This window comes from Scyliorhinus canicula, chromosome 9 (assembly GCF_902713615.1).
Source record: "Scyliorhinus canicula chromosome 9, sScyCan1.1, whole genome shotgun sequence".
NCBI lineage: Eukaryota > Metazoa > Chordata > Chondrichthyes > Carcharhiniformes > Scyliorhinidae > Scyliorhinus > Scyliorhinus canicula.
In genome coordinates, this window is record NC_052154.1 from 88,576,392 (window position 1) to 88,640,109 (window position 63,718).

Here is a 63,718-nt window from a genome sequence, read left to right on the forward strand (position 1 = left end):
TCCAATCCAGGCAGCATCCTGGTAATTCTCCTTTGCACCCTTTCCAATGCTTCCACATCCTTCCTGTAGTGAGGTGACCAGAACTGCACACAATACTCCAAATGTGGTCTCACCAGGGTCATGTACAGTTGCAGCATAACCCCACGGCTCTTAAACCCAAGCCCCCTGTTAATAAACGCTAACACGCTATAGGGCTTCTTCACGGCTCTATCCACCTGAGTGGCAACCTGAGATCTGTGGACATGAACCACAAGATCTCTCTGTTCCTCCACGTTCCTCAGAACCCTGCCATTGACCCTGTAATCCGCATTCAAATTTTTTCTACCAAAATGAATCACCTCGCACTTATCAGGGTTTAACTCCATCTGCCATTTTTCGGCCCAGCTCTGCATCCTATCAATGTCTCTTTGTAGCCGACAACAGCCCTCCACCTCACCAACTACTCCATCAATCTTGGTGTCATCAGCAAATTTACTGACCCACCCTTCAGCCCCCTCCTCCAAGTCATTGATAAAAATCACAAAGAGCAGTGGACCCAGCACTAATCCCTGTGGTACACCATTAGTAACTGGTCTCCAGTCTGAAAATTTTCCATCCACCACCACCCTCTGTCTTCTATGTGATAGCCAGTTACTTATCCAATTGACCAAATTTCCCTCTGTCCCACACCTCCTTACTTTCTTCATGAGCCGGCCATGGGGAACCTTATCAAACGCCTTACTGAAATCCATGTATACAACATCAACTGCTCTACCTTCATCTACACACTTAGTTACCTCCTCAAAGAATTCAATCAAATTTGTGAGGCAAGACTTACCCTTCACGAATCTGTGTTGACTATCCCGGATTCAGCTGCATCTTTCCAAATGGTCATAAATCCTATCCTTCAGGACCTTTTCCATTAACTTAGCAACCACCGAAGTAAGACTAACTGGCCTATAATTACCAGGTGTGCCAGGCGCAGCCTGATACAATTTAAGGTGGTCCACCGGGCACACATTAAGGTGGCCCGGATGAGCAGGTTTTTTTAAGGGGTGGGGGACAGGTGTGGGCGGTGTGCGGGAGGGCTCGCAAACCATGTCCACATGTTTTGGGCATGTCCGAAGCTTAGGGGATTCTGGGAGGGATTTGCCGATGTCATATCCACGGTATTAAACACAAGAGTGGCACCAAGTCCTGAGGTGGTGATTTTTGGAATATCGGAGGTCCCAGGGTCCAGGGGCAAGACAGGCTGACGCTTCGGTTGTTGCCTCCTTTGTAGGCCGGAGACGGATCTTATTAGTATGGAGGGACTCGGAGCTCCCAAAATCGGGGGTATGGGTTAGCGACATGGCTGGGTTTCTCAGGCTTGAGAAAATCAAGTTCGTCCTAAGAGGATCAACGTTATGGTTCACCTGGAGGTGGAAGCCGTTTATCGACTTCTTCGGGAAAATTAAACAGTTAGCAGATACAATGGGGGGGTTAGGAAATGAGGGGGGTAGGGGGAGATAGTTTAGTTTAGGCGGGATCGGCGAGAGGCGGAGGAGGAACTGGGGAATTGTGCGTAAAAGCCATGTTGGCTGGGTGTGGTTGTTGGTTGGGGGGGGCGTTATTTACTGAGTTATGTTTATATTTGCATTTGTTGTTATACAATCATAAATGTCTTAATAAAATATTAAAATAAATAAAGTGGTGCATAGGGTCCACATGGCGGTGGCGAGGATGAGCAGGTTCTTTGCGGCATGGAAGAAAGGTGTCGGCGGTGCATGGGAGGGCCTGCGAATCATGTCGACATGTTCTGGGTTTGTCCATGACCAAGGGGGCTCTGGCAGGGATTCTCAGATGTTATGTCCGTGGTGTATGGATGGCTCTGAGTCTGAAGGTGGCGATAGGTGGTGTTTTGGAAGATCTGGGAAAATCAAGTAGGGGAGAAAGGCCGATATATTGGCCTTTGCCTCCCTGATAGCCCGGTGACGGATTTTATGTTGGAGGGACTCGGAACTAATGAAGCAGGTGGTATGGGGAACGACCTGGCCGAATTACTGCGATTGGAAAAAGTCAAATTTGTGATGTTCTCTTGGTCAGGATGGCTTGGATGTGTGGCGGCACAGTGATTAGCACTGCTGCCTCATGGCGCTGAGCTCCCAGGTTCGATCCCGGCTCTGGGTCACTGTCCGTGTGAAGTTTGCACATTCTCACCATGTTTGCATGGGTTTCACCCCCACAACCCAAAGATGTGCAATGTAGGTGGATTGGCCACGCTAAATTGCCCCTTAATTGGAAAAAATGAATTGGGCACTCTAAATTTATTTTTTAAAAAAGAAGAAAAAAGGATGGCTTGAATGTGTAGTGTTCCAACAAAGAACATCAGGCTTTGTTAATTAACAAAACTAATTTATTAATACTACTTAGAATTGGATTCAAATTTCTTACTAGGTACAAAGATTAATAGATAAACTATGCTATAACTTAATAATTACAGGATCTCCAGAACACACGGCTACTCTCTCTCACCTGAGCACCTTCTTCCAGATTCAACGGTATCACGTGATTCATTCATTCTGTAGATTGTTTAGAAGTTGTCTTGAGTAGCTCTGTGTCAAACTCTACGTGTGGAAATACAGGTTGAGCTGTCTTCACTTTGAGAAGCACTCAGTGATTCCTTCTTAGGATTGAACCTTTTTATACGATTTATCGTATATCATCACGATTTATAGTAAGAAGTCTTACAACACCAGATTAAAGTCCAACAGGTTTGTTTCAAACACAAGCTTTCGGAGCACTGCTCCTTCCTCAGGTGAATGGAGAGGTATGACCCCAGTCCAACGCCGGCATCTCCACATCATCACGATTTATGAGTGTGGAGCTGCTTGGGTGATCACACATGCCATGCTAGACCATCCTCCGCGCATTATCTCCTGGCTCTAGCTAGCGTTGCTAGATCCTTTGCTGTCCTATCGTAATAACGCTGCTGAGTTAGCTTGCTTTGCTTTAATTTCCAGTTGTTAATGGTGTCGCTCTATAATTGAGTAAAGCTAGGAATGGATTGCTTCTTGAATCTAAAGCTTTTTGTAACAATTGCTTTGCTATGTACACACCTTTTTCAACTTTGCCACTAGATTGCGGATGTAATGGACTGGAAGTGATATACTGAAAATCATATTGTGATATAAATTCTGTCCACTCACAACCGTCGAAACATGGACTGTTGTCGGTCATTGTCATGATATGCAAACATGGAACCAGTGAACACTCAGAATAGGACACAACCATTGGGCAGTCAGGACACTCAGAGGTGGCATCACCACAAGGGGGCATGACATAAACACTATAAAAGGGATGAGGCACTCACACCCTGCCTCTTTCCACAGACAGACATCTAGAGAGTTAGACAGGGTTGATCAGCAGCATCACACCCCAGCACGTGGCTTAGAGCAAGCTGGTACAGTTAGACTGAGTTACTACAGTTAGATTAGCAGAGAGTCGAACTCATTTGAGAACTGTGTTAATAGTTCAATAAACACTTTGGCACCGTTAAGAGGGAACCATAGATTCATCCCGGGGAACATGGACGGGGGATTTCAGAGCTGGCACAGGGTGGGCATCAGGCAGCTGAAGGATCTGTTTGTAGATGGGAGGTTTGCGAGCCTGAGAGAGCTGGAGGAGAAATTCGGGCTCCCCCCGGGAAACATGTTTAGACATTTGCAGGTGAAGACATTTGCTAGACGCCAGGTGGAAGGGTTTCCCTTGCTCCCCAGTAGGGGGGCGAGTGATAGGGTGCTCTCGGGGGTCTGGGTCGGAGGGGGGAGGATATTGGACATCTACAAAGTAATGCAGGAGGCGGAGGAGGCATCAGTAGAGGAGCTGAAAGCCAAGTGGGAGGGGGAGCTGGGAGAACAGATAGAGGATGGGACATGGGCTGATGCCCTGGAGAGGGTTAATTCTTCCTCCTCGTGTGCGAGGCTTAGCCTCATTCAATTTAAGGTGCTACATAGAGCCCATATGACGGGGACAAGGATGAGTCGGTTCTTTGGGGGTGAGGACAGATGTGTTAGGTGTTCGGGAAGTCCAGCGAACCATGTCCATATGTTTTGGGCATGTCCGGCACTGGAGGAGTTCTGGAAGGGGGTGGCAAGGACGGTGTCGAGGGTGGTGGGATCCAGGGTCAAACCAGGATGGGGACTTGCGATCTTTGGGGTCGGGGTGGAGCCAGGGGTACAGGAGGCGAGAGAGGCCGGAGTACTGGCCTTTGCGTCCCTAGTTGCTCGAAGAAGGATACTAATACAGTGGAAGGACGCGAGGCCTCCAAGCGTGGAAACTTGGATTAATGACATGGCAAGCTTTATTCAGTTGGAAAGGGTCAAATTCGCCCTGAGAGGGTCGGTACAAGGGTTCTTCAGGCGGTGGCAGCCTTTCCTCGACTTTTTGGCTCAGAGATAGGGTACAGAGGTCGCAGCAGCAGCAACCCGGGGGGGGGGGGGGGGGGGGGGGGGGGTGGCAACAACGGTTGTGGTGGGTTATTTACGGTTGAAATGCGGGCAAATTTGCTCGCTGTTCATGTTTGATGATGATTGTTGCTTTGTTTGTTTTTGGGGGGGGGGGGAGGGGGGAGGGACAACGCGCGCGCGAGTTCGGGCGGGGGGGGGATATTTGTTAAGAGGGAATATTTTGTAATATTTTATAGTTAGTTGGGGTAAATATCTTCATGTAAAAATTCTTTCAATAAAAATTATGTTTAAAAAAAAAAAATAAACACTTTGAACTCATTTCAGAGTCTGGAGCATCCTTTAGTTAAGACTGCATCAAGTAGCAGCCTGTGTTATCCGAAGCAGCATAACACAAGTCATGACATGCAAAAACTTCTTTGGTAGCTTTTATGAACGCTTTTGAACTGGAATTGGGCAATTTAATCACCTCAGGGTAGTTTGATAAGTAATCTATGATTAGGAAATAATCTTTTCCTTGGAAGTAGAACAGATCGATGCTGACCATTGACCATAGAGTCTTGACTCGTTCATGTATTATCAATGTTTCTTTTTGTGATATGATTGGTTCCTTTCACAATTTTCACATGCTGCAACAAGTTTATTGATATCTTCATTGATACCTGGCCAATATACTGATTGATGAGCTCGTCGTTTGCATTTTTCCATCCCCAGATGGCCTTCATGCACCTTACTGAGGATCATGTTCCTTAACAAAATCGGAATTACTATCCGGTCTTGCCTAAGCAGGAATCCATTAATGCTGCTCAGATCCGCTCGACTGTTCCTGTATGCGGAACAAGTTCCTTTCGGCCAATCTTCTTGCATATAAGAACATAAGAACTAGGAGCAGGAGTAGGCCATCTGGCCCTTCGAGCCTGCTCCATGATTCAATGAAATCATGGCAGATCATGTGGATTCAGCTCCACTTTCCCGCCCGAACACCAGCCCCTTTATTTCTTTATTCTTCAAAAAACTATCTATCTTTATCTTGAAAACATTTAATGAAAGATCCTCAACTGTTTCACTGGGCAAGGAATTCCATAGATTCACAACCCTTTGGATGAAGAAGTTCCTCCTAAACTCAGTCCGAAATCTACTTCCCCTTATTTTGAGGCTATGCCCCCTAGTTCTGCTTTCACCTGACAGTGGAAACAACCTCCCTGCATCTACGCTATCTATTCCCTTCATTACTTTGTATGTTTCTATAAGATCATTCGTTCTAAATTCCAACGAGTACAGTCCCAGTCTACTCAACCTCGCCTCGTAATCCAACCCTCTCAATCTGGGATTAACCCAATGAATCTCCTTCGCATACCCTCCAGCGCCAGTCCTTTCTCAGGTAACGAGACCAAAACTGAACACAATACTCCAGGTGTGGCTTCACTAACACCGTATACAGGTGCAGCATAACCTCCCTATTTTTAAACTCTATCCCTCAAGCAATGAAGGGCAAAACTCCATTCACCTTCTTAATCACCTGTAAACCAACATTTTGCGACTCATGCACTACGACACCCAGGTCTCTCTGCACAGCAGCATGTTTTAATATTTTATAATTTAAATAATAATCCCTTTTGCTGTTATTCCTACCAAAATGGATAACCTCACATTTGTCAACATTGTATTCCATCTGCCAGACCATAGCCCATTCACTTAACCTATCCAAATCCCCTTCAGACTTCCAGTAGCCTCTGCACTTTTTGCTTTACCACTCATCTTAGTGTCGTCTGCAAACTTGGACACATTGCACTTGATCCCCAACTCCAAATCATCTATGTAAATTGTGAACAATTGTGGGTCCAACACTGATCCCTGAGGGACACCACTAGCTATTGATTGCCAACCAGAGAAACACCCATTAATCCCCACTCTTTGCTTTCTATTAATTAACCAATCCTCTGTCCATGCTACTGCTTAATGCCATGCATCATTATCTTATGCAGCAACCTTTTGTGTGGCACCTTGTCAAAAGCTTTCTAGAAATCCAGATATACCACATCCATTGGCTCCCCGTTGTCTACTGCACTGGTTGGTGAATTATCACGAGTGCATTTGCAATTTCCCTAGCCATCTCTTTTAGTACCCTGGGATGCATTCCATCAGGGCCAGGAGACTTGTCTACCTTTAGCCCCATTAGCTTGCCCATCACTACCTCTTTAGTGATAACAATCATCTCAAGGTCCTCACCTGTCATAGCCTCATTTCCATCAGTCACTAGCATGTTATTTGTGACTTCCACTGTGAAGACCGACCCAAAAAATCTGTTCAGTTCCTCAGCCATTTACTCATCTCCCATTATTAAAACTCCCTTCTCATCCTCTAAAGGACCAATATTTATCCTAGCCATTCTTTTTCATTTTATATATTTGTAGAAACTTTTACTGTCTGTTTTTATATTCTGAGCAAGTTTACTCTCATAATCTATCTTACTCTTTATAGCTTTTTTAGTAGCTTTCTGTTGCCTCCGCAAGATTTTCCAATCCTCTAGTCTCCCACTAATCTTTGCCACTTTGTATGCTTTTTCCTTCAATTTGATACACTTCCCTATTTCCTTAGATATCCATGGTCGATTTTCCCTCTTTCTATCGTCCTTCCTTTTTGTTGGTATAAACCTTTGCTGAGCACTGTGAAAAATCGCTTGGAAGGTTCTCCACTGTTCCTCAACTGTTTCACCATAAAGTCTTTGCTCCCAGTCTACCTGAGCTGCTCTTCTCTCATCCCATTGTAACCTCCTTTGTTTAAGCACAAAACACTCGTGTTTGATTTTACCTTCTTACCCTCCATCTGTATTTTAAATTCCATCATATTGTGATCGCTCCTTCCGAGAGGATCCCTAACCATGAGATCATTAATCAATCCTGTCTCATTACACAGGACCAGATCTAGGATTGGTTGTTCGCTCATAGGTTCCATTACATACTGTTCTCGGAAACTATCACGGTTACATTCTATAAACTCCTCCTCAAGACTGCCTTGACTGACCTGGTTAAACCAATCGACGTAGATTAAAATCCCTCCATGATAACTGCTGTATCATTCCTACATGCATCAGTTATTTCTTTGTTTATTGCCTGCTCCACCATAATGTTACTGTTTGGTAGCCAATAGACTACTATGAGTGACTTTTTCGCTTTACTCGTCCTGATTTCCACCCAAATGGATTCAACCTTATCCTCCATAGCAACTATGTCATCCGTCACTACTGCCTGTATGCCATCCTTAAATAACAGCTACATCACCTTCCTCACCATCCACTCAGTCCTTCCGAATAGTTTGATACCCGTGGGTATTTAACTCCCATTCGTGATCATCCTTTGACCCCGTTCAGTAATGGCCACTAAATCATAGTCATTCACGATGATTTGCGCCATCAACTCATTTACCTTATTCCGAATACTACGAGCATTCAGGTAAAGTACCCTTATGTTGGCTTTTATACCTCCGTTTTGAATCTTAACATCTCTATCAGTAACCTCTCCTAAGTTATTTTTCCTTTTAACCTTTTTCCTAATTTTCCTTATCGTTGAATCCGTATCTTCATGTAATAACCTGTTGCTTCGCTTTCCATTTATGTTTTTACTTCCCTTTTTATTCCTTTTAGTATTCCTGGGCCTATTATCTGAGCTCTCCTCAGTCACTGTACCCTGTATTGTGGCCCTTTTTGATTTTTGACTATGACTTCTCTGCCTTACACTTTTCCCCCTTACTGCCTTTTGTTTCTGTCCCCGTTTTACTTCCCTCCGACTTCCTGCATCAGATCCCATCCCCCTGCCACATTAGTTTAAATATAAATGTAACACAGTATGCGCTGAATTGTGTCATCCTTGGCTAGTTCGTCCTTGATTAACTTCATTTTCTCATCAGAAACAAGAAGATTTTCTGCAATCATGGTTTCATGAGCTTCGATTACCTGGACAATATCAGGGGCAGGATTCTGCGCAAATCGTCGGGGCAGGAAAAAACAGCGCAAACTCTGGCGGGAACCACTCTGGCATCGTGCCGCCCCAAAGGTGCGGAATCCTCCGCACCTTCGGGGGCTAGGATGGCGTTGCACTGGTTTGCGCCGCGCCGGCTGGCGGGAAGGGACTTGGCGCCATGCCAACCGGCGCCGAAGGGCCTCCGCTGGCGCCATCCCTGTGCATGCTCAGGGGGGGTTCACCTCCGCGTCAGCCATCGCGGATCGGTACAAGGCTGACGAGGAGGAATAGAGTGCCCCGATCGCGGGCCAGGCCACCGTGGGGGAACCACCCAGGGCCAGATCGCCCTGCCCCCCCCCCCCCCCCCCCTGCGAGGACCCCTGAGGCCGCCGACAGAGCTGGGTCCCGCCGGTAGGGATGAACCTTGATTTACGCCGGCGGGACCCTCATTAAACGGACGGGACTTCAGCCCATCGCCTCCCGGAGAATTCTGGTGCCCCGGGGCTATTCTCCGAGGCGGGCGGCGCAATTCACGCTCGGGCGTTTTTTGGGGGGCCGGAGAATTCAGAGGACGGCGGGGGCAGGATTCACGCCGACCCCCGGCGATTCTCTATGTGCACTTAGTCTCCCAAACGGGGATTGCAGCCCCTGGTTTCCTAAAAACGTGAGTTTCGATGTACTAAATTGACATTTGGTTCTATTAACTTCAAACCAAACTACTCTTATTCGTTGCATTACTTGAAGAAGTCTTGCGTTGTGTTCTTCCTGAGTCACTGACCATATGATAATGTCGTCGACATATACTCTGATGTCTGCAATATCTTCAATCAATTGTTCCATCGCTCAATGAAATATTTTGGATGCAGATATGATACCAAAAGGGATTTGATTAAAGCAGTACCTTCCTCGCCGTATTCTGTTCAAGCTGGCCCACAGGGCACATATGACTGTGGCCCGGATGACCAGGTTTTTTGAGGGGGTGGAGGATAGGTGTGGGCGTTGTACGCGTAAGCCCGCGAATCATGTCCACATGTTTTGGGCATGTCCGAGGCTTGGGAGATTCTGGCAGGGGTTTGCCGCCGTCTTGGAGGTTTTGAAGGTAAGGGTGGTCCCGAGTCCAGAGGTGGCGATTTATGGTGTGTCAGAAGGGGGTCCATGGGTGGGCGTGTCCACAACATTTTCATGTCAAAGCGCTTTTGACATCATGCGCAAAATGGCTGCCGTCTAGAGTGCGCTGTTTTTACAAGTGCGCCACAAGTCAGCCAGGTTGTTTGTTTTCGCACCACTTTCACAGACCAACATTTCAGTATATTAATTTTTTGCCAGTTCACTTGGACGACATATACCAATGGTGTCTTCTAACGTTAACTTCAATTGTCTTCATAATGCTTCTCGCAGATTTTCATTTTTAACGCCATATACAATTTAATCGCGCAGAAGGGAGTCTGCTAAAATGGAAACATTACAGGTCAGGGCTTTAAGCCTGAGATCTGTAATAAAGCAGTCAAGTGTTTCACCTGCTGTATGGACTCTTTTCTTGAAAATATACCTCTTAAAGGTTTAATTGATCTGAAGTTCGCAATCTTTGTCGAACTTTCCGATTACTGTGCTCTATATTTCTTTTTATCATCCTCATTCTCAAATCGGATTGAGTTGAATATTTCAAATGCTTGCGGCCCAGCCATTGTTAGGAACAGCTCTATTTTTCGCTGATTATTGGAGAGATATAACTCAAACTGTTGTTTGAAATATTTCCAGTTAACATCAACTTTATCTGGTGTCCGGAATTGCATTGGACTCATCAAACCCTCCATTTCTCTTTGACTGGGCAGTTTTTCCTGATATTACTGCCTTCCATGAGATAGTTACGATCGGAGCCTGGAAGACTTTTTTTTTCCTTTGCAAATTTTTTTTTATACGGAGATTTTTATTCTCACTAGACGTTTCTATCATACCTTAACATGTTTTTTCCTGGTACCATGTGATGTTCTCTGTTCTCTTGCTCAGGATGGTTTGGATGTGTAGTGTCCAACAAAGACCATCAAGGCGTTGTTAACTAACAACTAATTTATTAACACTACTTAGAATTGGATTGAAACCTCTTACTAGGTGGGCAACATGGTAGCACAAGTGGATAGCACTGTGGCTTCACATCGTCCCAGGGTCCCAGGTTCGATTCCCCGCTGGGTCACTGTGCGGAGTCTGCACGTTCTCCCTGTGTCTGCGTGGGTTTCCTCCAGGTGCTCCGGTTTCCTCCCACAGTCCAAAGACGTGCAGGTTAGGTGGATTGGCCATGATAAATTGCCCTTCGTGACGAAAAGGGGTTATTGGTTTATGGTGATAGGGTGGAAGTGAGGGCTTAAGTGGGTCGGTGCAGACTCGATGGGCCGAATTGCCTCCTTCTGCATTGTACTATGTTCTATGTTCTATGTAAGTACAGGGATTGATAAATAAACTATGCTATAACATTAACTACAGGATCTCCCGAACACACGACTACACTGTCTCACGCCTAAACACCTTCTCCCAGAATCAAGGGTATCACGTGATTGCTCTTGATCACCATCTGGTGGTCGATGTATTCACATGAAATTGTCAACCCTTCATTGACCAAACAATAACCATATTGTCACAAAGTTTGCTTTGCGGGGGTCGGTAGAGGGGTTCACCCGAGGTGGAAGCTGTTATTGATTTCTTCAGGGAGGATTGAGGGGTCAGGAAGGGGCGAGGGGGCGGGGGAGATGCTGGAGGGATAAGGCAGTAAACTAACAGGAATGTGCGATGTTGGATTCAGGGGATGTTGGGGATTTGTGGTTGTTTTTTCAGGTTGATGTTATGATCTTCTGATCTTCTATATATATATATAATATGTGTAAAAAGCCTTGAACAAAAATATTTTAAAAATATATATTTTCTGGTGGAAGTAAAGTTGAGTTTATTCAGCACACTCTCACTTTTTGTTAACAATCACATTTAACAATTATCTTGAAAAGCTGATTAAAAAGCTCCAGCAGGGAACTGATTGACTTGGACATGCCCATTATTAGCAATCTCAAAATTACAAAAAGCCACATTCCAAAACGGGATTTTTACCTCAACATAGCAACAGCAACAAACTTGGTTGGAATGAGCTGAGGGGAACTCCCTTTGAGCACAAGACCCCAAACTGGGACAAGGAATGCCCCGTGTACACACTGGCCCAGGTGGGTCAATGGGGACTCCATGTAGACATAGGGACCTGGTGGTCTCCGTCCCGCAGCGCCAGATTTCCGGTTCAGCACGCCGGCGGTATTCTCCATTGTGGGGCAGCCCCATGCTGTTGGGAAACCCCCGGGTTGCCGGCAAAACGGAACATCCAGCGCTGCAACCCAACATGAAAGCGTGATGTGAGATGTTCTGAATCGCCCTCTGGGGGAGATTTATCTTTTTCTAATGGCCATTCTGCTGGTTCCAATATTTTGTTTCTGGCTGCTGCTCCATACACTGATTAGCCAGTGATGGTGAGTCGCCCGGACAGAGAATAACCAGGGTGAGTGAATAGCTCCTGAAACATGGGTTTTGGAGCATTATACACAGTCCCAGGAACACTGACCGAGGTTACTTTAATAAGAATAGGAAAATGCAGGATGCCCTTATTGAGCACTCAGTTTGAGCATTTTTCTCCTCTTGTTTTCTGATTATTAATAGCAACCCTTTAGATTTAGAAGATTTAGAACAGTACAGCACAGAACAGGCCCTTCGGCCCTCGATGTTGTGCCGAGCAATGATCACCCTACTCAAACTCACGTATCCACCCTATACCCGTAACCCAACAACTCCCCCTTAACCTTACTTTTTAGGACACTACGGGCAATTTAGCATGGCCAATCCACCTAACCCGCACATCTTTGGACTGTGGGAGGAAACCGGAGCACCCGGAGGAAACCCACGCACACACGGGGAGGACGTGCAGACTCCGCACAGACAGTGACCCAGCCGGGAATCGAACCTGGGACCCTGGAGCTGTGAAGCATTGATGCTAACCACTATGCTACCGTGGTTGCCTCCTCTCACTCAAGTTGATATTCTGATCGAATCTCTCTTACTAGGCAAGGTGTTTTGTTTCACATGTCTCAGCTAGTTGCAGTTTGCTTTGGTTCCGGTGCTACAATAAATGGGCGGCACGGTGGCACAGTGGTTAACACTGTTGCTTCACAGTGCCAGGGTCCTAGGTTCGATTCCGGCTTGGGTCACTGTCTGTTCAGAGACTGCACGTTTCCCCTGTGTCTGCGTGGGTTTCCTATGGGTGCTCCGGTTTCCTCCCACAAGACCTGAAAGACGTGCTCATTAGGTGAATTGGACATTCTGAATTCTCCCGCAGTGTATCTGAACAAGCGCTGGAATGTGGTGACTCGTTGCTTTTCACAGTAACACATTGCGGTGTTAATGTAAGCCTACTTATGACAATAATAAAGATTATTATTAAAATTTCATTTTATGTGTGAGAGAGAGGGATAGAAAATTCACAATTAGATGAAAATACGGCAACAAGATAGCAAGGCAACGAACTGCAATGACAAGACGGTGTTCCTATCAGTACGCAGAATTGGAGAGGAAGGATTGAAACATATTGAAGGCTCGTGCTGGTGCCCACTCTGGTACCATGTGTCCTGCTCCCTGAGGAAGAGAGAGAATGAAGAGTTAGGATCAATGGGCACCATCACCACCCTGGTAATTCTAATCCACACACCAATTCCATTTCCCTTCCTGAATTAGAAACAACCCATAATAAGTGTCCAGGGAGGTTGGTTGCTGGGCAGTGCATCAGTGATGTCATAAAGCAGTTCCATGACACTTTGCCTGAATATTGTGACATCATAGATGGAACTTGGCAACAGTGAATTTTATTGACAACAATGTTGCTGTGCCAACCATTAATCAATATTCAAACACATATGAAAAATGAAATGATAATCGCTTATTGTAACAAGTAAGCTTCAAATGAAGGTACTGTGAAAAGCCCCTAGTCGCCACATTCCTCCGCCTGTTCAGGGATGCTGGTATGGGAATTCAAATCACAAATGTTACTGCTGTGGGTAGATTTGCAATTTCCAAAGAGTTGAGCCATCTCTCCTTGAGGGGAAACATGAGTTGCTGCCTCCTAATCGATAATGTCCTTTTTACTGAGAATTGGAGGTGAGAGTTGGAGTACAGACAATAATACCCAAGGTCAGGTAACAGGAACAAAGAACAATAACCAGTGACCGGATGATGCTGACCCTCTACGTTTTGGAAGTATAAAACTACCGGAATTGATGATGCTTGTATATCTAGGCAAGCGTTTACCACCAATATCTTGGGCCATCTCGGGTTGGACAATAAATTGCGGCCTTGTTAGCAAAACTCCAGAGAGAATTTAAATAGACTGGGGGGTGGAGTGTTACAGGGTCAGTGTGATACCAAAGATGGGGAGTATCATAGGGGTCAGTTTCTTGGGAGGGCATAATAGCGATCAGTGCGAGATGGCATGTGTGGTCACATTGATTGGAAAAGTTAGCAATCTGGTGCAGAGGAGGGAGGAGCTGCTGTTTTTTTGTTTCCGAGATTGTATTGGTTCCTTTAAACTTGAGGCTACAAGTGTTTAAAATTCTCCCCTCGTTTTTCAAGGTTAGTACAAGATAATGGGCCTGATCTTCCAAACAGTGCTAATGTTCATTGCGTGTTTATCTTTTTGTACCCTCTCAGCTAGGATCTCCAATCGCAGTTAGAACAACAAAGCTTCAATGCAGCCATCCAGGAGAAAACTGGTGGAAACCTGATTTTATGAGGTAGATTTTTAAAGTCTCAAATGTATGGGTGGGTGAATGGATAAGTGGATGAATGTATGGATGAGTGAGTGGATGGTGAGATGGGAGAGGATAGATCGACTTCTGGGCTCTCAGCCAAGCCAAAATTGCCCAGGCATCCATTAGAGTACTGAAACTCCTAGGCCCCAGAGAAAACATTCCTTGACTGCTGCCAGCTAGGTCAGGAGTGCAGGTTGTGGGCTCATGATCCAAATTAGCCCACCCTCTTAAAAAGGCATTAGTGAAAATTGGGAATTCTGGAACGGGACCCCAGATTCCATTTTTAAAGTGATCACGAGACTTGATGAAAATACATTCTCGGCCAGCATGCTGGCGCAGGGGTTAGCACTGCTGCCTCGTGGCGCCGAGGTCCCAGGTTCGATCCCAGCCATTGGTCACTGTCCGTGTGGAGTTTGCGCATTCTCTCTGTGTCTGTGTGGATTTCGCCCCCATAACCCAAAAATGTACAGGGTAAGTGGATTGGCCCTTAATTGGGAAAAAATTAATTGGGTACCTAAATAAAAAAAAAAGAAAATCCATTCTGGAGTCATTGAGTTGGAGCGTGAGCACTCCGACACATAAGGGACGGGGGCCCAGTATTTGGATATTATCCTCCAGAGTACAGTCACACCTGGCAGAGAAGTATAGATTCAGAATGGGGCCCATGTGACTGATGGTGTAGAATGAACAAAACCAGCTGAGCTGGAGAATGAGGAAGCCCAGAAATGAATCCTATCCAACAGGTACAATTCACTTGCTACCTGGATAAAGACAGCTGGAAGCACTGCTGGAATGTTGACCATAGCTCCTGGCAGGAGAAATGTGGGCACCTCAGAAACTGATCATAGTGACATTGGACTTGCTGATTGCTTTGTGTCAGGTTTTGGAGTGGAGGAAAATGTCAGCAAGATATAGTTTTTAGCAAAGGTGCAAAACATTGACCTAATAAAATTTGGATAAACAATATAATAGTAATGAAGGACATATTAGCACTGATGACTAACAAATCCACAGGGCCAGAAGGTTTCCACCACAGGGTTTAAGGTAAGTAGGGGGTGAATATTGTAGATTCCCGAGTTACAATCTTCCAAAGTTCACTCAATTTGGAAACCATTCCTCCAGATTGGAAAATAGTAAATGTCACTCTGCTATTTCACAAAGATAAGGGGAAACCAGGGGTTTATAAACTTGTTAACTTAATATCAATGGTTGAGAATTTGCTCAAATCTGTAATTAAGGATAGAGGAACTATAGCAAGACATGTTGAGTTAACACAGCATGTTGGGGGAATGTGCCCTACTGGGTGTCCTTTTCAGTTTTAAAATTTAAATTGATAGTTTCTTGGTCGTCAGTTTCAGTGCTGTCTGCTTTCTGCAACTCGAATATACAGGACACTTTGCATTCTGTTTGCTTTTCTGAGCCTGTCCATTATCCCCTGCGTTCTTAACGAATCTCCATTTTAAACTTGGGAAGTGGCCAACCCAGGTGGCTACAGAACTGAACACATTCAAAATTTTCAGCTGATCAGAGAGTGTTAGCATGGATTTATAAAGTCATGCATGAAGAATCTAATTGTATTTTTTGAAGATGTAACTGCTCAAGTGTAATTAGCTCAAGTGTAAGCCCATAGACTTGCTGGTAAATTATTGTCCTGATTAGGAAATCAGCTGACCAGAAGAAGACGAGTTTAAATAATGCACAGGCACACAAAAGCAATATACAGCGAATGTTGGAAATCTGAAATAAAAGTAGTAAATGCGAGAAATAGAAGGTCTGGCAGCATTTGTGAAATATGTGTGAATGGCCAAAGACCTTTATTTAGCTACAGTTACTCAAAGTGACATGATGTAACTAGTTGGGTCCGGCTAATTTCTGTATTGGTGTCTCAACTGTTCACTGTATTTATTTATGGCTTAGATAATGGGATAGAAAGCCACATATGCAAATTTGCTGTCAAAGATGGGCAGCATTGTCAGCAGAGTAAAATTAACCATAACACTATAAAGAGATGTTGATAGATTAAGTGAATGGGCAAAATTGTGGCAAATGGATTTCAAGTTGGGCAAAAATAAAAACTAATGGAAGAATTTCAACAAAATTTGTACATGAGTAGATGATAGCTCAAAGAAGAAGTAATAGTTTTTGGCAAAGACGCCAAACTGGGTCTGGATCCTGAATTTTTTAAAGGTTGTCTCAGCTGCTGTGGTTCAATTTGACACTGCTTTTTAAATGTGAGCAGAGTTTTCTGATCAGGTTGTCAGATACAGATTGCCACAAGTGCGAAGGAAAAAAACATTTGCAGGTTTTCCTTTTCTGGAGCCTCAACCAGGCAGGGAAAAGCCCCTACGAAGAGCTATGTCATTGTAATAATGTTGAGTTAACACAGCATGTTGGGGGAATGTGTCCTACTGGGTGTCCTTTTCAATTTTAAAATTGAAATTGATAGTTTCTTGTTCACAATATGACCCATATATTCTAACAATAACGGCATTAGAAAAATAAATAATTGACTCTAGTGTTTTGGGACAGGCTGAGGTCAAGAAAGGTGATATATAAATGCAAGTTTTTCTTTATATCAGATTTTTTTTTTTTTTTTTTTTTTTGAAGTTTTTTATTTAACACAAATTTGTAACAGTTACAAAGCGAAAAATGGCCCTGTGCAAAGAGCCTTAACATAGTGAAAACGAACAGTGGGAAAGAATAAACATGTTAATAAATGTTGAAACCAAAAATCCTTCCATACGGCACTTTCCCTGCCAGCTCTGTTTACCCATGCCACACGTGTTCCACTACACTAAGCTAACGTGGCCCTAACCCTCTTCTCCCTCCCCCCCCCCCCCCCCCCCCCCCCCCGCCTGGTCTCCCCTACTCCCCCAGGCCTGGCCTGCCAGGTCAGCCCTGCGCTTGGCCCTAGCTCGCCCCGCCCCCCCTCCGATCTCCCTGGTGCCCCCTGACCTACGCTAGTCCCACTGACCCCTGCCCTTGGCGCCTACCTGTCTCCCGTCCCAGCGCTCAGGCCCTCCCCCCACCCACCAGGGACCCATTAACCTAATTGTATCCCACCGAGCCCTTTCAAGTCCCGTGACTAGCCCCTAGCCCATCCCCCCATCAGAGGCCCCGATCTCGCACCAGAAGGTACCAAGCCCAGGCCCCCCCCCCCCCCATTGCGATCCCCCCAAAGGACCCTAAACAGTGCGCCCTCCAACCCCCACTCTCTGTCCAGGCTGAAAACAATCTTAGATAAAACATTACAGTACAGGATAATTTAACAAACCGCCGCCACACAAAATGTCTGAAAGCCCCGAGTCCTTTAGTTCCAGTCCAGCTTCTTTTTCTTAGTAAAAGTCCTAGTCAGAGCAACTTTAAGTTAACAGGCCGCCGCCACTGTACAGCACTGAAAGAACTCAGTGCCCATTAGTTCAAGTCCAGCTTCTTGTCTTTAATAAAGGTCCAAACCTGTTCTGGTGTCTCAAAGTAGTAGTGGAGTTCCTCAAACGTAACCCAAAGCTTTGCAGGATATAGCATTCCAAACCTCACCTCCTTTTTGTAGAGGGCTGCCTTTACCTTGATGAATCCTGCACGCCTCTTGGCCAGCTCCGGTCCCAAGTCCTGGTAAATGCGCACCTCGCAGTTCTCCCATCTGCTGCTCCCCTCCGCCTTGGCCCATCGCAGCACACGTTCCCTGTCAGCAAGCCGGTGAAAGCGGACCACCAAGGCCCTCGGTCGGTCGCCCATCCTGGGCTTCCTTGCGGGGGCTCTATGTGCCCCATCCAACTCCAGGGGTCGAGGGAAGGCCTCCGGTCCCATCAGCGCCTCAAGCATACCCGTCACGTATGCGCCCACATCCGACCCCTCGCAGCCCTCGGGGAGGCCAACGATTCTTAAATTCTGCCTCCTGGCTCTGTTCCCCAGCTCTTCAAGCTGCTCCTGCATCCTTCTCTGACGGGCGTTCAGCTCCTCCACCTCGTGCTCCAGCTCCGTTACCGTGCCCGCCTGACTGGAGAGCTTCGCCTCGACCTCCCTGAGCGCCTTCCCTTGGGCCGCCTGTGTCTCGACCATTCGGTCCGTCACCGCTCTCATCGGGTCCAGCGTGTCCCTCCTCAGCTCGGCGAAGCAGTTCTTGAAAAACTCCATCTGCTCCTCCCTTGGCCAGTGAGCCTCCGCTCCTCGGTCCCCGCCGTCCGCCATGCTTGGCCGCCCGGCCTGGGTTCCCCGCTGCTCCCGCTTCGATCCTTGCCGCTCCACTCGAACGCTTCTGGTCCAGCCGCCCATACCCCGGGAAGAAAGCCTCTTCCCTGTCGTCTCCTCCACCGATTCAGGCTGCCAGGTACCTAAAAAGTCCGTAAACAAAGGTCCGTTTGCCCATCTCGGGCGGGAGCGATCCGACCTGCGACCTGCCTCCTCGAGGGCGCCACCGGAAGCTCTCTTTATATCAGATTAACTGCAGCAATCACGCTGCTTCATTCAGTGATGTGGAATCAGAATGTGTCTGGTCTCATGTTACACTTTGCCAGTGCAGATTCCACTTTTACGCACATGATTCTAGATTAGATCTAAAGGAAAAGCAATGTAAAGAAGCGGGAATTACCTTGACAGTCAGGAAGGTGAGGTTTCCATATCGCTCATGGAATCCTGCTATCTGGTTATTGTAAATCCATGGTTGGTAGTCCATGGTTTTCTGGAAGTGAAACAGCCAGTGAGTTAATAATTCATTGGGAATGACACACCTCTTACTGAAGCTCAAAGCCCTCCGCACAAACTGGAGATTATATAATGACCTGTAAAAGACCTTGCTCACAGACACACTGCTGGGCAGATTCTGAGATTAGTGTGAGAGGGACAGTTCCGAGATTGTGGGCAGTATTTTCTATCCATCCCTTGGCATGTTTTGCTGTGGTGGAGGTGGCCCGCTGGTGGCAGGATCACCCTGTCCCGCTACTGTCAACGGGATTTCCCATTGTTGGGGTTGTCCTCCACCAGGGAACCTGCGGTGTGGGATCACCATTGGTGGGACTGTGTGATCTGCCAGTGGGAATAGCTGAAAATCCTGCCCAGTGTCAGGGCGATTCTGTCGCCATGGACCTTTCATGTAGATGGGGCATTGGGAGTGCTGAGCTCATGTCAGCATCTGGGATCACAGCACAGTCCCATCTGCAAGGTGTAAACTGCTTAACTCTTTCATTAACAAGAGTTTATCCCACTCTCTGCACCATTCCACCTGAGGTTGCTGATCCTTGTTTAGATTCAGTTGCACAGGTCTAACGCCTTTCCCAAGACTACCAGCCTTCTTTTGATGAGCATGTTGACACCGTCCAGGACACTAAAACCCATCCAACACTTTAAACATCCACTCCCACCGCCGTAGGCACACAGTAGTAGCAGTGTGTACCATCTACAAGATCCACTATAGTAACTCACTATGGCTCCTTCAACAGCATGTTCCAAACCCTGACCACTACCACCTAGAAGGACAAGGGCAGCAGATACATCGGAACACCATCGTTTGCAGGTTGTCCTCCGAGTCCCTCACCCACCATCCTGACTTGGAAATATATCGTCGTTCATTCACTGCCCCAGGTCAAAATTCTGGAACACCGCCCCCATCCCCCCAACATCACTGTGGATGTAACTACACCACATGGACTGCAACGGTTCAAGCAGGCAGCTCACCACTACCCTAACAAGGCCAATTAGGGCAATAAATGCTGGCCTAGCCAGTGACACCTACATCCTGTAAATGTATAAAAACTGAAACCTCAGCAGACTCTTTATCGTCGATCCAGGCCTCACCCCACAACCACACCCATCTACATTCTTTCCACAGGGGTCAGTGATCAGTCACAGGGAAACCCCCACTTATTAACTCCCTTCCATAACTACAAACATCTCCACTGCCCCGCACCCAGAGCTGGATCAGCTGCCTAACTGAGCACAGAATGTGATGATAACAATATTAAAACCTGAAACATTTACAGAGTCACTGAGCTTTATAAATCAGTTCGGAACATCTAAGCTCAAGTCTGAGTATCAAATACGTACCTTCTGATTCAGCGACTGCACAAACCAGTTTTCACCCAGGAAGTTACAGACCATGTCAATGTCCCCGTTGTAAACCAACGCACGGAGACCCTTGCTCAACAGCTTCAGGTAGAAGTCTTGCATGTTGCCATAGATACGTTGGTAGTTGTCACTAACCACTGAACTGCAGGGGAGGAGAATGTTTAGCTCAGGTTAGAATAAATACAATAAATAACTCAAAATTAATCCTAGATTCAGTTCATGAGTTTGGAAGGAAACTGAGTAATCTAATGGTGGCATGGTCTAATCGAGGTGTTTAAAGGATAAAGGAGTCGTCAATAGGATCCATTTCCGTTAGTCAAGGTGATTAAGGGTCAAAGAACCAAGGCAGCTAAATGGAATTGAAATCAATCATGATCTTATTGAATGGCAGACAGGCTTGAGGGGCCGAATAGCCTCTTGTTAATGCTCGTCTCCCCCCCCCCCCCCCCGTCTTCTTAACTATTCTTGAAGTAGTCGATGAACGGTGTCCACCTCCGGGCAAACCCTTCCAGAGTCCCCCTCAAGGCGAGCTTGATCTTTTCCAAACTGAGAAATTCTGCGAGCTCACTCACTCACTGCCCCCCTTTTCGGCGGCCCCAAGTCCCTCCATTCCAGCAAGATCCGTCCCCGGAAGGCAAAGGCCAGCATATCAGCCTCTCTCGCCTCCTGGACTTCTGGGTCTTCCGACATTCCAAACATTGTCACTTCTGGACACAGGACCACCTTCACCCTCAACCTCAGACATAACGTCAGCAAAGCCCACCCAGAATCTCTCCAGGTTCGGACAGCTCCAAAACATGTGGAAATGGTTCATGGGGCCACCCGCGCACCGCCCACACCTATCCTCCACCCCGTCAAAAAATCTACTCACCCTGGTCATCGTCATATGTGCCCTGTGGACTACCTTGAATTGAATAAGGTTAACCTCACACACCAAGAGGATGCATTCACTCTCCTCAAAGGCTCCCCCACAGCCCAGCCTCCAACTCCCTCCCCAGCTCTTCTCCTCCCACTTGCGCTTGGTTTCTCCTATCAGGGCACCCCTCCCAGTCCATTAGTTCTTTATAGATCTCTGACACTCTGCCCTCACCTACCGCAGTTTTCGACACCACCTTGTTGGGAGAGGACGGGACCTGCTTCCGCACGCAGTCCCTGATGCACAATCAATTACACAAAGGCGAGAGTTGGATGCAATCGAGGCTTTATTACACTAAGATGTGTGGCCTCCTACAGCAGCTGGCGAAACGGCTGCTGTACGAGGAGCACACATATTTATACTCCGCCTAATGGACGGAGCCAGCAGACAGGGAACTACCCCCGTACCTGTAGTACAGGGCCTTACCACAAATCACCTAATATATACATCAGTGGTGACTACCACAGTCCCTCACCTGCAAGTACCGGACCCCATTCCCGCTGAGCAACTCATATTCCTCTACCAGCCCCTCCAAGCTCGAAAAGCTACCCCAACGAATAGGTCCCCAAACCGCTCAATCCCTGCCCTCCGCCATGCCTGGAACCTAGCCCACCCGGAGCGAACCTATGATTCCCGCAGATCGGTTACCAAACTGATGCCCCCTTCAGCCTCAGGTGCTGCTGCCACTGTCTCCACACCCTCGGGGATGCCACCACCACAGCACCTGTGGAGTACCTGGCTGGCGAGAACGGCAGAGGCCCCATCAACAGTGCCCCGAAGCTTCTTACAAGAGGCTGCCTCCATCCTCTCCCATTCCGACCCCTCCCCACTACCCACTTCCTTACCATGGCTATATTTGCTGCCCAGTAATAGTTCATCAAATTTGCCAGCCTCCGCCCCCCCACTTCCCCCTCAATGTCCCCACTCCAGCAGCACCGACTTCACCTGTGGGGCTTTACCCGCCCACACAAACCCCGAGATCAGTGCATTAACCTTCCTAAACAAAGCTTTCGTAATAAAACTGGGGAGGTTCTGGAACAGAAATAAAAACCTCGGGAGAACCATCGTCTTCACAGACTGCACCCACCCCGCCAATGACAGTGGGAGCACACGTCCCATCTCTTAAAATCCCCCTACATTTGCTCCACCAGTCGTGCCAAATTCAATTTATGTAGTTGCTCCCATCCCTGCGCCACCTGGATACCCAGATACCTGAAACTCGCCCCCAGTACCTTGAACGGCAGCTCACCCAGCCTCCTCTCCTGCCCCCTCGCCTGGTTTGGGAAGACTTCACTCTTCCCCACATTTAATTTATACCTAGAGAACCGGCCAAATTCCTCCAATATGCCCAAGATCACCCAATACCATCTAGTGGGTTCGATATATAAAGCAATAAATCGTCTGCGTACAACGAGACTCTATGCTCCACCTCCCCCCCCCCCCCCCCCCCTACACTATCCCCTGCCCACCCCTTGACGCTCGAAGCGCCATTGCCAATGGTTCTATCACCAAGGCAAAAAGCAGAGGGGAAAGTGGGCATCCCTGCCTGGTCCCACGATGCAAACTAAATTACTTCAAACTCACCCATTCCGTCCGTACACTCGCTGCTGGCGCCCAGTACAACACACCGGACCCAATCCACAAACCCATGCCCGAACCAAAACCACCCCAGCACCTTCCACAAGTAGTCCTACTCTACCCAGTGAAAGGCCTTCCTCTTACAAACAAGTTTCATGTAATATGGATTTTAACCAGCGAGATCACTAAGGCTTATTGTTATGAAGACATGTTATATGGACTATTAATTTATAGTGTCATTGGGTGGACAGCTACTACTTTATAATGTTATTGACTGGTTATATACACATGCTGGACTTTTTGCAACGAATACTTTTGCTAAGCAAAGGACAATGGCTACATCAGCTACTGTGTTGTATCTGTGAAGGACACAAGCTGCTTTATTGAGACAGTGGCTGAAACCTAGAGAGGTCATGTGACTTGGTTCTTGGGTGTAAAAGATACTGGGCGGTATTCTCCGTCCCGATAAAAATCAGGATGGCCGTCGTGAACTCGGCCGAGGTTCACGACGGCCTCGGGGCCCGCTCCCCGCACCTAATTCACCCCCACCCAGGGGGCTAGGAGCGGGCTTCCGTCTTTCCCGGCCGCGACCTCATTGCGCCGGAAATGACCCGCAAAATGGCACATTTGTGAGGTCATCCGTGCATGCGCGGGTTACCGGTTCCGACCCGCGTATGCGCGGATGACTTCATCGCGCAGACGCCGCAAACCGCGCATGCGCGGTGGCCGTCTTTCTCCTCAGCCGCCCGGCAAGACGTGGTGGCTTGATCTTGCCGGGCGGCAGAGGGGAAAGAGTACGTCCATTTTGGACGCTGGCCCGCCGATTGGTGGGAACCGATTGCGGGCCTGTCCCCTCCCGATTGCTAACGTGCCAATCGGGCCCCTAGATGCCCCAAACGGGCATCTGGCACCCGTTTCACAAATGCAGTGACCAGGTGTGGTTGCTGCCGTGGTGAAACGGGCATGAAGGGCCGGCCGCTCTGCCCATCGGGCTTGGAGAATCGCCGTTCGCCGTGAAAAACGGCGAGCGGAAAAATGTCGGGAGGCCCTCCCACGATTCTTCCATGCCACGTGGGGAGCGGAGAATTCCACCCACTGGATTTGAACTAACAGAGAGAGACAGCCACAGGGGCAACAACCGTATCTCCTCCCCGACTCTTTCTCTGGAACCACTTTCATCAAAGCTGAGGTTTTTGTGATTTGAAAACCCACCAGAAGACCTCATTGCTGCAAACTGAGGGGTCTTAGAAGCGGATCCTGAATCAAAACCACTGTCCCCAAAAGAAAGGAGAATCAATAAATCAAAACTGTTTCAATCAAAAATCCAAATACCAGCAGCTCCTGTGGAAAGTGACCCTTGAGCGACAAACAACACCGGGCTAATCAGTGAGCATTTCTTACTCCCTTTACTTTTTAATTGACCGAGGTTTTAGGTCTGATACTCTACAGAGTTTTAGTTCTCTTTAGCATGTTTGGAGGGCTCATTCTATGTGTGTGTTGTTCTTGTATTGTGGGTAGTTGGTCAAATTTGTACATTTTAAACCTTTTGTTAACATTTTCTGCAAATTATCTCATTTCTGGCAGGATCTACCCTGTAGACTCTCCATCCTTTTTACAACAGGAGGCCTGAAACTACATAATGCTGTAACTGTGGCCCATCCAGTGCTTTGTATAAATTGATCATTATCTCTTCACCATTATTTAGAAAATCCAAATTCTATTGGCCGTTTTATGATTGCTTTATCTATGTTTATAGAAACGTTCAGAGAATTATGTATTTGAACTCTTGGGCGTCTTTTCATCCACACCTTCAATGTCTTTCGATTTAACGCACACTCCCTCACCTTAATTATTCCTCTTTAAATAATTCCCTTTCCCTTATCCACATCATGTGGAATTTCCAGCTGACAACCATCCACTAACATTTCAATGCCTTTTCTAGTCGACAGCGATTTTCTAAACATCTTGTCTTTGGGGGAATCATCAGCAATCTTCAGGGTTATGGGGTGAATTTGAACTTACCCACAGGAGGTAATGGGTCAGCTGCCCAATTTATACCTTCCTGACTTTCATTCCCACTGACACCATTTGTAGGGGTTGCAAATTGGTCGTTTGATCCACAAGCAGGAACGTTCACCCACTTTTGAGGTTAGACTAACTTGACAAGATGCCCAGTTTACCCCCCTCCAGACAAATCTCAGCCACAGCATACAAAACTAAGGGCCATGCGCTGGAAAATGGGATTAGAATAGATAGGTGCTTGATGCCATTGAAGACAGGATGGGCCAAAGGGCCTCTTTCTGTGCAAGACTCAATGACTTCAGTGACACTTCAGTGGTAACGAGGGAATGCTACTCTACTGGAAGTGCCGCCAGTCGACTGTGTATCTTGCCGATACTGCCAGAATGTCCTCTTACCTGCAGAGTTCCCAGGTCTGGACAAAGTCTGGGATGTGCAGGGCCTGTCTCACATCTGCACGATTTAGCCAGGTCCACATAGCAGTATCATTGATACATGGGGGAACATTGCCACTTAATGTAGCTGGCTTCTGGTAATTGAGAAAAGGAAAGTATTAGTAACGTAGATACACCATGTGATACACACACATGGCAAAAATAACCAGTCTATCACAGAAAGAGAGGTGAGATCATTTTCAAAATGCACTGGACCCTCCAGATAATTGGGAAATATTTTACAGTGAGATCAGGAAATATCTATATGGAAGGAGAGTGAGCCATTAGGATTTTGTAGAAATGGAAATAAGGGTTGAGCACATCAGAATTGTGTGGAGAGTGAATGAAATGGGGTCTGATCCACTGGGAGTGAATGGGATGTGGTTGGGCTCATCGGGATTCTATACGATGGGAATGAATGGAAAGAGAGTTGGTATATAAAATAGAAACAGACAGTTTATACCTCTGGCACTTCAAACTGGTAAAACGGGAAGAGGTTCTTGACTTCTGTATGGAACCGGACATTACTTCCTTTTACTCCACCAGCACAATTCATATAAAGTGCGTACAAGTTGAGCCCACTATAGTAGATGATATTGAAGACTTTGTTGACCTGGAAAGAAAATAATTTTTCACCGACTGTTTTCTCAGGTTATCTGGATGTCCAACACTTTGTCAAATTTGTAACACAATTGTCTCTCTGTCCAACTGGGGACACACATCTGGGCTTATATCTCCATGGAAACTGACAGTCACACATAAATCCATGAGGGCAAGTTGATAAAACCTTTGTAAAACATTATGGGATCCTGAGCTTTATACACAGAGGCAGGAAGTGTGAAATTAAGGAAGTTTGCTGAATGAGATGTTAAACTGTCAACTATTGTATTAGAAGAGATGAAATGAGAAAATATTCTACGGTGCTATTTGAAGCAGAATAGGGGAATTCCCTTCCACATTCTGGCCCTTGGGTGAGGAGGTGACATAATGACAATGTCACCGGACTAGTAATCCAGAGACCCAGGTAATGCACTGGGAACATGGGTCCATATTCCCACTATAGCAGCTGGTGTAATTCCAATTCAAATAAAAAGAACAGACAGCTGGAATTGAAAGCGAGTCTCCGTAATGGAGACATTGAAGCTGCTGCTTATTGTAAAAATCCAAATGGTTAAATAATGTCCTTCAGGTAAGGAAATCTGACATTCTTACCAGGTCTGCCCGAGATGTGACTCCAGACCCACAATTGGTTGACTTTGTTGACTTTCTGAAATGGCCAAGCAAGCTAAGGGCAATTAGGGATGGGTAACAAATGCTGGCCTCGTCAATGATGAATGTATCCCATGATTAAAAAAAAAATAAATCTGCAGTCAGTAACATTAAAAACAGATGGTCTGGTGGATTACATTGCAATCTGTGGGATCTTGCTGTGTGAAACTTGGCTGCTTCATTTCAAACATTACCTCGACATCAAACTTACATGATTGGTTTTCGAGCAGTTTGGGATGTTCTGAGATTGTGGAAAGCACTTGCAGAAACACAAATCTTTCATATATTCACAGGGTGTGGAATCAGAGGGCGAGCGCGGTGGAATCAGAGGGCAGCGCTGTAGCACAAGTGGCTAGCACTGTATCTTCACAACACCAGCGTCCCAGGTTCGATTCCCCGCTGGGTCACTGTCTGTGCGGAGTCTGCACGTTCTCCCCGTGTCTGCGGGGGTTTCCTCCCACGTCCAAAGACACGCAGGTTAGGTGGATTGGCCATGCTAAATTACCCTTAGTGTCCAAAAAGGTTGGTAGGGTTTATTGGGTTAGGGGGACAGGGCGGAACTGAGGGCTTAAGTGGGCTGGTGCAGACTCGATGGGCTGAATGGCCTCCTTCTGCACTGTATGTTCTATATTCTTTGTAAGTGAATGAGGGGAAACCTACTGATTCTCGGCAGTTATAGTTGCTGTTGGTGACAAAGTTGCAGGATCCACCTAGGCAGCAGTATGTGTTCAGGTTTTTCCACAATCTTAATCGGGGAAGAAAGAAAGAGAAAATTGTAATTTAAGTCGCAACATTGGATCGTGCCTTTTGTGTGTTGAGGGCCAGGCACCCTTATCATGAAATATCATGAGATAGTTCCCCTCCTTCCCATCCCATCCCATCCCTTCACCCCAGTCTTTTGGTATCCTTTCATTGACCCTCCATGCACTCACTGAGTTTCTTATCTCAGCTGGTAGGAACCAACAGTTCATTATTGAGATGATGTCACTGGACAGGGAATCCATAGACCCAGGCTCATGCTCTGGAGACATGGGTACAAATCCCACCATGGCAACTGGTGGAATTTAAATTCCATTAATAAATCTGGAATATAAAGTCAGCCCTCTGTATGATGACCACACCAACTCTCGTTGATTGTCCATCTGGTTCAGTTTTGCCCTTTAGGGCAGGAAATCTGCCATCCTTACCCGGTCTGGCCTACATGTGACTCCAACAACATGGTTACCTCCTGATGGGGGCCTGTTTTGCTCAGTTGGTTGGACAGCTAGATTGTGATCCAAAGCAAGGCCAACATCGCAGGTTCAATTCCCGTACCGGCTAAGGTTATTTGTACCCCTTGTCTGAGGTGTGATCCTCAGCTTAAATCACCACCAGTCAGCTCTTCCCCTTAAAGGGGAAAGCAGCCAATAGTCATCAGAGATTATGGCGACTTTACTGACTCTTAATCACCTGCTGAAATAGCCGAGCAAGTCTCTCAGTTCAAGGGCAATTGGGGATGGGCAACAAATGCTGGGCTTGCCAGTGACATCCACATCCCATAAAAGAATAAAGAAAACATTTGTGACATTGTTTCTGTCAATGTGTATATAACTCAATGCTTGCATAGATTGGATCACTATTCTTGCAATATTTAATGAATTGTTGCAGATTCTACAAATCCCAATAGAAATTAATGAAGTTAATTAATCCACTGTGTTTAAACTGTCCCCTCCCCAACACACACACACTTCTCAATGAGAGAGATTACAGTAATGATGGCAGTACATCATCTTACAGCTGAAACAGTGTCCCATCAAATTACTCCAAATTACAAAAGTATTAAATGTTATGTTAAAAAAACATAAATGTACAATTTTTTGAATGTGAGAAAATGAATTCAATAAATCAATGTTGGCTTCAGTTGTACTGAACCACAGCAGTGGTTGGAATAAGACAGCCCACCAGCTCATCCTTTCGACACCCACAATGGCCAATAATTACCAGTGATGCCCATGTGCCACAAATGAATATGGAAACAAGGAGGCCAAGATCTCTTTGTTGGGAGCTGGGAACCTCCTGGTCAATTTACCTCAAGATCACTGACAGGCGCTTGTTCTGTGCCTTAGATATTACCCATCAGTGCAGCCTCTGACAAAATGGTTCCTCAGACATGTAGTCTGTCAATTTAGTTCAATGGAATATTGAGAATTTATTTATAAAACTACCATTGGCTAATTTAATCCTATCCCTGCAAGCACTTCCTGTCGACAAAAGCTAACTTCCTGTTGTCAGTTTTCTCCCTTATGAACCCCTATGTCCACATTTAGAATGTAAGGTGTCTATATCGACTTGTATCATTGTAATTACCGCTCCCGACTAGTGGAGGTGCTGCAGCACCATTTTTGGGAAGATGCAATTACATTGTTAAAAATTATGAATGTTGTTTCTATTATAAATGTAGACAGAGGAATGTATAATGGAAACTAAACAATCTCCTGTGACATTGAACATGGTAGGTCAGAAAATATCTCTGGCCTCTCTCTGATGTCTCAGGTTGCCTCCTCTTTCTTCCTGCTTCTTTCCTCTTAACTATTCTTTTTGCTTCTGCCTTTCTGTCTTGCCTTTCATTTCCTTTCCAATGCGAGGTGATGTTTCAGGGCAAGGAGCCTCGAATGAACTGGGGGTTATGGAGAAAATGTGTTTTCTTACTCTTGTTCTATTCTGGTCACCATACTACTAGAAGGATGTGGAGATGCCGGCGTTGGACTGGGGTGAGCACAGTAAGAAGTCTTACAACACCAGGTTAAAGTCCAACAGGTTTGTTTCAAACACAAGCTTTCGGAGCACTGCTCCTTCCTCAGGTGAATGGAGAGGTATGTTCCAGAAACATTTATATAGACAAAGTGAGAGATGCCAGACAATGCTTGGAATGCGAGCATTTGTGGGTAATCAAATCATTACAGATCCAGAGATAGGGGGTGATCCCAGGTTAAAGAGGTGTGAATTGTCTCAAGCCAGGACAGTTGGTAGGATTTTGCAAGTCCAGGCCAGATGGTGGGGGGTGAATGTAATGCGACATGAATCCAAGATCCCGGTTGAGGCCGCACTCATGCGTGCGGAACTTAGCTATAAGTTTTTGCTCAGCAATTCTGCGTTGTCACGTGTCTTGGAGAATGCTTACCTGGAGATCAGAGGCTGAATACCCTTGACTGCTGAAGTGTTCCCCGACTGGAAGGGAACATTCCTGCCTGGTGATTGTTGCACGATGCCCGTTCATTCGTTGTCGCAGTGTCTGCATGGTCTCGCCAATGTACCACGCTTCGGGACATCCTTTCGTGCAGAGTATGAGGTAGACTACATTGGTCGAGTCGCATGAGTATGTGCCGCGTACCTGGTGGGTGGTGTTTCCACGTGTAATGGTGGTATCCATGTCGATGATCTGGCATGTCTTGCAGAGATTGCCATGGCAGGGTTGTGTGGTGTTGTGGTCGCTGTTCTGAAAGCTGGGTAATTTGCTGCAAACAATGGCTTGTTTGAGGTTGCGCGGTTGTTTGAAGGCAAGTAGTGGGGGTGTGGGGATGACCCAAGGCAAGATGTTCATCTTCATTGATGATGTGTTGAAGGCTACGAAGAAGATGTCATAGTTTCTCCGCTCCAGGAAAGTACTGGACGACGAAGGGTACTCTGTCAGTTGTGTCCCGTGTTTGTCTTCTGAGGAGGTCAGTGCGGTTTTTTGCTGTGGCGCGTTGGAACTGTCGATCGATGAGTCGAGCGCCATATCCTGTTCGTGCGAGGGCATCTTTCAGCATCTGTAGGTGTCTGTTACGCTCCTCCTCGTCTGAGCAGATCCTGTGTATACGGACGACTTGTCCATAGGGGATGGCTTCTTTAATGTGTTTCGGGTGAAAGCTGGAGAAGTGGAGCATCGTGAGGTAAAGTAGATAGCCCACAGATAGGCTTGCGGTAAAGCGAAGTGCTGAGGTGACCGTCCTTGATGGAGATGAGTGTGTCCAAGAATGCAGCTGAATTTGGAGAATAGTCCATGGTGAGTCTGATGGTGGGATGGAACTTATTGATCTCATCGTGTAATCGTTTCAGTGATTCTTCACTGTGGGTCCAAAGGAAAAAAATGTCATTGATGTATCTGGTGTATAACGTCGGTTGAAGGTCTTTTTCGGTGAGGAAGTCTTGTTCAAACCTGTGCATGAAGATGTTGGCATATTGAGGTGCAAATTTGGTCCCCATGGCTGTTCCGTGCGTCTGGATGAAGAATTTGTTGTCGAAGGTGAAGACGTTGTGATCTAGAATGAAGCAGATGAGTTGCAGAATTGCGTCTGGAGATTGGCAGTTGTCGGTGTTGAGGACTGAGGCTGTTGCAGCAATGCATCCCTCATGACGACGGCATTGCTGCAACAGCCTCAGTCCTCGTGTTTGAAACAAACCTGTTGGACTTTAACCTGGTATTGTAAGACTTCTTACTAGAAGGATGTGGTGGCTTTGGAGAGGGTACAGAAGAGGTTTACCAGGATGTTGCCTGATATGGAGGGCATTAGCTATGAGGAGAGATTGGATAAACTCAGTGTGTTCTCTCTAGAATGATGGAGGTTGAGGGGCAATCTGATCGAAGTCTACAAAATGATGAGGGGCATGGGACAGAGTGGATAGTGAGAAGCTTTTTCCCAGGTATAAGTGTAATTTACTAGGGGGCATAGGTTTAAGGTGTGAGGTGCACAATTTAGAGATAGGCGAGGGAAGTTTTTTATACAGAGGGGAGTGGTGCCTGGAACTCGCTGCCAAAGCGGTGGTGGAAGCAGGGATAATAGTAAAGTTTAAGGGGCGTCTTGACAAATATATGAATCGGATGGTAATAGAGGGAAACGGACCCTGGAAGGTTTTAGGTTAGACGGGCAGCATGGTCTACGCAGGCTTTGAGGGCTGAAGGGCTGAAGGGAAAAGTGCTGTACTTTTCTTTGTTCTTTGTTCCTGCATCCTATCATGTACTTACACATTCACACCACCTGTTCCATCCTCCTACTCTTCCCAAACCCTGCCCCAGTCAGCCCGTTCCTACTTGCTCCCCAAAGAGCAGCTAGAAAAAGGATAGGCTCCCCTAACCCAGAAGCAGTATCTTATTCCCCTCCTTGTCTCCCTTCTGTGATTTCCAAAGCTCAATCTGTTGTGTTTTTCTTTTCCAAAATGAACTCCAATTAGAATAAGGAAAGGCTCCCTGTCTTTTTGTCTCCATTTTGTGCTTTGTACCCTAGGAGTTGGAAAGTCACAAATGTGAGAGAAATAACATTGACCTTTTCTAACAATTAACCAAAGTTAACAAAAGAAATGGGAGCAGGAGTAGGCCATTTGGCCCCTTGCGACTGCTTTGCAATTTAATAAGACCAAAGCCGATCTCCTCATGGCCTGGCAGAGATCCCTTGATTCCCTTGTCAATTAAAAATCTGCCTAGCTCAACCTTGAATATATTCAATTGCTCTCGGGGGGGGGGGGGGGGGGGGGGGGGGGGGGGGGATTCTAAAGATTAATGACCCTCTGAGAGAAGAAATTCTTCCTCATTGCTACCTTAAATAGGAGAACACCTTAATCAGAAACTGAGTCTTTACTTCAATATTCCTCCATGAGGGAATATATTTTCTTTGCATCTACTCTGTCCCCTCAGAATCTTACATGTTTTAATCAGATCACTGCTCGTAATGGTAGTCTGGCTGTCATTCAATGGGTTTAGAACTTTAGAATATCCAACATTGAACCCTGGTCTGTGCAACATTTTGGGGAGAGAACACAATGCCCCTTTTAGCCCGACCTCGCATTGTGATTTAGTACACCTGGTTTAGAAGTTCGAACATAATACCCACGTGTCCCCGAAGAGTCCGTGGTAATATCCAAAATAGACGAGCGACTGGTCATTGAAGTACGTGCTGCTCAATCCGTTCCCGACGGCAAACCCCTAGAACACAGAATGTAGCATCACCACAGCAAGCTGGGCCCTTGCCCCCTCCCACACCCGGAAGACAGTGACTCCTGGCTATACGACTGCCGACATTAGTCAGCGTGGACAATGGGGGAAATCTTGACTGGAAGGACCGGGGCCCTACCCACAGCAGCGATATGCCTAAATCAGCCAAGGATTGGCTGTAGGATTGGCTGTTGCTCCTGCCCACCTAGACACTAAAGAACAGCAGCCTGTGCCAGTCACTCAATGGGTATCATTTTCATCTCCAAGTCAAGAGATTGTGTGTTTGAACCCACTTCAAAAACTGGAGGAGAGAAATCGAGCCTGACACGTCAGTACTAAGAGAGTGCCTCTCAGAGTGCCTCTCTTTTTTTTTTGATGAGATATTAAAATCTTCACCGTGTCATCTCAGATGGGGGTAAAAGATCCCACGACACAATATCAAAGGACAGCTGGGTTGGCCTCCCTAATGTTCTGGCCAAATTTTATCCCACCAACATAAGTAAAGCAGATTATTGCTGTTTGTTGGTGGTGTCCAAATTGGCAGCCATGTTTCCTAAATTACCATAATGATGATACTTCAAAAGTACTTCATTAGCTGTGAGGCGAGGGCGGCATAGTGGCGCAGTGGTCACGGCGCTGAGCACCCGGGTTCGATCCTGGCCCCAGGTCACTGTGTGGAATTTGCACATTCTCCCCATATGTGTGAGGGTCCCACCCTCGCAGCCTGAAAGATGTATAGGGTACATAGATTGGCTAAAAATTAAATTGCCCCTTAATTGGAAAAATAGATTTGGGTACTCTAAATTTATTAAACAGAAAATTACCTGCGAGGCTCTTTCTGACATTGTGATAAAATGCTGTATTAAAGACAGACTCTTTACTCTCTCACACCCTTTATTAAACACTTCAATCCCATGTGTGGGGCTGGGGCCAGTGTTTCACATTCCAGCCAGGACAATCCACCCAAACAATAACAGGCGGAGAGTCAAACAGAGGGGCGGGAAGACGCTGATCCAGTTTCCAGAGCAGAAGGAAATGCAAATACCTTCAAGTTAATCTTGGCTGGGCCATTGGCAATTTTCAGAGTCAGACTCGGCACATAGACGCCCCCATAACTTTCACCAGTGACGTAGAAGTCATTACGCTGGAAGCTAGGAAATTTTTTGAAGAAAGCCAGCAGGGCCAGGTAGTTGTTCTCGGCAACCTGTTGAAGTGAGGAGGAGTAGGGAGGCGAATACAAGATCAGGAGTTAGAGCTGAGCTTCCTGCAGGGTGAAAGACTCATAGAGAACCTACAAGCTAAATTAATTGACATTACTGGGTTCAGGGTGCTGGCTGCCCTGAAAGCTTAGCGATTGAAGTTGTTCATCTCCCAAGTCATTCGAGTGTCAGTTCGCTGGGTAGCTCAGGTACCTCAAAAAGTCAGAAGGAAGTGGGTTCAAGTCTCACTCATGAGACATCAGCGCACCATCCAGGGTCGTCTCCAGTGCTGGTATTGAACCGCCTGCAGCCAGATGTATTGTCTTTCAGATGAGACTTCAGCAATGCAAGAGGCCCATGGCACTATTATGAAGACAACCAGGGAAATTCTTGCAAGTGATTGTTTGTGGGATCTCACTGTGCCCAACCTCAGCTGCCACATTTTCTACAGTAATGACCGCGCTTTTGAAACACTCAATTGATTCTGAGGCACTGTGGGATATCCCGAGGTTGTGAAATATACGTTTTTTTTAACTTTCTTTGACCTGATAATCAAACTGTTCTTGGCCACAAAACGGCACCGGAGTTTTGAAAATTGATGAAACGAGAGAAAGCGAAAGTGTTTTTATGAATGGAGCTGGGTCAAAGTGGAAAGGGTCATGACTTAGTGCCACAGGGATCATCAACCCCAGAACCTGCTGTAACTACCGGGGTGTCCGCACACGTTGAGCACAATGACCCATCATCAGAGTGGAAAAGGGTCATGACTCAGTTCCACCGGGCTCACAGTGGATGCAAGAATGGAAGTATTCTTGTTTGCTGATGTCTCCAAACAGGAGGGAAGAGACAACATAAACAGGAAATTGGATAGTTTGGGAAGTTAGTAAAAAAGTGGCAAATGTTATTTAGGAATTGGAAATAAGTGCGAACATAAATTAAATAACTTTGCTTCGTGATACAATACAGGGAGACATGTGGCAGTGGTGGAGATTTCATTGCACGCAGTAGCAGTAAGCCGAATATGGGGAAGTGTTACACAGGAATATGAAGAAAATCCCTATAGAGTACTGAACTACTTATACTGGTGGCTGTGCTACAAGGAGAATATTCTAGCATTACAGGAAGTTCAATTGATCGGTTAACCAGCTTAAGACACCGGACTATGAGGAACATTTGAAGAGCCTGGGATAGTTCATTGTGGTGAAGATGAGACTGAGGAGAGTTTTATCCAAGATTTTTCAGAGAATTGATAAACCGATCTCCAATAATAAATACACCATTGACACCAGGTCTAGAACCAGAGGGTATTTTAAGAGGGACATTGCAGTCAACTTAGTTTAAACTACGAAGGTGGTGGTGAACATGTGAAATGGACTGACGAGGGGAAGGGAGAACTGGATAGATATTTGAGACAGCGCTGATCAGGGAGTATCAGATTTAGCAACTGCTTAGATAAAACAATGTTTTTCTGTACCTTCCTGTGTCCAACATTCAGAGTTTTCTATTGATTAATGAAAGATTTTAAAGTGTATTTATTGAAGTAAAGGGATAAGAGGAGAGGGTTAGTTCTGTCACCAGACTGCAGTCACCGTGCTAGAGCCAAGAGTTCTTTGAGCCTATTGTTTACCTGACGATTAAATCCTTCAAGTGTTTTTGATATTACGATGGCCTGGTTATCTAAACTACTTCACACTGTCACTGTTTAGTTTCGACCCTGGCACATTGGGTCCACAAACTGACACCTGGATTAGCAGAGTAAAATCCTACCTTTCCCAGTGGGAACGCTGAGCCAAGAGTTGGTGTTTCAGATTCCATATGGAGCAAGTGGAGTGAGGGACCTGCAGCGTGAGAGAAGCACCTTCACTTTACAGAGATACATGTCCCAGTCAGGAAATGCACCCAGATTCGAAATAAAGAAAGTTCTGTCAGGGAGACGGAGCACAGAACGATCACATATTGACCTATAATAGATCATTGTATGAAAGGCAATGAGACATCTCAATGCCAGACAGTGTTGAAAAAAACAATTAAAACAGAGCAGAGGGAAGATGCATCATTCTCAAAATCAGAGGCAGGAGGGTAGGAAACATTATCAAGAGAGGATGAAGAAAAGGTCAGAGATTCAGTCTCTCAATGAAGAAAATGAATCTGGTGATGTGCAAAGGTTCATCTGGAACAAGGTCCATTTCACTGAACAGTCCGGATAGGATAGTTAACACCTGCTGCTCAAACAGCTATCTCGTGTGACACACTGATTATTGGAGGCAAGAAATAAATAGACCTGTCAGACTGAGCACAATACCTCCATATCATTGGTGGCGTAGTTTCTACTCTCAGAATAGGAGAAGCCAACCCCAGCCGGAGATTCCAGGTACAGAACATTGGCCACCTTGTTCCAGCTGTACTCGTTGATGTAGAGTGTGCGGCCATTAGCATCCACCTGGAAGTAAATACACTGGAGTTAACAGGATGTGACCTATTGACCTGAATCTGCATTAACTAACTCCCCCAGACACCCATTCTCTACTGCCACTGCCCCCCAGCCTCCACAATCCCTCCCCATCCCCCCACGACAGAAAAAATCCGAAACACACCAACCTTCAAGAGCTCCTTGGTCATTTACCTCCTGTTCACTCGGTTCAATTTCCCCCATTTAATTGCAGGAGTTCAGAAGAATGAGGGGAGATCTCATAGAAACCTATAACATTCCAAGAGGACTAGACAGACTAGATGCAGGATGGATGTTCCCAGTGGTGGGCGTGTCCAGATTCAGGGTTCATAGTCTAAAGGTATAGAGTAAACTTTTTTCGATTGAGATGATTAGTAATTTTTTCACCCAGAGAGAGATGAGCCTGTGGAATTTGCTACCACATAAAGCAGTTGAGGCCAAAATGTATGTTTTCAAGAAAGATTCTGATATAGCTCTTGGGGCTAAAGAGATCAAAGGATTTGGAGGGAAATCAGGAACATATTACTGAGTTGGATGATCAGCCATGATCATAATAAATGGTGGAGCAGGCTCGAAGGTCCAAATGGCCTCCTTCAGCTCCTATTTTCTATGTTTTCAATTCCCCCAAAGGTTCAGAGTATAAATGTAAAACCCTGGACAGCACTGAGCTAGACTAACCAGAATATTACAGATTCCATTCCTAATCCATGTTCTGGGAATGGAAAGGGGAAACAAGAGTTTGGGTTTTCCGATCTTCAAACACCACCTTGGGCTGGTAGGACAGAACCAGAAGCCCTGGCTGTTTCCTTCCCCACCAGCCCAGAGGAGAGTTAAAGTCAACGCTGCTGTCTTAACTGAGATTAGCCAACAGAAAACTCAATCATCACCCTTCAGTAAGACAAGCACTTACATGCAAAGGTCCATTTTCAGCGAGGAATCCATCTAAGGAACTGCACCCAGGTCCACCATTCAGCCACAGAACCATAGGGTCATTGGCTGGGTCTTGCTGGGACGTCACAAACCTGCAGGATCCCAAAACAAGTTGGAATTAATGTCTGCGGCAGAGGAGCCTGCAAGAGCATGGAGAGGTGAGGCACAGTTTTAAAATCATTAAACGATACCAACACAGGGAGGAAGCTATTCAACGGTTAGTAACCATACTAACTTTCTGTGAGAGCTACTCAGCTAGTTTCACTCTCCTGTTTATTCACAATAGCCCTGCCAATTTTTTCCATTCATAATTATCTAATTTCCTTTTGTAAACCACAAATGGAGCTGCCTCCATCACCCTCTCATAGTGCTCACCAGCTCTTAACCATTCACTCACATCCCTCTTTTTTGTCAATCACTTTAAATCAATGTCTTTTGGTTTTATGACCCTTGAACCAATGGGAGTAGTATTTCCCGATCGACTCTATAGTCACTGGATTGGAGAGTGATCCATCAAGATCACTTCTGGCCCTGGTCGCAATTATTCTGTTTATACTGTTGACATTTTCCAGTAAGGACAATCTAATTGAGGTCTTTAATATGTTAAAAGGGTTTGACAGGATAAATATGGAGAATCAATTTCCTTTAGTGGATTACGCTTCAGGAGTGAAATTATAAATTAGTTCTTCAGCCAAAGGGTAATGGAAACCTTGAGGTCTCCCCCAGAAGGTTGGGGACTTTGAGGGGCATTTGGAGCTTTCAGGACGGAGACCAATGAAGGTTTGTTCGGTAGCAGCATCAAGGGAGGTGAAGTAAAGATGGGAGAGGGGTGGAGCTGAGGTACAGATCAGAACACAAGAAATAGGAACAGGAGTAGACCATTCGGCCCGTCAATCTGATCCACCATTCAATCTGATCATGGCTGACCTTGGCTTTCAACTCCATTTCCCCGCTCATTTCCAAAATCCCCTGATTCTCTGAGAGACCAGAAGTCAATATAGCAGCATTAAATATATCCATCAATGAAACATCCGCAGCCCTCTGGGGTAGAGAATTCCAATGATTCATAACCTTTGAATGAAAAGATTGCTTCTCATCTCAGTCCGAAATGATCAGCCCCTTATTCTGAGACTATGTTCTAGATTCCCCAATCAGCAGAAATGATCTCTCAGCATCTATCCTATCAAGCCCCTTCAGAATCTTTCACCATTCAATGAGATGATGTCTCTTCTATTATTCAGCCTTTCATCAGTGGACTACCCCCTCATCACAGGGACAAATTTAGTGAACCTTCACTCTACTGTCTCCAATGTAAGTGCATCCCCCATAAATATGGAGATCACAACTGCAGACAGTGTTCCAGATGTAACATGGTCTGACCATTTGCTGCCAAAGCTGTTCTTCAGTTTGGAATGCTAATGCAGCTCTCAGTGCATTCAGAGTCTTCTCGTTCGGCTCTCCCTTGTAATTAATGAGAGTGAACCACTCGGCTTCAATGACAGGCTCCATCACAGTGATGTTAGATTCAAACCAATCAACATTTTTCTGCTCTTGCTGTTGAGAGTGCGGTATAGTGGATGCTGTGTCAACGTTTGTTGGCAGGTGTATAAAATACTAAATGAGATTGATAAATTAAACATATACCAAATGGTTCCCCCTTGTGTGCAATCTAGAAAGAAAGTTCACAGATAGAAGTTGAGAGGCAGTAGATTTAGAACTGAGATGATGAGGAACTACTTCTCGCAGAAGGTGGCAAATATGTGAACCTCGCTGCCCCATTGTGCGGTGGAATCTGAATCATTAAATGGTTTCAAGAAAGAGCTAAGTAGGGCAGCAGGGTGGTGTAGTGGTTAGCACTGCTGCCTCACGGAGCCGAGGAACCGGATTCGATCATACTCGTGTGTGGAGTTTGTATGTTCTCCCTGTGTCTGGAGGGCCTCACCCCCACAACCCACATTCCTTAAGGTTATGGGGCTATCCATCCATAGCTGGGAGTTTGGTTCATGAGTGCCAGGGCGTGTCCAGATGCATGTGGGCCTGCACACCATGGGCTGGATTCTCCGCAGCCCGATGCCGAAATCGCGGCCGGCGCTGGAGCGGAGAATCCAGTTTTACGCCGTAATCAGCCTGCCGCCGGTTTGCCGATTATCCGGGCACCACCGGGGAATACACCGCGTCGCGATGGGGCCATTTCCAGAGGCCTGCTCAGCAATCCTCCGCTCCCGACCGGTCGACTTCCCGCCGCCGTGCAACTAACCTGCTATTGCCAGTCAGGATGCTCACTTGGTGGCTGCGGACTTAGTCCCCGGCCGCCCTGGTCGGGGACGGGTGGATCGGTGACTGGGAGGCCTTATAGGTGGCCAGGGCATTAATGTGCGGGGGTTAAGGGACAGGCGTGCGGCTGATCGGGGGTCTCTTTCTTGTGTCTGGCTCTACGTTCAAGTCCGCCATGGAGCATGGCGCGGCTGCTGGAGGCCACCGCTGTGCGCATGCACATCCTCTGACCCGGAAGTGCAGGTTCCCGTATCTGCAGCAAAAGCTGCGAGATTCACTCTGCATCGCTGCTCGCCCCCTGCAGGGCAGGGAATTCGTTGCACTTTTCTGCGGGAATTTGAGGAGTAAAACTCCACTGTTTTGACGCCAGCGTGGGGACATTGTCTCAATAATGGAGAATCCAGCCCCACATGTCTGGGAGCCAAACCTCCTCTGTGTTCCTCTGAAACATTAACCTAGGGACTGCGAAGGGACTAGTTTTTGTGTGACTCCATGAGGAGGCACAATGGAGGACTTGCTGCTGATGGAGGGGCTGTGTACTGACAGAGAAAAATTTACACGTTCGGCTCTCTTTTTCACATTGCTGCTATTCAGTGGTGGAGGCTGAAAATGTTGAGCAAACAATCACACAAAACCAGAAAACAAATAAATTCTCTGACCCACACACTAGACAAATGATGTTGACCAGCTGTGCGCATCCTTCTGTCAATTCCTTTTAATAGTCTAGGTTATTAACCTCTTTGCAAAGATAAATAGATCCTTCGTATTAACCCTCGACTTCATATCATTTTATACACCTTAATTAAATCTTCCCTCAGCCTCCTGTGTCCAGTGAAAACAACCCCAGCTGACCCAATCTTCCTCATAAACAAACTTTTCCAGCCCTGGATCGCTGAGTGTGAAATCAAGGCTGTCTTTTCGAGTGAACCTATAAAATCCCATTGAAGAAGAATGGGGAGTTCTCCCCACTCCCTTGGCCAATGTTTCTCCCTCAATCAGCATCACAAAATCAGGTTATCTGGGCATAGTCACATTGCTGTTTGTGGGAGCTTGGTGTGCACAAATTGGTTGCTCCATTTCCTACATTTCAACAGTGGCTACTCTTCAAAACAATGTCATTGGCTGTAATTCACTTTGAGATGAGCAGTAATCAGAATCTGTTCCCCCTCAACACCCATTCTTCCTGCCTTATCCCTAACATTGGATACCAATGGGATATTGAACAGTGGAGGGCATCACTCAGGAATTAACTGGAAAATGATCAGTAATAGCGAAAGCTGCACAGTCTCTCAATCACAATCTTCCCCAACTCCATCTCATTCACAAATCCAGAATTTAGTTTAACCCAGTTGTAATTTCCAACTCTACACACACCAGGGATCTAATCTGGGATCTTCACCCTCTGTGAGTTCAGGAGACCGGGGACTGTCAGACACTAACTTTACCTGGTGCCCAATGCCAGGGTAGGGTATCCCCGTGTCTTAGCTCCTGTGGAGCCCCATTCACTTACCAGTAATGTAGATATTGGCCTGTAGATGTCTGCAGATAGCCGGACCACTGCCTGAAGTTGAGTTGGGTGTTCAGACCCGGCAAGGACAGGATTTCATCTGGGGCGTAATATCCCAGAGCGCCGCTCACACAGAGCAACAGCAAACTCCACCACATTGCTGCGAAGCAGGCGGAGAGAGGGAGAGACCGTAAGATTAACAACCACAACCCGGAGGATCTCACAGGAATGTGGTGGCTGGGGCAGGCAACTCCTTATATAACAGGGGCTAGGAATAGGATGATCACATGACTGATAGTAAATTATACAAAGAGGCAGGGAGTTACAATATCAGATGATAAGGAAATAAATCACAAGGTATTAAACCAAATATTGGAATATCAATGCAGGTGACAATCTATCATTTGTCCTGGGAAATGTACCAATAGTCTTGGTAAAGTAATTAAATGACATGTGTCCTTAGCCTGTCCTTCAAATACATTAATACAGTGTAGATAAGAACTTGTGCTCCTCTCAACCACTGCCATATTTTCCAGAGTTTGCCCAGCAACCATCCACAGGTTTGGAAGTTGCTGTCTGAGGAGCCTTGTTGAGATGCTGCAGTGCATCTTGTAGGTAATACACGTGGCTGCTATTTGTGTCGATGCTGGAGGGAGTGAATGTTTAATGTTGTGGATGGGATGCCAATAAAGTGGGCCATTTTGTCCTGGATGGTGTCAAGCTTCTTGATTGTTGGAGCCGCATGCATCCAGGCAAATGGAAAGTATTCCATTACATTCCTGACTTGTGCCTTGTAGATGGTAGACAATCTCTGTGGAGTCAGAGGTGAGTTATTCTCCATAGAATTCCCAGCCTCTGACTGTCATAATATCCACTCATGTATATAATGAGATGCAGACAGGCAGTGATTTACACACAGGATGACCAATGAACACACAACACAGAACAACCAATCACCAGTCAGGACACCACCACTATAAAGCATTAAGATTGTGGCTTAATGCCACAGGGCATTAAGGTTCCCGCTCTTTTTGGGACACAGATACTGAGACAGTCAGTGTGCACAAGTTAATGGGCACTATTGCCATGTGGCAGCTAGTAAGTCTGGTCGAGCCAGTAAGAGGTCATCAGTAGGATTACTAGAATGTCAACCCACAGCTGAACATGTACAGCAGTTCATAGTTAAATAAAACTGTTGGATCATCTCCGGATCATCAGACGTTTGTTTCTAGCTTCCCTGCATCCAGTTGCAGTCGATGTCGAACCAAGCTGCCTAACACATCATGGTACCAGAGTGTCATTAATCCTGCCAAACCTACCTCGAGTGAATCTGCAACGACCAGAAAGCGGCCATCCAGCGAAATGGAAAACATCCAGCCTCCTCCGCAGCTCCGCATCTCCGGCAACCTCGCCGCCAATTGGAAAATCTTCAAGCAAAAGTTCCTCTCAACCGAGGGGGATTACACCATCCACATCTACAACTCGCTTACGTTTGCTGATGGCGAAGACAAGACGAAGTTCAAAACAGTTTTGATAAAATTCGACAGCCACTGTGACATTGAAGTGAATGAGAGCTTTGAACGGTACATCTTCCAACAGAGGCTTCAGGGTAAGGATGAACCTTTTCAGTCCTTCCTGACCCATCTCCGCATCCTGGCGCAGTCATGTAATTATGGCTTGACGGCTGATTCCATGATCCGGGATCAGATCGTTTTCAGGGTCCACTCCGATTCCCTGCGGCAGCAGCTCCTCAAAATCAAACAGCTAACCCTCTCTGTCGCTATCGAGACATGCATGAGCATGCCAAGAATTGGTACTCCCACATCAGGGCGGCAGAAACTGCAAAACTGGCCTCCCACGAGGCAAAACGGGTGCAGGCCATTGCAAAAATGCAAGGAGAGTGGCCGCTTCGCGCGCTTTTCCCGGGTCCCTACGCATGTGCGCCATGATTGGGTGGAGGTCGAGGCCGAAAACCCTAATGCGCAGGTGCGTACTTCGGCCGCCCGAACTGCGCGTGCAGTTGGCGCACGGACCGCGCTGACATCAGCGTTATGACGTGTCCGAATTGTGGCTCTGCCCATTTAAAGCGGCAATGTCCAGCCAAAGGACGGCAATGTCCACAGTGTGGGAAACCTGGCCATTATGCGGCCTGCTGTAGGTCCGCTCCACTGATTATCAGCCAGCGATCCCAGACACGGCGCGGACGTATCCGCTCGGTACAAGACATGCAGGATTCTGATCCCGACAGCTCAACGGACCCCGATGCTGACTGCCTCGAGTCTCCATATCGGATGGGCATCATAACCACACGAGAGCTGGTCTCCACTGCAACTGCAACCCGCCTTTCAATCCTCAGTGTGGATCCCAACGACGAGTGGTGTGCTGTCCTCACAGTCAACCAGGCTCGCATCCGATTTAAACTGGACACCGGCGTGTCTGCGAACCTCATATCACAGTCAGATCTCGACAGCATCCGTGACCAACCAAGCATTCTTCCACCAGCATGCCAACTCCTTGACTACATTGGCAATGCCATAGCTGCCAGTGGATAGTATCGGCTAGGGGTATCTCACAAGGAAATCAAGGCAACTTTACGATTCGAAATCGTTCGGCCTGCTCGCACCTGCAAGCTCCTGAATCTGGTCCAGCGCGTCCATGCCATGTCCTCGACACCGGCGACTGCCTCGCCCGATGTGAATCTCCAGGCCGAGATAGATGACATTCTCACACAATACCACAACGTGTTTGATGGAATGGGCATGCTCCCATATTGCTACAAAATTTTGCTCAAGCCGAACGCCACCCCAGTGATCTATGCACCACGCCGGATGCCGGCTCCTCTCAAGGATCGCCTGAAGAAGCAGCTGCAAGACCAGGGCATCATCTCAAAGGTCACGGAACCAACAGACTGGGTCAGCTCCATGGTCTGCGTAAAAAAACCCTCTGGTGAACTCCGCATTTGCATTGATCACAAAGACCTGAACCGCAACATCATGCGAGAGCATTCCCCGATCCCGAAGCGTGAAGAGTTAACCTGTGAGATGGCTCATGCCAAATTCTTCACCAAGCTGGACACCTCCCGTGGCTTCTGGCAGATTCAACTGGACGCATCCAGTCGGAAGCTGTGCACTTTTAACACTCCGTTCGGCCGCAATTGCTACAACTGCATGCCCTTCGGTACCATATCAGCTTCCGAAGTATTTCATCGCATTATGGAGCAAATGGTGGAGGGCATCGAGGGGGTGCGAGTCTATGTGGACGACGTGATCATCTGGTCCACAACACCCGAGGATCACGTTGCCCGCCTCAGACAGGTCTTCCAGCGGATTCATGAAAATGGCCTCCAGCTCAACAGGGCCAAATGCTCATTTGGTCAATCCGCTATCAAGTTTCTGGGTGACCACATTTCACAGCAGGTTGTGCAACCTGATGCTGACAATGTGCTGGCAATCAACGCCATGAAGACCCCGGAGGACAAGAAGGCGGTCCTCCGCTTCCTTGGGATGGTAAATTTTCTCGGGAAATTAGTTCCCAGTTTGGCAGCCCAAACCACGGCCCTCCGGCATCTCGTAAAGAAGTCAACAGTGTTCCGGTGGCTGCCCGCCCATAAAAAGGAGTGGCTCGAGTTAAAGGCGAAGCTCACCACAGCCTCAGTACTGGCGTTCTTTGACCCAACCAGGGACACCAAGATATCTACTGACGCTAGCCAGGACGGCATTGGGGTGGTGCTCCTCCAGCGAGACGACTCCTCGTCCTGGGCTCCGGTGGCATACGCCTCCACGGCCATGACGCCGACCGAGCAACGGTATGCCCAGATCGAAAAGGAGTGCTTGGGTCTCCTGACAGGATTAGTCAAGTTTCATGACTACGTATATGGCCTGCCGAAGTTCACGGTGGAAACAGACCATAGGCCACATAATCCAGAAGGATTTAAATGACATGACACCTCGGCTACAGTGAATTCTTCTTCGTCTCCGCCGATATGACTTCGAACTCGTCTACACATCGGGTAAGGAGCTGATCATCGCGGATGCCCTATCGTGATCCATCACCGCGCTGTGTGAACAGGGTGGCTTCACCTGCCACATAGAGGCACAGGTGCAGCTGTGTGCCAGCAACCTCCCAGCCACTGATGAACGAGTGGTCCAAATACGTGAAGAAACTGCCAAGGATCCTCTACTGCAGCACATGATGCAACACCTCGCCCATGGCTGGCAAAACGGGCAATGTCCCCAATTCTTTAACATTAAGGACAGGTTAACGGTCATTGAGGGAATCCTTCTTAAACTGGATAGGGTCGTCATTCCTCAAAGCATGCAAGCTATGGTGCTCGGACAGATCCATGAGGGTCACCTTGGGGTCGTAAAATGTCGACGCAGAGCTCGGGAGGCGGTTTATTGGCCCGGCATCAACCAGGACATTGCAGACACGGTCCTCAACTGCCCAACCTGCAGAAGTTTCAACCGGCTCAGCCCAAGGAAACGCTGCAGCAGCACGAGATTGTGACTTCTCCGTGGTCTAAAGTGGGGGGAGATCTCTTTCACGCCAATGGGCGTGATTACGTGCTCTTGGTCGACTACTTCTCCAGTTACCTGGAAGTGGTGAAATTGTCGGACCTCACGTCTAGGTCCACCGTCAAAGCCTGTAAAGAGATGTTTGCCAGGCACGGGATATCACTCACGGTATTGAGTGACAATGGTCCATGTTTCTACAGCCAGGAGTGATCCGATTTTGCACGATCCTACAACTTCAGACACATCACCTTCAGTCCCCATTACCCGCAATCAAACGGGAAGGCCGAGAAAGGGGTCCATATCGTCAAGCGGTTGTTGTGCAAGGCTGAAGACTCAGCCTCCGATTTCAACTTGGCGCTGCTGGCCTACAGGGCAGCCCCTCTGTCGACTGGTTTGTCTTCGGCGCAGATGTTCATGAACCTCAACCCGAGGATGACTGTTCCAGCCATCCATATTCCAGACCTTGACCATCTCACGGTGCTGCAAAAAGTGCATCGGTCCAAGGACCAGCAGAAGATCACGTATGATGCTCATGCCACGGATCTGCCTGTGTTGTCTCCAGCACATGTTGTTCATGTCCACTTGCCTGAGGGAGGTTGGTCGGCCCCAGCTGTTGTTGTCAGGATGGCCGCCCAAGGTCTTTCATTGTTCAAATGGCTGACGGCACCATTCTCCGGCGCCACAGGAGGGCGCTACGGAGAGTTCCCTGCCCACCGCCTAACCGCATTGCTCTGCCGGATATCATGCCTCCTCCGGACGTCTCCTGCCACGAGGCCACTGATCTGCCAGTGATCCCGCCTGCCCACGACACCGCCGCAATGCCAGCAATCCAGCCTGTCCAAGTATCGGCATCTCCTGCTCCACCTCTGCGGCGATCGACAAGAATTCGTCCCTCGCCTCAAAGACTGAATCTATAGAATTTACTTTTGTAAATTTTGTTCAGTTTGCTCTGTATCTGCACGATAGACACCTTCCCATGTACATATGTTCGTTAGCTCACCACTTGTACATAGTCAGGCATATATTTACCTTCACGTTCTCTAACTTATTAAAAAAAATAGGGGAGATGTCATAATATCCACTCATGTATATAATGAGATGCAGACAGGCATTGATTGACACACAGGATGACTAATGAACACACAACACAGAACAACCAATCATCAGACAGGACACCACCACTATAAAGCCCACAGGGCATTAAGGCTCCCGCTCTTTTTGGAACACAGATACTGAGACAGTCAGAGTGCACAAGTTAATGGGCACTATTGCTATGTGGCAGCTAGTAAGTCTGGTCGAGCCAGTAAGAGGTCATCAGTTGGATTACTAGAGTGTCAGCCCACAGCTGAATATGTACAGCAGTTCATAGTTAAATAAAACAGTGTTGGATCATCTCCAGTTTGTCAGACGTTTGCAGCTTCCCTGCATCCAGTTGCAGTAGATGTCGAACTAACCTGCCTAACACATCACTGACTTGCTCATATAACTAAAGTATTTACCTGACTTGTTCCAATTTAATTATTAATGGTAACCCCCAGGATGTTGATAGCGGGGTATTCATTTTTTTAAAATCCCAGTTAAAGGGCAATTTAGCATGGCCAATCCACCTACCCTGGGCATCCTTTGGTTGTGGGGGTGAGACCCACACAGACAGAGGGAGAATGTGCAAACTCCACACGGCCAGTGACTTGGGGCCAGGATGTATTGGGGTATTCAACAATACAATGCAGTTCAATTTGTGGAGAGATGGTTAGATTCCCTCTTTTTAAAAAAAATTAGAAGACCCAATTATTTTTTTTCCAATTAAGGGGCAATTTAGCTAATCCAACTAACCTGCACATCTTTGGGTTGTGCGGGTGAATCCCATGCAAACAAGGGGAGAATGTGCAAACTTCACACGGACAGTGACCCAGGGCTGGGATTCGAACCCAGGTCCTCAGTGCCGTAGTCCCAGTGCTAGCCACTGTGCCGCGTGCCGCCCCAGTTAGATTCTCTCTTGTTAGTGGAGGTCATTGCTTGCCCCTTGTGTGGATTGAATGTTATGCACCACTTAGCAGCCCAAACCTGAATGTTTAAAAAAATATATTTTATTAAGGCATATATAATTTTAACAATTTTGAAGAGGAAAAACAACAAAGTAAATAGCACCCACCCACCCAACCAACAATCAAACCCAGCCAACGTGGCTCACAAACACAGTTCAACCAATCCCCTTTTCCTGCTAACTATTTCCCACCTCAATCAACCCCTGATGCCTCCCTCTTTCCTTTTACCGTCTGCCACGAACCCCAGCATCGATCCCCTCAGGGCGAACTTGATCTTCTCAAGCCTGAGAAACCCAGCCAAGTCACTAACCCATACCCCTGATTCCGTGGGTTCCGATTCCCTCTCCACCAATAATACCAGAGAGGCAAAGTCCAAAACATCAGCCTCTCTCACCCCCTAGACTCTGGGGTCTTCCGACACACCAAAAATTGCCACCTCTGGACTCGGAAGCACTCGTATCTTCAGTACTTTTGACATGACATCAGCAAATCCCTGCCAAAATCCCCTAAGCCTCAGACGTGCCCAAAACCTATGGACATGGTTTGCGGGACCCACCCGCACAGTGCCCACACCTGTCCTCCACCCCTTCAAAGAACCTGCACGTCATATGCGCCCTGTGTACCTGCTTGAATTGTATCAGGTTAAACCTGGCACACGACGAGGACGAGGTGACACAGGGCATCCTCCCACAACCCTGCCTCTAATTCCCTGCCCAGTTATTCCACTTTCACTTCACCTCTCCTATTGGGGCTCCCTCCCATTCCATCAGCTCCTTATAAATCTCTGATACCTTCCCCTCCCCCACTCTCGCTTTCGAGACTACCTTGTCCTGTATCCCCTGGAGCGGCAGGTGTGGAAAGGTCGAAACCTGCCTCCACATAAAGTCCCTCACCTGCAAGTAAAGGACCCCATTCCCACCGGTCAGCTCACACTCCGCCTCCAAATCCTCCAAACATGGAAAGCCCCTATTTATAAACAGGCTCCCAAACTGCTCAATCCTAGCCCACTGCCACCTCTGAAACCCCACATCTAGCCCCCAGTGCAAACCGATAGTTGCCACAAATTGGCACCCATACTGACATCCCCTCTACTCCCATACATGTCCGCTACTGTCCCTGCACCCTCAGGGCAGTCACTACTACTGGGCTTATGGAGTACCAAGCTGGCGAGAACGGCAGAGGTGTCGTTAACAATGCCCCTAAACGTGTTTCCCCCACATGAGGCTGCCTCCACCCGCACCCTTACCGACCCCTCCCCTCTATCCACTTCCCGACCATTGCTATGTTCGCTGCCCAGTAGTAGTTTCTGAAATTGGGCAGGGCCAGAAGTAGACCCTCGACCCCGCTCCAGCAACACCTTCTTTACCTGCGAGTTTTATCCGCTTACACAAACCCAGAAATCACCGCATTCATCCTCTTGAAGAAAGCTTTGGAGATAAAAATAGGCAGGCACTGAAAAACAAACAAAAACCTTGGAAGAACCGTCGTCTTTACCGTCTGCACCCTTCCTGCCAGTGACAACGGGAGAATATCCCATCTTCTGAAGCCCCCCTTCATCTGCTCCGCCAACTGAGCCAGATTCAGCTCGTGTAGCTGCTCCCACTCTCACGCCACCTGACTGCCCAAATACCGAAAGCTCTCTCTCCCACCACCTTGAACGCCATTTCCCCCAATCTCTTCTCCTATCCCCTTGTTTGAATCGGAAAGACCTCGCTTTTACCCATATTCAATTTATACTCCGAAAACCAGCCAAATTCCTCTAGGATCCCCATAATCTCTCCAATCCCCCCCTGTGGGTCACAAATATACAAAAGCAGGTCGTCCGCGTATTGTGAGACCCTGTGCTCCACTCCGTTCTATCTCCCGCCACTCCTTCGATGCTCTCAGCGCCATCGCCAGTGGCTCTATAGCCAAGGCAAAAAACAGTGGGGAGAGTGGACAACCTTGCCTCGTCCTCTGGTGCAGCCTAAAATAATCTGAGCTCATTTGGTTCATCCACACACTCGCCACCGGTGCCTGGACACAGTCCGCAAAACCCTGCCCAATCCCAAACCGCCCCAGGACCTCCCAGAAGTATTCCCACTGCACTCAATGGAAGGCCTTCTCTGCACCATGGCGACCACCACCTCCAGCTCTCTTCCCCCGGAGGGCATCATGATCACATTTAACAGTCTTTTAATGTTCGCCACCAAATTTCTCCCCTTCACAAACCCCGTCTGGACCTCCCCTATCACCCCTGGTACACAGTCCTCTATTCTCGAGGCCAGGATCTTGGCCAAAAGCTTGGCATCGACATCGACATTTAGTAAGGAGATTGGCCTGTACGACCCGCATTATTCCGGGTCCTTTTCCCGCTTCAGGATGAGAGTAGGGCCCAGGCATCCAGAGCGAATCCCATGAGGGCTGGTGCAGGGTGTGAGGCAGCTGGAGCTGGGCTCACGTACGTCACAGCAGAGCAGGAGCAGGGCCTACTGACATCAGAGTGAGAGTGACTGGAGATTGCATGAGAGAGTGAGTGTGAGAGGGTCAAGAGAGATAGTGAGGAGGAGAGAATGAGGGGGTGAGTGTGTGTGTGAGGGGGTGAGTGTGATGGGGTGAAAGTGTGTACGTGTGAATACGGAGACTGTGAGGGGGGTGAGTGTGTGTGAAGCGGAGGTGAGTGTGTGTGTAAGACAGGTGAGTTTATGAGGGGATGAGTGTGTGTGTGGGGTGAGTGTGTGTGGGCTGGTGAGTGTGTGGGGGGGTTAGTGTGTGGGCTGTAAGTGTGGGGAGGGGAGGGTGTGTGTGGGGGGAGTGAGTGTGTTGGGGGGAGTATTTGTGGGGCGAGGTGTGGTGGTGAGAGTATGTGTGAGGAAGGGTGAGTATGTGTGAGGGGGATGAGAGTGTGTGAACGGGAGGGTTGAGTGCGTGTAGGGGGGAGTGTGTGTGTGAGGGGACTAAGAGTGTGTGTGAGCAAGGGTTTGTGGAGAGAGAGTGTGAGGGAGGATAAAGTGTGGGGGTGAGTGTGAATGGTGGGGGGGGTGAGAGAGTGAGGGGATAGAGGTGTGAGGAGATAGTTTGACACACTTAGGAGCAAAAAGAAACAACTTGCTGAGTGGAAAAAAAAATAATAAATGAAAATGTATATTGGGGTGAAAGTGTAGGTTTCTGGCTCACCACAGTCTCGGGGTGCTCACTGTGAGAGTGGGTGGTGGTGAGTGTGGATGAACGAGAGCCTGAAGACTGGGGGTGATCCACACTGATCGACACAACCTGCACCCGCGCGCACCCTCCCTTAACGCCTCAACCCCCTCACACCTCAATCCCCTCACGCCTCATGTTTAATGTTGTGCCAAACTTAATCTTTCTGAAATTTCCTCATCGGCTCCTGAGTGAACGAAATTTTGAAATATTAGGTTGGAGAAGCGTGATCGAAGCCAGTACTTTCAAGCTGTGTGCATCCTTCCCTATCTGTTCACATTTCATAATCTCTCAGGGAAAGGAGAGTTAAACATCAGGTATGAGGAGTTTGAGGGGAGTGAGGAGTGGGGGAGATTGAGATTGATGAAAAAAGGGACAACTGGATGGGGGTGGGTGGGGGGGGGGGGTGGATTTGGACATGTGACACAGATGTATCAGAGGAAAGTTGACTTGGGGCTGGTGAGAGTTGGAAATGGTGAAGGATAACAGAGGAGCAAGAGAATGGGATGAGTGGGGGGAGAGCAATCTGGAATGTGCATTGAAATTAAAGAGGCTGCTTTGAAATGGGATCTGCAATGGACAGAAAGTTGATGCTTAGAGGAGATAGTAGCCCACCCAATACAAGGAACATTTAGAGAGAATGTTTCACTCAGTACGCATTAATGAGCGGCATGGCGGAACAGTGGTTAGCACTGCTGCTTATGGAGCTGAGGACCTGGGTTTGATCCAGGTCTTGGGGCACTGTCAGTGTGGAACTTTCACATTCTCAACGCGTCTTCACGGGATCCACCCCCACACCCAAAGATGTGCAGGTTAGGTGGATTGGCCGAAGAAGTGATCAGAATACAAAGTAGGAAATTATCGAATAAGGTTCAGACATCATAGGAGGAATGAAAATTGAACTCCAATAATAAATTCACCATTGGCACCAGCTCTAGAACCAGTGGGTATTTTAAGAGGGACATTGCAGTCAACTTAGTTTAAACTACACGAAGATTGTGGTGAACATGTGAAATGGACTGACGAGGGGAAGGGAGAACTGGATAGATATTCGCGGCAGCGGCTGATCAGGGAGTATCAGATTTTGAGAGTGCTCAGTTAAACAATGGTTTTCTGTACTTTCCTGTGTCCAACATTCAGAGTTTTCCATTGATTACTGAAAGATTTCAACGTGTATTTATTGAAGTAAATGGATAAGAGGAGAAAGTTAGCTCTGTCACCAGACTGCAGTCACCGTGCTAGAGCCAAGAGTTCTTTGTGCCTATTATTTACCTAATGATTAAATCCTCAAGTGTTTTTGATATTGTGATGTCCTCTAAACTACTTCACACTGTCACTGTTTAGTTTCGACCCTGAGACATTGGGTCCACAAGCTGACACCTGGATTAGCAGAGTGAAATCCTAAACCCTTTCCCAGTGGGAACGCTGAGATAAGAGTTGGTGTTTCAGATTCCAAATGGAGCAAGTGTAGTGAGGACCTTTCAGCGTGAGAGAAGCACCTTTACTTTACAGAGGTACATGTTCGAATCAGGAAACGTACCCAGTTTAGAAGCAAGCAAAGTCAACAAAAAGGAAAAATATAAATTAAGAACTAGCCAGGAATATAAAAAATGGATTGTAAGAGCAAGTGTAGAAAAGGGAGGAGAGTTGCTAAAGTAAATTGGGTCAGTTTTAGGCAGACAGGAAATATTAGTATGGAAAATTAGAAAAATGGTAGAGACATTGAACAAATCTTTTGTGTCTCTCTTCACTGTAGAAAACATAAATTACTTGGAGTGTAACTAAAAGAATAATAAGAATGGAGAAGTTCAAGCAATTAATGACAGCAGTGAAACATTGTTAAGAGATACTTAAGGGACTAAAAGCAGACAAATCTCTTGGAACTGATGGCCTACATCCCAGGGTTTGAAAAAAGATAACTAGAGATGGTGGTTATGAAAAAATTCCTCTGTTCTAGAACAGTTCCAGTGGACTGGTCATTTGAAATATAACATCCTTTTTCAAGAAAGGAGAAATGATGACAACAGGGAGCAACAGACCAATATCCTGACGCCGGGAATAGGTGAAATGCTGGACGGGATTATTTTTTGGGAAATATTTTTATTGAACATTTAAAAATTTATATATAGATACAAAAATATGACACAAAAACAAGAACAGCCCCCCAAATCTGCTCCCCCCCCCCCCCCCCCCCCAAACAACTGACAGTGACCAGCTCTTTAAAATACATAACACCGGGAATCGGCAGGAGCGGGAATCACACCGCGCCAGTCGCCGTGCCCCCCGCGGCGATTCTCCGGCCCGCGATGGGCTGAAGTCCCGCCGCTGACAGGCCAATCCCGCCGACATGGTTTAAACCACCTCTGTGCCGGGCGTGAATGGCGGCGCGAGCGGGCCCCCGTGGTCCTGGGGGGGGGGGGCGCAGGGCGATCGGACCCCAGGGGTGCCCCCACGGTGGCCTGGCCCGTGATCGGGGCCCACCGATCGGCAGGCGGGCCTGTGCCTTGGGGGCACTCTTTTTCTTCCGCCGTCGCCACGGCCTCCACCATGGAAGAGGCAGAAGAGACCCCCATACCGCGCGTGCGCCGGTGGTGACGTCAGCGGCCGCTGATCCGGTGCATGCGCGGACTCACGCCGGGTGGCGAAGGCCTTTCGGCTAGTCACGATGCCGGCCGGCGTAGCGCCAAAGGCGGGAGCCACTCTGGCTCGGGCCTAGCCCCTAAAGGTGCGGAGAATTCCACACCCTTGGGGAGGCCCGACTCCGGAGTGGTTGGCACCACTCCGCTACGCTGGGACCCACCGCCCCGCCGGGTAGGGGAGAATTTTGCCCCATATCTTTATAGTCTGAAATAACAACTTGAAGTAAACAGCCATGTTTATATTAAATAGACCTTGGAAAGTACATAAGATGAAATACGTAGTACGTTTGTTCCTGCCCTTGGCTAAAAACAACTCGAGTACACATTTTGTTATCTTTCGGAGGACACTGTGTTATCATAATAAGGCTGAGACCAAAATATTAAGCAGTATTTCGTTTATGTTACCTGACCTACGTATTTTCGTTCAAAAGCAGTATATAGTAAAGCATTTCCCAGCATGCTTCTAAGTTGGCAACTCATTAATTTATCTTCCACAATTCCTTCCTTGTTGAACTTTCGATCAACACCTTTTAGTAAATTATCATGTCCTTCCTAGAGAACAGTGGTTTATAATGTAAGGGGAACGGACGTATGACAGTTCCCTGGTAGCAAGGAGGCATGTTGGCTAGGGCTGTTCCCGTGTTCGCGCAATAAAAATATCTTGCGCAACATTAAAACAGTAACCATATGACAATCAAGATTACAATGGCGACTATAATCCAGAGCACAATCCTCTGTCCTGACGATACTAACCACCCAAAGCAAAAGTCCTATCCCTCATTTTCATGTAATCTTGTTACCTCTCTACCAATGTGATCCACCAGATTATCATTTTTTTCTGATTTATAAGGGATGTGTATGTGCAACAGTAACTTCCAATCAGGGCACAAGTACCTCCCTTTTCAGCTAACAAGAAATCAAGGGCCATTCTATTCTGCAGGGCAACTGCTCTTCTAGCAACTATCTCAGTTTCTATCTGGTTAACAGCTTCTGCAGTGTCATCAGCTACCTGCTTAAGGATGTCTTGTGGTTTGCGTAGTTCGTATGCATGAGTGGCTATTCCTTTTTTCTTTTTAAAAAAAATTTAGAGTACCCAATTATTTTTTCCAATTAAGGGGCATTTTAGAGTGGCCAATCTACCTACCCTGCACATCTTTGGGTTGTGGGGGTAAAACCCACGCAGACACGGGGAGAATGTGCAAACTCCACACGGACAGTGACCCAGGGCCGGGATTTGAACCCGGGTCCTCAGCGCCGTAGGCAGCAATGCTAACCACTGTGCCACCGTGCTGCCCGCTGAGTGGCTATTCCTAATGGTGGTATCATTATTCTTAGAATTTGTGCCCATGCCATAATACTTTGTGTCGTCCTGTGATGGGGATGGTCCTGCAATTGCTGAACGTGATGCCATCCCAATTTTCTGGTAACCAAGGGTATGCCTTATGGCCACAGATAAAATACGTGCCGTTATATGCGGTCACGTTTCCTTTACTATCAGTCATCATTAGTCTAATTGGATCCCCTTCCCAGGAGCCTCCACTAGTTTGATTTTCAACTCCTGACCAATAACAGATGAATAATCCTTTAGCTGTAAAGTGGAGCATAGGGGTTGCCAATTCAAGGTCTGATCACACTGTTCGTGCCTACTGAATGGGTCCCATATGTTTTATTATTCTTAAAGCATATACTTCCTTTTGGGACTCCTGTAATTTTTGAGAATGTTCAACCAGGGCTGTTGACGTGTTACATTAAACCTCGGCCCCCACCATTCCTCAAACCTATTCATATCGTATCCAGATAATCTCCAATTTAACATATTTTATGTATCTTCAGCATGTCCTGCACTACTTCGTCTTAGAGCCCATTCTGCTATCTCTTTACTGGTGAATGGGATAGGTCGCACAGGGAAGCCCACCCCCGAGCATCTGGGAATTTGTGTACAAACCCAACAACTGAATTTATTTACCCTCTCTGCGTATGAGTGAGACATGTATATTAAGGTGTTAGTATGCAGTTTACCCTCTATATGATGTTGGATTAATATGACAATACATAAGAACAGTAGCGCCGTCATTCTGTTCAGGTCAACGTTTCGCTAGTCCTCTCAAAGTTCTGTATGATGTAGTTTACAGCGAGTTGCGTGGATCCCATCTGGCTTTTCTTTTACTTTAACGGCTGTTTGGGTTGTTAGCAGCACTTGGTAGGGTCCTTTCCACCTGGGAGAAAAATAATCTTTGTTTAGTGCTTTCACATATACTGGATCTCCAGGTTTAAAGTGGTGTGTATTTCCCTCTTTTGGATGCATCTGAGCCTGTCGCACCTTTTCATGTATTTTTTTTTAGCGGTTTCACACATGCCCTATTATGTATTTTCTTTTCTTCCCTTTTCTCCCCATGTACTGAATGATCTGTTGAGCTGCTTGCAGAAAAATACTTTTCACTGTACCTCGGTACACGTGACAATAAACAAAATCAATCCAATGGCCTGGGCATATTTTAGTGATGCCTCGTCTGCCCATATTAAGGCTACTGCCGCTGGAATCATTGGGGGTTTACTTCCAGTTGTCATGGGAAGTTCCATTAATATCTCATACGGTGTTACGATTTTTCTGATTTCTCAGGGTATACGTTACTATGGGTATGGCATCTGGCCATAGCAGCCCACTTTGTTGACACACTTTTGTAACTGCAGTTTTAATTATTCCATCCGCCCTTTCCACCGTTCCTGAGGATTGTGGCTGCAATTTCCAATCAAATCCCATGGCTTCTGTTACGGCTTTGGTCAATTTGCTAGTGAAATGTCACTGTTAATACCCATTGGTAGCCCAAACCTAGGTATTATTTCCTTTAACAGAATATTTACCACTGTTCTAGCATCATCTCTTTTGGTTGGAAAAGCCTCTACACATTGTGAAAACATGTCCACTATCACCAGCATGTATTTGAATCCTTTAGCCATCTGCATGTGTGCGAAGTCTATCTGCAAATTTTCCGAAGGCATTTTGGGTTGTGGTAAATGATCAAAGGCAGCGGGTGGTTTTTACCCCGATTATTCCTTTGACAAATCGTACATGTGCGGGCTACTTTTTTAATTGTTACCATAATACCTGGTATGTGCCATTGTTGACGTATGGCATGTGTCATCGCTCCCTTGCCCACATGAGCCTGCCCATGGGCAAGGCGACATAATGGCAAAAACAGATTTCTGGGGAATACTGCGTGGGTATCTGGGTGAATCCTGATTTGATGACTGGCTTGATAGCAACCTGCTTTTAGCCAAGAGTGATGCTCCTGTAGGGAGGCTTGCTCCTGTGCCTGTTTTAACTTTGGTTCTGTTATGGTGGACGGAAGTTCAACTGCAGCCGCTTGCAGTTGTTGCTGCTGTTTGAGAGCCACAACCTTTGCTATTTTATCAGCAAATCTTTTTAAAAAAAAATAATTTTTACTGAAATTTTTACAAAATATAAACATCTCAACTCTATTAACAAAACAACCGCGGTAACACCCCAAGAACAATACCCACCCAACTTCAAAAGCAACTACAAACAAAAGAAGAAAAAAAACCAACAAAAGAACACCCAAACAACAAAAGGGAAAGAGATAACACCCGCCACATCCCACAAACCCATGTACACATGTACCCATGTTCCGCCAGGAAGTCCAGGAAAGGCTGCCACTGCCTAAAGAACCCTTGTACTGATCCCCTCAGGGCAAATTTCACCTTCTCCAATTTAATGAACCCCGCCATATCCGAGATCCAGGTCTCCACGCTTGGGGGCCTCGCATCCTTCCATTGGAGCAAGATCCTCCGCCGGGCTACTAGGGACGCAAAGGCCAGAACACCGGCCTCTTTCGCCTCCTGCACTCCTGGCTCCACTGCAACCCCAAAAATTGCGAGTCCCCAGCCTGGCTTGACCCTGGATCCCACCACCCTCGACACCGTCCTTGCTACCCCCTTCCAAAACTCCCCCAGCGCTGGGCATGCCCAAAACATATGGGCGTGGTTCGCTGGGCTCCCCGAGCACCTAGCACACCTGTCCTCGCCTCCGAAAAACCTACTCATCCTCGTCCCAGTCATGTGGGCCCTATGCAGCACCTTGAACTGTATGAGGCTAAGCCTCGCACAGGAAGAGGAGGAATTCACTCTCTCCAGTGCATCCGCCCACGTCCCCTCCTCAATCTCCTCATCCAGCTCCTCCTCCCATTTACCCTTCAGATCCTCCACCGAGGCCTCGTCTACCTCCTGCATTACCCGGTATATGTCCGAAGTCCTCCCTCCTCCAACCCACACCCCCGAGAGCAACCGATCCCGCACCCCTCGTGGGGGCAGGAAGGGGAACCCCTCCACCTGCTGCCTGGCAAACGGCCTCACCTGCATGTACCTAAACATGTTCCCCGGGGGGAGCCCAAACTTCCCCACTAACTCCCCCAAGCTCGCGAACCTCCCCTCCACAAACAGGTCCCTCAACCTCCTAACCCCTGCCCTGTGCCAGCCCAGAAATGCGCCATCAATGCTCCCTGGGACAAACCGATGGTTCCCCCGTATCGGGGCCTCCATCGAGACCCCAAATTCTCCCCTATGTCGTCTCCATTGCCCCCAAATTTTGAGGGTAGCCGCCACCACCGGGCTCGTGGTATACCTCGTTGGAGGGAGCGGCAGCGGCGCCATTACCAGCGCCTCCAGGCTCGTGCCCACACATGACGCCGCCTCTATGCTCTTCCACGCTGCCCCTTCCTCGTCCATTACCCACTTACGCACCATCGCTGCGTTAGCAGCCCAATACTACCCACAGAGGTTGGGCAACGCCAGCCCCTATCCCTGCCCCGTTCCAGGAACACACGTCTCACCCTCGGAGTCCCATGCGCCCCACACAAATCCCGTGATACTCCTGTTGACCCTCCTAAAAAGGGCTTCGGGATAAGGATGGGAGGCACTGGAACAGGAACAGAAACCTCGGGAGCACCGCCATCTTAACGGACTGCACTCTCCCCGCCAGTGACAGCGGTAACATATCCCACCTCTTAAACTCCTCCTCCATCTGCTCCACCAACTTTGTGAGGTTGAGCTTGTGCAGGGCCCCCCAGCTCCCAGCCACCTGGACCCCTAGGTACCTGACGCGCTTCCCTGCCTGCTTCAGTGGGAGCCTACCAATCCCCGCCTCTTGATCCCCCGGATGCACCACAAACAACTCACTCTTGCCCAGGTTCAACTTATACCCAGAGAAACCCCTGAATTCACTAAGAATCCTCATCACCTCCGGCATCCCCCCCCACCGAGTCCGCCACATACAGCAACAGATCGTCCGCATACAGTGACACTCGATGCTCCTCCCCACCCCGCACCAGGCCCCTCAAGTTCCCTGACTCCCTCAATGCCATGGCCAGGGGCTCAATCGCCAATGCGAAGAGCAAGGGGGACAGAGGGCACCCTTGTCTCATCCCCCGGTACAGCCGAAAGTACTCCGACCTCCTCCTATTTGTGGCTACACTCGCCATCGGGGCCTCGTAGAGCAGCCTCACCCACCGGATAAACCCCTCCCCAAACCCAAACCTCTCCAGCACCTCCCACAAATACTCCCCCTCAACCCTATCAAAGGGCCTTCTCCGCATCCATTGCCGCCACTATCTCCGCCTCCCCTTCCATGGCCGGCATCATAATGACATTGAGGAGCCTTCGCATGTTCGTATTCAACTGCCTTCCCTTCACAAACCCCGTCTGGTCCTCATGAATGACCCCGGGCACGCAATCCTCTATTCTAGTGGCCAGGATCTTTGCCAGCAGCTTAGCGTCGGCGTTTAGCAGCAAAATCGGCCCCTCCCTTGCCTCGTTAAAGGTCCGGACCAACAGGGGGCCCAACAGGTCCAAATACCTTTTATAAAATTCCGCCGGAAACCCGTCCGGCTCCGGCGCCTTCCCCGACTGCATGCTCCCTATCCCTTTGACCACCTCTTCCAGCTCGATCGGTGCCCCCAGTCCCTCCACCTGCTCCTCCTCCACCCTCGAGAATCGCAGCTTGTCCAAGAAGCGCCTCATTCCACCCCCCTCCACCGGGGTTCCGACCGGTACAGTTCCCCATAGAAGTCTCTGAAGACCCCATTAACATCTACTCCCCTCCGCACCACCTTCCCAACTCTATCCGTCACTCCCCCAGTCTCCCTGGCCGCGACTCGCTTTCGGAGCTGGTGTGCCAGCATCCTGCTCGCTTTCTCCCCATACTCATACACCGCCCCCTGTGCTTTCCTCCACTGAGCTTCCGCCTTTCTGGTAGTCAATAGGTCGAATCTGGCCTGAAGGCTACGCCTCTCCCCCAGCAATCCCTCCTCTGGAGCCTCCGCATATCTCCTATCCACCCGCACCATCTCCCCTATCAGTCTCTCCCTCTCCCTCTGCTCCCCTCTCTCCCTATGGGTTCGGATCGAGATCAATTCCCCCCTCATCACCGCCTTCAATGCCTCCCAGACCGTCCCCACTCGGACCTCCCCGTTGTCATTGGCCTCAAGGTACCTCTCGATACACCCCCGAACCCTCTCAGCCACCTCCTCGTCTGCCAGCAGCCCCACCTCCAAGCGCCAGAGCGGACGTTGGTCCCTCTCATCCCCCAGCCCGAGGTCCACCCAGTGCGGGGCATGATCTGAAATGGCAATGGTGGAGTATTCCACATCCTCCACCCTTGAAACCAACCCCCTGCTCAGGACAAAAAAATCAATTCTCGAGTAGGCCTTATGTACGTCGGAGAAAAACGAGTACTCCCTGGCCCTTGGCCTCGCAAACCTCCAGGGATCCACCCCCCCCATCTGGTCCATAAATCCCCTCAACACCTTAGCCGCCGCCGGCCTCCTACCCGTCCGGGACTTGGATTGATCCAATGGGGGATCCAGTACCGTATTGAAGTCCCCCCCCATGATCAGGCCCCCCACCTCCAGGTCCGGAATTCGGCCCAACATACGCTGCATAAACCCCGCATCGTCCCAATTTGGGGCGTAAACATTCACCAACACCACCCGCTCCCCCTGCAGCTTACCACTCACCATCACATATCTCCAGCCACTGTCAGCCACCACATTTAACGCCTCAAACGACACCTTCTTCCCCACCAGGATCGCCACCCCCCTACTCTTCTCATCCAGCCCTGAGTGAAATACTTGGCCCACCCATCCCTTCCTCAGCCGAACCTTGTCCACCACTACCCCTCCTCCATTGTGCCCGTCAATGGGTCCTCCCCCGCTCTTGCGCGGGAAAAGAAAACAGCCAGCAATGACCCGCGCTTCTCAGCCCCGACCCCGCCCCCACCATCTCCCAGCGCGGGAAACCCGCAGAAAGCTCGCGCTTTCGCCCTGCCCGGCCCCGCCTCCTCCAGGGCAACTCCCATTGTCAGTCCCCCCCACCAGCTCCCCGAACTCCCCGTTTACTCCTCTGCCCGAACCGTCCACCCGACCCCTGCAGAAAAACCCATATAGAAAAGACAAATCGACATCACCCCACCCACCCGAAGGCCAACCCACATCTTACATTAAACCAAGCAAATACAAATACAGTATTATACAGCATCCCCCATCTTAGACCCTCAGTTTCAGTCCAATTTCTCGGCCTGCACAAAGGCCCACGCCTCCTCGGGGGACTCAAAATAATGGTGCCGGTCCTTATAGGTGACCCACAGACGCGCCGGCTGCAACGTGCCGAACTTCGACTCCGTCTATGGAGCACTGCCTTCGTCCGGTTAAACCCGGCCCTCCGCCTCGCCACCTCTGCACTCCAGTCCTGGAAGATCCGCACCTCCGTGTTCTCCCACTTGCTGCTCCGCTCCTTCTTGGCCCACCGGAGCACACAATCACGATCCACGAACCGATGAAACCGCACCAACACCGCCCGCGGCGGCTCGTTCGGCTTGGGCCTCCTAGCCAGAATTCTGTGGGCCCCCTCTAACTCCAGGGGCCCCTGGAAGGACCCAGCCCCTATCAGCGAGTTTAACATAACCGCCACATAGGCCGCCAGGTCCGACCCCTCCAGCCCCTCCGTGAGGCCCAGGATCCGCAAATTCTTCCTCCTCGACCGGTTGTCCAGCTCCTCGAACCGCTCCTGCCATCTTTTATGGAGCGCCTCGTGCATCTCCACCTTCCCCGCCACGGCCACGACCTCATCCTCCCTTTCGGAGGCCTGCTGCTGCAGCTCCCGGATCGCAGCCCCCTGGGCTGTCTGGGTCTCCATCAGCTCCCTGTTGGTTACCTTCAGCGACTCCAGCAGCTCCAACTTAAGCTCCTGGAAGCAGCACAGCCTGCTGCTCCTGAGCCCACTGCCTCAGCTCCTCAAGGCCCCCCTCTCCAAAACCACATGCAACAGCTGCGGAGAACGTCGGAAATGGCATTCATAGATTTATATAGAATTTACAGTGCAGAAAGAGGCCATTCAGCCCATCGAGTCTGCACCGGCTCTTGGAATGAGCACCCTACCCCCTATCCAAGGTCAACACCTCCACCCTATCCCCATAACTCAGTAACCCCACCCAACACTAAGGGCAATTTTGAACACTAAGGGCAATTAATCATGGCCAATCCACCTAACCTGCACATCTTTGGACTGTGGGAGGAAACCGGAGCACCCGGAGGAAACCCACGCACACACGGGGAGGATGTGCAGACTCCGCAGACAAGTGACCCAAGCCGGAATCGAACCTGGGACCCTGGAGCTGTGAAGCGATTGTGCTATCCACAATGCTACCGTGCTGCCCCTCATCAGACCAATTGCAAGAATGTCAAAGTTTAAAGACAACGATAATTTAAACTGCATGGGAAAAAGGTGCTGATTGATTGGCACGTGGACTGTGATTGGTTGAAGCGTTGCAATGGAGATGCAACAGGGAACTATTGTCCCTGATTTTGTTTAAATCAATAATTCCTGGACAATTCCTACATAAACAGGTTCTGTATGCGGCACAGTGTTTAGCACTGCTACTTCACAGCACCAGGGACCTGGGTTCAATTCCAACCTTGGGTGACTGTATGGAGTGTACCTGCGTGGGTTGCCTCCGGGAGTTCCGGTTTCCTGTCACAGTCCAAAGATGTGGTTAGGTGGGTTGGCCATTCTAAATTGCCCCTTAGTGTCCAAAGTTTAGGTGGGGTTATGAGGATAGGACAGGGGAGTGGGGCTAGTTAGAGTGCTCTTTCAGAGGGTCTATGCAGACACGATGGGCTGAATGGCCTCCTTCTGCACTGTACGGATTCTCTGAAATAAATGTAATTTTTTACAAGTGTAAATTATCTGTATTGTGAGCGCAACTGATAATCTTAAATTGGTTATTTGTGTAACTCTTAACACACTTGGGATTGCTCAGAAAGTGTTGTCCAATCGTGGAATAAGAACAATGTTGGACATTCGGTAAGATTCTCCGTCTGCTCAAGACAGCGGGATTCTGTGGTCCCGCTGCAGTAAATGAGAGATTTGGCTGAACACCAAATTCACTGTCCTCGCTGGCAGCGTAGCGGGGCGGACTCACAACGGAGAATCACGGCCATTATGTTCTGAGTATTGCAATAATGGGCCGGTTGAGTCGTCAGTACTCTGCTTGTTGTAAACAGCTTAAGGGACATGCTGTTTGGTACGATCCACCAATAGTCGGGATGTAAGGCCTACGTACCTGGCATCACACTGGCACTGAAATCTATATATCACACTATCCAGTTGTGTAGTCGGCGGAACATCTTTTTGGCTTGACGGCCATATCCTGTTAGTGGTGAATACTTGTGTTGATACTGCATAGTAACAGTGTGGAATGGCTAACTTCACTTTTTTCTCCAATATCTGAGATACCACGGGGTGGGATTCTCCAACTCCCCACCGGGTCGGAGAATTGCCGGGGGGGGGCGGCGTGAATCCCACCCCGCTGCCCCCGATGCCCTGATGCCGGCTGCCATATTCTCCGGTGCCGGGGTTCTGGCAGGGGCGGGAATCGCACTGCGCCAGTCGGCGGCCGCTGGCAGCTCCCCCCCCCCCCCCCCCCCCCCCCCCCCCCGGCGATTCTCCAGCCCACGATGGGCCTAGCGGCCACCTGTTTCCTGCCAATGTAAATCAAACCAGGTCTGTACCAGCGGGACCTGTCTTTATGGGCGACCTGCAGAGTCCTCGGGGCAGGGGGATCTGGCCTCTGGCCCCCACGGTGGCATGGTCCGTGATCGGGGCCCACCGATCCGCGAGTGGGCCTGTGCCATGGGGGCACTACCTTCCACACCGGCTGCTGTCAATCTCCGCCATGGAGATTCTCCGCCAGCGGAGGCCCTTTCTTGCCGGTTGGCGCGGCGCCAAGCCCTTCCGCAGTGGTTGGCACCGGGCCAACCCCGCCAGCGCCAGCCCATCCCCTGAAGGTGTGGAGGATTCATGGAGTGGTTCACGCTACCCCTCGGCGCAGGTCTGGGCCGCCCCCCGGGTAGGGGAGAATCTCGCACCTTATCCTTGCCGGGGGAATTTGAGGTGAACTAGACACTTTTCAAGGTTGGAAGTGGCAGCCTTAGGCCCATTCATCAGTTTGTGTGATATACGGTGAGTAATGATCTCATCAT

General features: G+C 48.1%; 1 protein-coding gene across 1 annotated transcript; it reads right to left on the bottom strand.

The window, feature by feature from the left end:
• Positions 1-12,832: 12,832 nt before the first annotated feature.
• On the bottom strand, positions 12,833-41,016 carry LOC119971514 (lysosomal protective protein-like). Its single transcript, XM_038807134.1, has 11 exons — positions 40,794-41,016; positions 36,990-37,101; positions 35,933-36,070; positions 33,477-33,635; positions 32,331-32,422; positions 27,145-27,229; positions 25,679-25,828; positions 25,180-25,310; positions 20,248-20,410; positions 18,797-18,886; positions 12,833-13,039 (listed from the first exon to the last, which is right to left on the bottom strand). The coding sequence occupies exons 1-11, from the start codon at positions 40,946-40,948 to the stop codon at positions 12,956-12,958; spliced, it is 1,359 nt and encodes a 452-aa protein (XP_038663062.1). The 5' UTR covers positions 40,949-41,016; the 3' UTR covers positions 12,833-12,955.
• Between the last annotated feature and the right edge of the window lie 22,702 nt (positions 41,017-63,718).

Coding starts and splice junctions, on each gene's coding strand:
- LOC119971514 (XM_038807134.1), bottom strand. CDS start 40,948: ATGTGGTGGAGTTTGCTGTTGCTCTGTGTGAGCGGCGCTCTGGGATAT. Junction 37,102..40,793: donor GGCCAATATCTACATTACTG/GTAAGTGAATGG, acceptor GGGATCCTGCAG/GTTTGTGACGTCCCAGCAAG. Junction 20,411..25,179: donor CAGACCTGGGAACTCTGCAG/GTAAGAGGACAT, acceptor CCTCCCCTGCAG/TTCAGTGGTTAGTGACAACT.